At 36.6% G+C, this 72,089-nt stretch overlaps 6 protein-coding genes across 7 annotated transcripts in view; 3 read left to right on the top strand and 3 right to left on the bottom strand.

Moving 5' to 3' along the window:
* The window catches only part of LOC142172862 (large ribosomal subunit protein bL35c-like), a 4,429-nt gene extending 4,375 nt beyond the window's left edge, over positions 1-54 (top strand). The window contains exon 3 of the mRNA XM_075236548.1: positions 1-54. This exon is cut by the window's left edge and continues 282 nt beyond it. The gene's annotated coding sequence lies outside the window, so the exon portion shown is untranslated.
* A 5,846-nt stretch (positions 55-5,900) lies between these two features.
* Positions 5,901-12,103, top strand: LOC107792825 (uncharacterized). 2 transcript variants are annotated; one of them, XM_016615064.2, is made up of 6 exons: positions 5,901-6,265; positions 8,153-8,434; positions 8,520-8,693; positions 8,961-9,067; positions 9,966-10,300; positions 11,283-12,103. In XM_016615064.2, exons 1-6 carry the CDS (start codon positions 6,140-6,142, stop codon positions 11,855-11,857), a joined length of 1,599 nt encoding a protein of 532 aa, XP_016470550.1. In that variant the 5' UTR covers positions 5,901-6,139; the 3' UTR covers positions 11,858-12,103. The 2 variants fall into 2 exon arrangements, with proteins under 2 accessions (XP_016470550.1, XP_075092648.1); XM_075236547.1 differs by lacking the exon at positions 5,901-6,265 and adding an exon at positions 6,711-8,018.
* Positions 12,104-24,772: 12,669 nt separating this feature from the next.
* LOC107792821 (uncharacterized) lies at positions 24,773-25,888 on the bottom strand. The gene is made up of 3 exons (XM_075237612.1): positions 25,672-25,888; positions 25,313-25,617; positions 24,773-25,231 (listed from the first exon to the last, which is right to left on the bottom strand). Exons 1-3 carry the CDS (start codon positions 25,886-25,888, stop codon positions 24,773-24,775), a joined length of 981 nt encoding a protein of 326 aa, XP_075093713.1.
* A 19,278-nt stretch (positions 25,889-45,166) lies between these two features.
* LOC107792826 (uncharacterized) lies at positions 45,167-50,748 on the bottom strand. The gene is made up of 3 exons (XM_016615065.2): positions 48,675-50,748; positions 46,394-46,873; positions 45,167-45,807 (listed from the first exon to the last, which is right to left on the bottom strand). Exons 1-3 carry the CDS (start codon positions 48,982-48,984, stop codon positions 45,569-45,571), a joined length of 1,029 nt encoding a protein of 342 aa, XP_016470551.1. The 5' UTR covers positions 48,985-50,748; the 3' UTR covers positions 45,167-45,568.
* A 1,692-nt stretch (positions 50,749-52,440) lies between these two features.
* LOC107759257 (autophagy-related protein 11-like) lies at positions 52,441-63,009 on the bottom strand. Its single transcript, XM_016577141.2, has 5 exons — positions 61,130-63,009; positions 58,158-59,814; positions 56,251-56,468; positions 53,531-53,744; positions 52,441-53,096 (listed from the first exon to the last, which is right to left on the bottom strand). Exons 1-5 carry the CDS (start codon positions 62,074-62,076, stop codon positions 52,680-52,682), a joined length of 3,453 nt encoding a protein of 1,150 aa, XP_016432627.2. The 5' UTR covers positions 62,077-63,009; the 3' UTR covers positions 52,441-52,679.
* A 4,112-nt stretch (positions 63,010-67,121) lies between these two features.
* LOC142173026 (uncharacterized) lies at positions 67,122-67,862 on the top strand. The gene is made up of 2 exons (XM_075237611.1): positions 67,122-67,420; positions 67,580-67,862. The coding sequence occupies exons 1-2, from the start codon at positions 67,122-67,124 to the stop codon at positions 67,860-67,862; spliced, it is 582 nt and encodes a 193-aa protein (XP_075093712.1).
* Positions 67,863-72,089: the final 4,227 nt, after the last annotated feature.

The following is a 72,089-nucleotide window of genomic DNA, read 5'->3' as shown; positions in this document are numbered from 1 at the left end:
CTAGAAACTCTTCAGCATCAACTTATAATGATCATTTGTAAGTTTTTTGTGCAAGTGAGCTTCTATTCCCATCATTCATAGATTGTGATTATGCTTTTGCAAGATATTATTTTTATAACCCAGACTTTGGTCTAATGGTAAGAGCATAACATGTGATTTGTGGGTTAGGGTTGTTAGGCGCACGTCACGGGTTTGAATCCTCATAGTTTCAAACCGTGCACCATTGTCCCTCGGAAATTTTTTCCTTATAAGAAAAGAGATATTCACTAACAATGTAAATTATACTTCCATTATATTTTAACATGTAATAGTAGGGGAGTTATTGTTTTTACCATGTTATCAATTAATATTATTTTCATGATTTTATCTCTAATTATCTTAGAGTGACATGATTGTGTAAATATCTTTTTTATACAGTCAGTATATAAAACTTCAAGTCGATATATGAAATGTAACATTTGGTGTTATTACCTTTGCTTGACACGTAATTTTTATACATATCTCACTTAGCAATAAAGATAATTTTATTTTATTTTATAGATTTATGTTTGCATTCAGCCAGAAAACTAGTTAATTCAACGCATGTCTAGAGAATAGAGATATTGCGTGTAATAAATAGAGGTTCAGCATTCTTTGATTAGTGAATAACTATATGTATCCCTAATGATATAGGATTACTCAAAATTTAATTTATAATGAGGTATCACTAAAACATAAGTATAAAATTTAGGAGGAAATGGTTCTGTTGACCAATTTATTATGCACCATCTTTTACTTTTTTTAAAAAATAATTGTGAACTTAATAGTTTTTGCTTACACGTTTTATTATATTAAAAAACACACTAAATATTTATACCTGTGGTCTTTCTATGTATCGCATCCACTACGGTCTAAGCATCTGAGAAAAATATTACTCTTATTCAACTCTTCTGAAATCTGAATTGCTCAGTTATAGGCTCCGTTTTACCCATAATTTTTTTTTTTTTCAATTTTTTTTCAAAAATGTGTTTGTCCATGAAATTTTGTAAGTTTTTATAAATTTTTCTAAAATGAGTTTTTCAAAAAATACTTTTTCAAAATTTTCAGAATCTTTTTTTTCCCACTCACAAAACTGCAATATTTTTTTTAAGTGAAATGCATGTCCAAATATAATTTCAAATTCCAAATACTATTTTTTAACTTGACTCCGAATACTACTTTTTTTTCAAAAATTATAATTTTTATGTCCAAACGCCCTATTTAGTTTTTTTTTTAATTTTTTTTTATTTTATAAAATAGCAGTTGCTTCAACAATCATGACACGACCTACACTCTAAATGAAAATGACATAGACAATCATTTTGGGGGGTTAACATAATCTTTTTCTTAATTTTTAAACTTTTTGATATGCTACGTCATATTCCATATTATCCAAATGCTTACGTTAAATAATGCTTTTTTGAAAGTTATGACTCCTATGTATTATTTAATTTTATTGACCCCCATATAATATTTTTTTTGAGAAAGAAAGGAGAATCTATTCGTCCCATTAGGAAGGTGTAACTTTCAAACAGTGACGCAGCCATCTTACGTGTCAAATGACACTCATTCGCGAAAAAAATATACTGTGTACGTAGGTAAAATAAATAAATTTATATGTATATATGCTTTGTATTGACTCCTCTTAATTTTTTGATATATTTACTTTTATATATTTTAACACCCCTTAATAAAACTTCTGGCTCCGCTACTGCTTTCAAATTGAAAAAAAAAAACTTTAAAAAGAACAACAATAATAAAGAAAGACCAAATACATATACAACCCATTGAACTTGGCTCCATTTTTTATTTTGACACTCTATCTCAACCTTGTTCCATTTTGGCCCTCCAACTCTATTTCTTATGTTTCATTTTTAACACGGAAGCTGATTAGTCACATAGTGTGAATTGGCTCACATGGTAGGCGCGTGAGGCAGATTGTTTATGGCAAAATTACTTCTCCAACAGTAATAAAATAACTGTTGGCCCCCAACTTCCTTCCCAGATATTTCATCTTCATTATTTCCTTTCCCATTTACTGTTTATATAAAAACCGACTGATTTCAGTCGGTTTCTATTGCGGGACACTAAGGACCCGTTTCGCCATGAGTTTTGCCAAAATAAATTTGGGATTTATTTAGCAAACACATGTTTGGCCATAGATTTTGTCCATATTTTGGCAAAATTCCAAATCCCAAAATCGCCTCAATTGCTAATTTTGGGCCAAAACATGACCGTTATATTTTTAAATTTTTTTAAATATTACCCTAAAATTTTATAGTTTGTAAAAAAACCCACATTTATTACAACCAACTAAATATTTGATGAATATGCTCCCTTATCAACTCAATCCTTTGTGCATCTTACTTTTGCTTCTGATTTGTAGGCTAAATGGCTTTCTGAATACTCATATCAGTTAACTTTTTCTTTTTAATTAGGAGCCGTAATTCTCTAATGGGATTTCATTGTAATTAATGATTTATGTAGTTCATTATAAAAATGATAATTTTGTACCAATCTTATTTATGTTCAGGACTATGGTTTGTGATAATGGTACTATTGGGTATTTGTGATAGTTTTTAGAATTTGTGGGGTATAAGTCATGTTTCATGTTTTTTCAAATAAAAAGTGAAATATGTTTTGAAAAATCATGTCCAAACACATTTTCATCTTCAAACCAAACTTCACCCAAATTAGATTTTTCAAAACAAATTTGGGAATCTATGGCCAAACGCTAGCTAAAAGAGTTTCCTGCATTTTTGTGCCCAAAATAAACGACCGAAGTTGGTCGGTTTCGTAAAAAAAAAAAAAATTAAAAAATAAAATATTTTGAAATAAATTTTATATTTTGTGAAACGTGTGTGCATGCATATCCTGAAATACCTACAAATTTCATAAACTTCCGAACCGCTAAATTTTTGAAACCGTGAGCTTTCGAACCCGTAAACTTCCAAACACATAAAGCTCCGAACTCATAATTTTGAAACTTGTAAAATTTTGAAATTGTAAATCAAAAGATGAAAAAATTAAAACTGAAAATATATATAAAAAAATATTTTTTCCCCCGGGGGAGGGGGTGCAGAAAAATGAAAAAAAAACAAAAAATTAAAATTACAAAAAAAAAAAAGAAGTAAAAAAATATTTTTTTTGGGGTGGGGTGGGGGAGGGTGTTGGATTAAACCCAGCTGACAAGGATAAAAAAACAGGTGACCAAATCTAATTGGATGGTTGTTACACATTAGAAGTAAGTATTTATACGTGCTGTATTTTTACGTCGCATAAAAGTTTTTGTGTTAAAATGAAACATAAAAAATAGAGTTGGAGGGCCAAAATAAAACAAAGTTAAGATAAAGTACCAAAATAAAAAATGGAGTGAAGTTCAATGGAGCCAAGATCAATGAGTTGTCTATATATTTGGCCAAAAAGAAAAAGATCACTTACTATGAAGGCTAACTTATCCAGAAACTTAGATAAAAGAAAAAAAGAAGAAAAATTAGGAAAAAGTTACACATTTTTAATAAAAAATGCTTATATAATATCCAAATACTTACTTTTATCTACAACAATATTACTTTAAGTTCATTCATATCCAGGGGTGGAGCTAGAATATTACGAGTTCGACCGAACGCAATAGTTTTAATCTAAACTTTATATTTGTCTTAAAGAATCTATTAAATTTGTAAAAATTATTAATTTAGAACTAGTAACTTAAACGAACTAGAATATCGAACCCAAAATTCCAAATTCTGGTTCCGCCTCTATTCATAGCCATGTTGTATGCAAACAATCTTATATTTGACTTTATCCTTAACGAAACTCAAAAATAAAATAGATGAATTGCACGTGTCAATATATTTCGAGAAAAAAGTTCAATCCATTTATTTTTATTATTATTTAAAATTACTCTTCATTATATTTTATGTTGAAGCATCGTCAAGAGTCAATTTTTCCCTAAAAATAAGGGGAAGATTACTATAGAGTGCCAGTTAAGTCAATGTCAAATAATATAGTACAAAATTTGATCCTTTTTAAAGTGTTTTCCTTTAATGAAATACGTGTAAAGTAGAAGAAAAAACCAACTAAGAGAAGTAACTCCACCATCAGATGACACGTGTCACATCTCACAAACCATTACCCGTCTTATGTAAAGAATCTGGACCCCACTTCCTTTATCCAACTTCTAAGCCTACCTGTCACGTGCATATTTAATTCTCCAACAAATTACAAGATTGCCAATTAGTAATTTACAAAACGGGTTTTAATTTATATCCTTCACATTATTTTTAAATTTTCTAAAACAAATTCTTTCATTTAATACGGATAAAATTTTTATCTATAATTTTCTTATACACTCTTTAAAAAAATATTTAATAGGTTTATTCATAAGGTATTCATCTATTAGCTTACAGCTCCTAAAATATCTCATTTTATTAACACTTCACTAATAGAACATTGAGAAAAAAAAGACAGTCTGGTGCACAAAGTATTCCGCTTTCACGTAGGGTTTGAAAAAATGCCACACTCTTAAGGGGTCGTTTGGTTGCCGGTTAGAGTTATGCAGGTATTAGTTATGTATGTATTAGTTATGCAAGAAGAAGTAATGTAGGGATTAATTGTGCATGTATTAGTTATGCAAGGTTGAGTTATATTGAGATTAGTTATGCGTAGATTAGTTATGCAGTAGTTATATAAGGATTAGTAATATAAATGTAATGTGAGTGTTATTTATTATTAGCTTACTTTATTTTATTAAAATTGTTAGTATAGTTTAAATATATATTTTTAAACAAAAAAATACAAGTTTGAATAAAGGCTTGTCATTTTGTGTTTTAATACAAGTATTACTAATATATGCATAAGTTATTCCACCTTCTACCCTGCATAAATAATACATAGATTCCCTCATTACTTATACATATATTAGTTATGCGGAAAAGGAAACACATGAATCAAACATTATATTAGCAATGCTACATTTTTATATGGAAAAGAGGAAAAAACAATCAAACATTGTATAACTTATGCTAGCTTCTATGTGGAGATTATTTTTTCCCCCCTTCTTTTAACCAATCAATGTATAAAGTTATCCTAGTTTTAATATATGGATAACTCCTCTCCAACCGGCTACCAAACGACCCCTAAGGATGTAATGTAGACAGCCGCACGGCTCGAACTCCTGACATATATATCATACGGAGACAACTTTAACTGTTGTTCCTAGATTCCCTTCTAATAGAACATTGAGAATAAATATAAAAAATAGCAATATATGACTTTTTATTTAATAAAATATTAATATTTAATTACACATTTAGATTATATAGGAACAACCATGGTAATTTATGATTATTAGGCAATACTTTAATTTAATCATACATATATTTTAATCATATTTAAGTAACCAAATATAAAAATGTATTTTACATTACAATACTCAATTAAAAGACTAAAAGAAAACTACTATCAATCAAGGATAAAATAAGAGTAGAATTGCCTAAAATACTTTTACATGAAGTGCAACAATTACCTCAGGGGTTGCGGTAAGCACTCTCCACTTCCAGCACCATTCACTTCCAACCAAGAGATTGTGAGTTCGAGTCACCCCAAGAGCAAGGTGGGTAGTTCTTGGAGGAAAGTATGCCGATGGTCATTTGTACACACTACCATTCCCAACCCCGTAGGGATAAAGTATGCGTACACACTATCCTTTGTTGTTGTTGAAGTGCAACAATTACGAAAATTCATAGTATGAAAATCAGAAAATATGACCCGAGTATATGGCGGATCCAACTAGGGGGGCATAATAGTCAAATCAGATTTCTGCCAATTATTGGACTAAGCTTTCTTGCTTATTTTCGCTTTCTCCACCACTTTATATATACAAATTATTTTTTTTTAAAAACTATTCCCCATTTTCAATCTCCGCAATAAGAAAAGGAGAATCCCAATTTTTCTCTCTATTCCTAGGGTTTTTGGATTCTTCACTTCCAATTCAAATTCAAATCCAAAAAACCTAGGCGTTAAATTTCAATTTTTTGCCCAATTTTATTACTATCCTCTGAATCTCAATTTTGATTCAATCAATTCTACAATTTTGTTTTATTTTTGTTTTGGGATTTTAATGGTACAGTTGATGAAGTCGTTAGGAATGTCAAACTTAACGGTGAAAATGGAAGTTGAGGATTCTCTTGAAGATGAATATGCCCCCCTGACTAAACGGCCCAAGTTTTCTTTGCAAGTTAATCAGGTTTTTTTTTTTCTCTTTTAAAAAAAAAATGTTTCGTTGATTTATTTGGATCAGAAGTATTTGTAATTATCAACAGTATTTGTAGTTATCAAAAGTATTTGTAGTTACTCCTCGGTTCCATTTTATGTGATAGTGCTTGACTTAGAAAAATAGACTTTTGAAACTTAATGAAATATCTCATTTAAGGATAAAATGGCAAGCTTAAAGTTAAATTGTTTATTTTTTTCCTTTTAAAAAAGTATGTTTCCTGGTTTATCTGGAGGGAACCTATTTGTAGTTACAAAATAGGATTCCTCTGTACCATGTTTGATTGAGCACGGAGTTTAAGAAAGAAAGGAAATCTTTTCAAACTTGTGGTCCTAAAACAAGATATAGATTGTGTGGTTATAATGTCTCATTAGGAGAAATGAGAAGTTTAAAATAGACATGTGTCATATTCTTTTTTGGGACAGATTTGAAAGGAAAGTGTGCCACATTAGATGGGACAAAGGAAGTATTTTTCTGATGTTTATTTGTGTTTGATGTTGTGCATTATGGCTTTTTGAACTGAAAGTGCCTTTTCCTTTTCTGGTGGAAGAAAGCGATTTTAGAAGAGGAATTGCTTTTTGTAAAGTAAAGGAGCTGAGAAAATATATTGGATGTTTCGGGTTAATCTGTTTAGATTGCTGAGGAGTTAGTGGTAATTTGGTTGAACTTTAACTATTTTGATGAATGCAGAATCCGTTGGTTTTGAGTAGGATATAGTGCGTTAATGCTAGTATGACCTTTTTTACATCCTTATAGCAATGGATTCTTGTACGAAATAATGAACAGGGTAATTTTGCAATTTTTGGGTGGCTGTATATTGCTTAGGTATATGCATTGACTCCCACCAGACAGACAAATAAGAAAAAGAAAATGAACTGGGTAATTATTTAGTTATTATTACTGTCCTTTTCTTGGTGTGGAGGGATAAGAGATAATTTGGATCCTGCTAATTGAGAAAGTAAAATCTAGGAACTATTGATCCTTGGGACTTTTAACTATTTTTCTTTGTCGCTTGAGCTAGTCTAACTGGTGAGGTGAGTTTGACATGGTAAGTGATATTAAAAGATGAGTCAACTAGGGAGCTTTATGTTGATGAATTTATTATTTTCTTAAGCTTTCTTCAGAATGCTGTCAGCCAAAGTATCAACTAGCCTGAATCATAGGTTATTTGAAGTGAGTGCAAATGCGTTGCCATAAAAAATATGATCAAATGGAGATTAAGAGATTAGTTCAAGTGAAAAGAGAGCTAACTAGAGTTCAGGAATCCATCATCGAAGAAGGGAGTTGGGTTTTGATGACTGGAACAGGTAAAACTATGGAGTCTCTGATTAAGAATAATAATAACTGATCTTTATATTTCAGATGAGGAATTTAAAACTTTACTGTCAAATACGGCTGATCAGTCTTTTTGGCATGGGAAAAGTGGGTAGAGGTTTGACTGTTATCCATTGTGTCAAGCAATTGTTAATGAAAGAAGAAAAGACGCCAAAGGGGTACCAACATTTCTGGAATACTGGAACTGGTAACACCAGACAGATGATTAATATATTGTTAAGATACATAATTCCTTGATTTTAGGATGGTGAAAACTCATATTGGTAAGCATACTCCACTCTATCATGGTGACGAGCATTTGAATCAAGAATAAGGCCTTAGCTCATTTTATGGTACAGGCAGCAAATTTTAGCTGTACAGGGCTAAAGAAGAGTCTTTTTCTTCTTGCAAGGTCACTTCCCAAGTTTTCAGATATTTTAAATTTGTCCCTGATATTATTCTGAGCTTGTTTGTTATTTGCATTTGACCTTTGACTAAGGGACCCAACTTTTCAGCTACTTAACTTCCCTCCTGCTTTCTTTACAGTGGAATGCTGGAAATAATGAATTTCCAGTTCCTCCTCCAGAATATAATCCGCTTGATGAGCCAAGTCCTTTAGGTCTGAGGTTGAGAAAGAGTCCATCTCTCTTAGATTTAATCCAGATGAGGCTGTCACAAAACAATGCTTCGTCTGTCGCGCCTACACCAGCTGAAAACTCTACTGCTGTAAGCAAAAAGGAAACACGGGGTGTGGCCACTTCAGGAGCAACTGACAAGCTGAAGGCATCAAATTTTTCTGGTTCACTTCTAAGGATAGGGTCTTGGGAAGTAATTACCATGAACCTTTTGTCTGCCGTAATATGATTATCTGTGAATAATTTGCTTTTGGCTAACTTTTTCTATTTTGTTTTAGTATGCATCTAGATATGAAGGTGATTTGGTGGCAAAGTGTTACTTTGCTAAGCATAAACTTGTTTGGGAAATTCTTGAAGGTGGGCTGAAAAGTAAAATTGAGATTCAGTGGTCGGATATCATGGGATTGAAGGCGAACTGTCCAGAGAATGGTCCGGGCAGTTTGACTCTTGTGGTAAGCATTTAGTCTCCATACTAATTGCTTCAGAGCCTAATTATAAGCATTATTTTTTAGCAGCACCAAAGTAAAGGGTCACTCTACCATATTGCATACTTATTTTTCCTACAGAAGAACTTTCTAGGGAAAAAATACTTCATCCTGTGAACAGAACATTTCTAATGCTTGAAAGAATAATTATACTGGCACTCTAACCCTTCATTTAGTACGTCAGGAGTTGTAGTATTTTCTTCAGTTTTTAGCTTATGGTTTTCTGTGATTCAGCTGGCTCGACAGCCCCTCTTCTTCAGGGAGACAAATCCACAACCCAGAAAGCATACGCTATGGCAAGCAACTTCAGATTTTACTGATGGACAGGCTAGCTTGCATAGGTAAATAATTTTTACTTCCTGTTAGGAAATGACTGCTTGAGAATTGATATTTAGTTCGCTATGATGTTTTGTCTTATCACCCCCGTAACATATATTTTTTAGTCCCTAGAGGTTTTATTCACATGCTGGATCATGTTTATTATACCCGCCTTCTAGATTACTTTAATCATGTTAGACTATTTCCATGCGGCTGTAAATACACCTTACCCTCCTTTATGTGAGTTTTGTGATCGGACCTTCTGGATTATTTATCCAATAAAAATATGAACCTTCTAGGTTATCAGCTTCAGCAAGGGGACTGTCTGTTAGGTGAGATTGGAATGCCTAAATGGGTTAATATTGTGGAGATGGTATGTGGTGATGAGCAGATGAGGGGATTATGCATGGGATTTGATAAATTGGACTCTTTTATGTGTTTGTTTCCTGGAATTAGATCCAAGATTGCTCTTCTTCAAAAATTAGATCAAAGATTGTTATTCAGAACAATATTCTTTCTTTGACAATTATACCCTTGTTGTCGTATTGATAATAATGAAAACTAATAAAATTAGGTGGGAGGGTTGGGCTAGGAAGTAGGAGTGGTAGATGGGAGTGGAGTGATGGGGTGGTATCATGGTGTGTGTGCCTGCGAGAAGGGCTAATATGGTAGTTTCTGTATAATCTGCAGAATAATGTTATCACTAGGGTTATCGTGATACCTGCTAGTCCTTCCAGAATGGGATTGAAAATCCTCCTGTTAGGCCAATACGTTGAAAAGCCAGCTCAGCAATGGGGTTGAGATCCCCCCACCTTAAAGATGCACCAAGCATTGAAAAACTGAATCACCTTATTTATACCATAGTTGAGTAGTTTAACTTCTAATGCTATTGGTGATAACTTTTTTGTGTGATCTGTATAGGCAACATTTTCTACAGTGTCCACCTGGTGTCTTGAATAAGCATTATGAAAAATTGATCCAGTGTGACGTCCGGCTTAACTTTCTGAGCGAACAGCCTGAAAAGGCGTTGGAATCTCCATATTTTGATACAAAAGCTACTATGCTTGAAAATCCTGACGAGTTTAACGCCCATGTCTTCGATCCAGTTGGGTCTGATACGGGATCCCCACTATCAAGCTTCCAAGATGCAGCATCACCTGCTGCAGTACAGTCATCTTCCTTGACTTTTGAACAACCTGATCTCCTTGGTGCAACCCGTGAACGTTTGTCCAAGGATAGCCCTTCTCCAAGCTCAGGTAAATAGTTCTTCCTTCCTGTTCTTATATTCCGGGTGTAAACATCAACTGTTTGTTCGTAAGCTATGACCTCAAAATTATGAGACATCAACCATGGAAAATGTATCTAGTAGATTCAGATTCATTTTCATTAGTGAAAATGTGTTGCTTTTGGCAAAATCATTCTGGTATACATGTTTTATACTGACTAGTTTACATGCATACATGCAATAATTGGTTGTGCTATTGGACTTTGGTAACTCCTTTCCTCCACCCCTGTGGTGTTTGATGCCATCTTCTCTTTATTTATTTATTTATTTATTTTTTATTTCTTGGGACAAGGAGTTCTGATCTGATGCCATGTCTACATTTTCATCTTCAGCCTTTCTTTTTAACTTGTCTTACTATTTGGTTTTTCTTAATGGAGTACTTGTGTCATCTTCTTTTTCCCTGTTGATATCCTTGTCAATTTTCTGCTCCTGAGATGAGTGATGGGGAAGATGATCGTTTTGTCCTTATACAAGGATATTATCTTTCTGTTGGACCACTTGTTTTTGAGGTCTATGGCCGCTGTGATCTTCAAGTTCATGAATTGTACTATTATGTTTAGAATCTCTTTTTCATGCCTACAATTTGTAGCTTCTGGGTCAGGATTGATCAAATATTGTATTAGTTTGACTAAACAGAGGTACCTAGATAAAATAGCTAACAATTCATGTCCCTTTTCTAATGTGTTGTGAAGTTGGTGCTTCCCTACAGTCTTGGTCTGGATTATCCAAAGTTGCATATGCCTCGCTAGACTGGTTTAGATAATGAAATGAAGCAAGGTAGCTAGTGTCCCATTTTTATGCATTTTCGATTTTTTGAAGCTGTTGAAGTTCGGATACCAGATTTTTTGACACTGGGTTAGTATTTACATATAACATGCAATAGTAACCGACTTCTGTATGTTAAAAGCTGTTATGCCAAAGTTGTCACTGATGATTATTCTTCTTATGTACAGTGATGGATACACCTGCTATTGAAGGGAATGCAAACAGCATAGGCTATGATCCTCACGGGATGAGAAACTTTGAGCAGTTGAAGGTGCCAGGACTTCGTCCGTCAATGTCTATGACTGACCTTGTCAGCCACATTGAAAACTGCATATCGGAACAGATTAGTTTCGGAAACTTGCCTTCTGATCAGGCGTTAGAATGCAAGGGCATGCTGGAGGACATAGCACATGTGTGGCTGAGTGACACTCAATGTACAACATCAGACGAGAAATCTCTCCTGAAGAAGGTCAATTCTCTATGCTGCCTCTTGCAGGATCCTAGTGCATCTCACGAGTCCCATTTTAATGGAGAAAATCATCTGCAAAAACCTATTCAATCTAACGATGCTTGTAGCTCTTCTGCATGTGAGAGCAAGGGAAATGACGCAGAGGACGCCAAGGATTTTGCTGGTGGTAAGCTGACACCAAGTATTCCAAGGAGAGACTCCTTTGGTGACTTGCTCCTTCATCTTCCTCGTATTGCATCCCTTCCAAAATTCCTATTTGACATTGCTGAAGATGATGAAAACCAAACTCGATAGTGATTCATTTCTTGAAAGATGTATTTAAATGCGAGGGTATTGTAGTCCAAGGAAATCATCGGTTTGCCTGTTTGTTCTGGTCCTGATGGAAGCACCCCTCTGGGGTTCAGAGGACGTTATACATGGAGAAAGACTGGGATTTGGAAATTCTTGTGTGTTGTAGCTGTAAGATTTAATGTTTTCACCTTTGCTGAAGAGCATACATTGATTATATTATTGTACACGGGTTAGGTCAATTAGTATAAATTGTTGTCATATTTTTTTTTTTGAGAAGATAACAAGTTTTATGTAAATTAAGTAGAAAAACCTTTAGCATAAAGGTTATGCTAAAGGTTAAAGATAGTTACAAGACCCTTCAAAAAGAGCGAAAAACGCAAACCCAAACTTGTGGTAGTTACAAAGACCCAATAATATTCACTATAGACTCTACATCCTCTACCACATCTCTTTTTACCCCCAAAAGATATATTATGTTATTATGGATTAAAGAGTTTCTCCAATTAAAGTGACAAACTTGAATATGAATTATTTTATTTACAGAGTCGCCACTTGGAATTGATTTTTTGGGTGTTCCAAGTGACCTTTTATTTGAATACCCAGTCAAAGGAAGATTTGACTCTATTATTATTGGTCTGCAAAAATAAAGTGCGGGTAAGGAATTCTATTAACTGGGGAGAAGGTGTAAGGCATTCCCCGAGTCCAATGGTTCTAGCACGGTCGCTTTATTGACTACAACTTGACTTGGATTAATTTTGGACATATTGTGATTTATTGGTTTCATATTTTATCTATCCGTTTTTAATTATTAAAATATGAAATTATCTGAAACGGATCACATGTGTGTAAATCCGTTTTATTTAATGCGCTAAAATCATGTCACGCGCACGTGTAAATAATTAATCACGCTTTATTATTTACTAAGATTGTTTTTGGCCAAAGTCGCGCGAACGCGTACCTTGATTTATTTTGAAAAATCATAATTATGTCACGCAAACGTATACATAATCACGATAATAAGTTTAAAACGCGCCTAAAAGTGTACTAGCGGTATTTGTGAGTGTTCAAATCCTAAGTTTGAGATTATTGTAAAGTCATAAATTATGAAATTTGTTGGGGAGAAGTGTAGCATTTAGATATTATTGTAACTAAAGATATTACTATAATGTCCCTATTATTCCTATAATCAAGCATAGAGATAATTCTAAAATGGAAATGCTTTAAACAACAATACAATCACATCAAGTTAACAGAACAGTAACATATAGGACATTGTCCAGTAGAGCACAAATTTAAGCACTAAAATATTAATAATAAAGCTTACCAATTTATGATTATTAAAGGAAACAGAAGAATTACAATGAGAGTAAAAGTGGACCTTTACGTCAAAGACTATGACGTCAACACCCTTTGAAACTTTAAAGACCAAAGCCGGCTTCGAACCGAAATCAGTGATTGAAAATCTTGCAGTTGACTGAACCTCGACCGAAACTCTAATAACAACGATGATTTAAAGGTTGTTTCATGGTGTTGCTATAGCTGGGTTTTCTTTTTAGCTTGATTTCAGGTTTAAAAGTTGCAATTTATGGACTATTTTCTTTTTGCTGGGTTTGGAGTGTTGATTTAGGGACTGCTTTTGGGGTGGGAAAATGGGTTGATTTTTAGCTGAGCTCCCAATTGGCTTTTGTGAAGAAGTAGTAGTGTTTGGCAGCGGTATTAAGTTATTGGGTTATGGAGTTTTAGAGGTGATTTTAATGGTGGAAAAATGAGTGTTATGAATGGTATCTCCCTGTGAAAAAGATAAGATCGTTTTGTAGTATATATATATATATATATATATATATATATATATATTTTCTTTTTGATTTCTTCTCTCTCTGGTCTCTGTCCCTATATCTAACTTCCTCTCTTTTTTCTTCTCTCTCGGATCCCCTCTCTTTCCTCCTCGCCTCTTTGACTTTCCTCCCCCTTTTTTTGACTTTTTGTTATATGTATAATAGAATAAAAATTGGGGGAATGAGAAATTGGATTCCTACCCCATGTGAGCTTTTGAAAAGTGGGTATCCAATTGGAAAAAGTGAATGTGCAAAATTTGTGCAAAATTTTTAAGGCCACATCGTTGTGCCACCCATTCGTTTATTTTTCTTTTTACTTTATTTATTTATTTATTTATTTATTTAGAGATAATAGGTAAATAGTGTAAAATACTACATCTTACTAACTAAAGGATTAAAGTACTAAATATTCAATATTTATTTATAGAAAGTCTTTAGACTAACAAAAAATATACTAATAAAATATATTTTAATTTTTTTTTACAAAAAAAATTAAAATAATTATCTAAAAATATAACTTTATTTTTATTTTTAATTTTCTTAAAAACGTATAAAAAGATAAAACAAAAGCTTTAAAAATATTTACCAACTAAAAAGTGATGAATAAATTCAAATATGGTAAAAATTTAGGTGATCACATCATGCCCCTCTTTGCTTGGAAACATGAAGTGTTTTCAGGCAAAGAAAGATGAGCGATATGATTAATTTTTGTCCATACCATTATTCAAAAGGGAAGAGAGAAAAGAGTGCAACCGAGTCCTGGTTTTGGACGACCTACATATCCCGGGTTATAAGGGAATCAAGTCGCGTGTAGTTCAAGAAAAATGATGGAATTCTGAGTTAGAAAGTCGAGTGAGATTCAGTCGAGGCTCCGGTCTGTGGTCATGTTATTACATCAAAATCAAAAGAAACTAAACAAGCCTATCTGCTATGAGTTACAAGATTTCTATTTATAAGTCTTCTAAAATTTGATCTTGAATCTTGACTGGTTCTTCACGCAGACTCTGATCCGAACCTTGATGCTTGGTAGCTGCAGGTGCTAGTTCATTCTTCTATGGCCTCTTCTGATGAAGGCGGGAAATGCAATGCTCGTGACTTAAGTCATGTCTTGAGCAATTCACATCTTTTCATCCGCTTTTGCATTCTGGATTCACTTTTTTTTTCTTTTCTTTTCTTTATTCTGTATTGAGAATTCTTCTATTTTTCATCTCAAACCCGTGCCTCAAGGTAAAACCTGCTCAAACACCAAAACAAACACACGAACGGAGTTTTTCTGCCCCAGTTTTCACTAGGAACATTTCGTGAGTTATTTGTAACAAAACTCTATACTACTTCATTATTGAAAGCAATAAAAAGTCGGGATTGGTGTACCCTGGGAAAATATATTCTTTGGGAATGGTGTACCCTGATTGTCTAAATGGTGTCTCAACTAAGGATTGGTGTACCTTATGTTGGAAAAATGCGATGGAGAATAGTGTACCCTGATACTAGTAAGGAGACTAAGGAGTGAAGACCCTACGTCTAAAAAATAAAATAAACTAAGGAGTGGAGACCCTATGTCGGAAAACACAGTTAGGAATTGGTATACCCTGATACTGGTGAGGAAAAATAACCAAGGGTTGGTACCCTGTATTACAGAAAAAGAATGTAATCAGGGATTGGTATTCTGTATTACTAAAATGAAATGTAACCAGGGGTTGGCGCCCTATAATATTGAAGAGGAAATGTAACAAGGGGTTGGTACCCTGTATTACTCAAAAGGAAAAGGTAACTAGGGGTTGGTACTTTGTATTACTGAAAGGAAATGTAACGAGGGGTTGGTACCTTGTATCACTAATAAAATATCAGATCCCTTGGGCGAAAAGGTTCTACCTAAGGTAAACTACCAAAAGTAAGCCTGGGCGAAAAATACTTCTACCCGAAAATAAGAGCTGGATCCCCTAGGCGAAAAGGTTCTACCTGAGTTAAGCTACGTAAGCGAAAAGTACTTCTACCCGAAAATATGAGCTGGATCCCCTTAGGGAAAAAGGTTCTACCAGGGTTAAGCTACGTAAAACATCTCGAGCGAAGAGTACTTCTACCCGAAACTATGAGCTGATCCCTTTAGGCGAAAAGGTTCTACCTGGGTTAAGCTACGTAAAGCAAGCCTAGGCGAAAAGTACTTCTACCCGGAAATATGAGATGAATCCCCTTAGGCGAAAAGATTCTACCTGGGTTAAGCTACAAAAAGAAAGCCTGGGCAAAGAGTACTTCTACCCGAAATATGAGCTAGATCCTCCTAGGCAAAAAGGTTCTACCTGGGTTAAGCTACGTAAAACATCCTGAGCGAATAGTACTTCTACCGGAAACTATAAGCTGGATTTCCCTAGGCGAAAAGGTTCTACCTGGGTTAAGCTACGTAAAACAACCTGAGCGAAAAGTACTTCTACCCGGAACTATGAGCTGGATCCCCCTAGGCGAAAAGGTTCTACCTGGGTTAAGCTACATAAAACAACCTGAGCGAAGAGTACTTCTACCCGGAACTATGAGCTGGAGTCTCTCTAGGTAAAAAAAGGTTCTACCTGAGTAAAGCTACGTAAAATAGCCAGAGCAAAGAGTACTTCTACCCGGAACTATGAGCTAGATCCCCCTAGGCGAAAAGGTTCTACCTGGGTTAAGCTACGTAAAACAACCTGAGCGAAGAGTACTTCTACCCGTAACTATGAGCTGGATCCCCCTAGGCGAAAAGGTTCTACCAGGGTTAAGCTACATAAAACATCCTGAGCAAATAGTACTTCTACCCGGAACTATGAGCTAGATTTCCCTAGGCGAAAATGTTCTACCTGGGTTAAGCTACGTAAAATAACCTGAGCGAAGAGTACTTCTACCCGGAACTATGAGCTGGATCCCCCTAGGCGAAAAGATTCTATCCGGGTTAAGCTAAGTAAAACAGCCTGAGCGAAAAGTACTTCTACCCGGAAATATGAGCTGGATCCCCCTAGGCGAAAAGGTTCTACCTGGGTTAAGCTACATAAAACATCCCGAGCGAAGGGTAGTTCTACCCGAAACTATGAGCTGGATCCCCTAGGCGAAAAGATTCTATCCGGGTTAAGCTAAGTAAAACAGCCTGAGCGAAGAGTACTTCTACCCGGAAATATGAGCTGGATCCCCCTAGGAGAAAATATTCTACCTGAGTTAAGCTACATAAAACATCCTGAGCGAAGGGTAGTTCTACCCGAAACTATGAGCTGGATCCCCTAGGCAAAAAGGTTCTACCTGGGTTAAGCTAAGTAAAACAGCCTGAGCGAAGAGTACTTCTACCCAAAAATATGAGCTGGATCCCCCTAGGCGAAAAGGTTCTACCTGTGTTAAGCTACGTAAAATATCCTGGGTGAAGAGTACTTCTACCCGGAACTATGAACTGGATCCCCCTAGGCGAAATGGTTCTACCTGGGTTAAGCTACGTAAAACATCCTAAGCGAAGAGTACTTCTACTAGGAACTTTGAGCTGGATCCCCCTAGGCGACAAGGTTCTACCTGGGTTAAGCTACGTAAAACATCCTGAGCGAAGAGTACTTCTACCTGGAACTATGAGCTGAATACCCCTAGGTAAAATGGTTCTACCTCAGTTAAGCTATGTAAAATATCCTGAGCGAAGAGTACTTCTATCCGGAATAATGAGTTGGATCCCCCTAAGTGAAAAGGTTATACCTGGGTTAAGCTAGGTAAAATATCCTGAGCGAAGAGTACTTCTACCCGGAACTATTAGCTGGATCCCCCTAGGCAAAAAAGGTTCTACCTAGGTTAAGCTACGTAAAACATCCTGGGCAAAGAGTACTTCTACCCGAAACTATGAGCTGGATCCCCCTAGGTGAAAATGTTCACCTAGGTTAAGCTACGTAAAGCAAGCCTGGGCGAAAAGTATTTCTACCCGAAAATATGAGATGAATCCCCTTAGGCGAAAAGGTTCTACCTGGGTTAAGCTACAAAAAACAAGCCTGGGCGAAAAGTACTTCTACCCGAAATATGAGCTAGATCCCCCTAGGCGAAAATATTCTACCTGGGTTAAGCTACGTAAAACATCCTGAGCGAAAAGTACTTCTACCCGGAACTATAAGCTGGATTCCCCTAGGCGAAAAGGTTCTACCTGGGTTAAGCTACGTAAAACAACCTGAGCGAAAAGTAGTTCTACTCGGAACTATGAGCTGGATCCCCCTAGGCGAAAAGGTTCTACCTGGGTTAAGTTACATAAAATAACCTGAGCTAAGAGTACTTCTACTTGGAATTATAAGCTGGATCCCCCTAGGCGAAAAGATTCTACCTGGGTTAAGCTACGAAAATGATCTGTATGAACAATAGTGGTACATGCTGAAAATAAAAGAAAATAGAGATTTTGCAAAAACTAGTGGTACATGCTGAAAATAAAAGAAAATAGAGATTTTGCAAAAACTTACCTTTGGTGATATTCGTCCTTTAAGGATCGCCATCCTGCACTGCTTTGTTTCTGCTTCAAACAAAGAAAAGTTGTGAGTTTTAAAAGTGGTGGTCGGTTTGTGCCCTTGATGTCTTTGGCAGCTTTGCTTTGTGCCCATTCGCTTCAGGAAGACCGACTGTATTGGTAGTTGGCTACATTACTGGTAGACTCTGTTGTTGCTTTCAAGAGACTTTTGCTCTCTGTACCAACTCTGATTGTGTTTGTGGCTCAATCAGCTTTATCCCAACTGGAGATCTTTACTTAGGTGACCTTTTCTGATAACTTGAATGGCTTCTTGCTTTTTGAGCAATTTGTTTGTTAGAGAGAATCGCAACTGGGTATGCACCTTTTGTATGATGTGCACACTTCATATTCTCTGTCCAGTATTACAGGGAACCCGTAATCAATCTTGCGGTCTTTTCTTTGCTTGTTTTTGACAAGTAGGCAGACATAAATATCTTTCGGGGGAACCTTTGTGTTGCACGAATCCTCAAGACCTGTCGACTGTAACAATTGTGTATGCATGTTACTTCTCCGATAATGTTATCTTGAATGTTCTGGCCAGAATTTGCTTTGTGCAACTGAAAAGCTAGTAGCAGATTTTAAAATCCTTTATTACTTGTTTTGACAAGGACTGACTCGAAATATATATATATATATATATATATATATATATATATATATATATATATATATATATATATATATATATATATATATATATATATATATATATATATATATATATATATATATATATATATATATATATATATATATATATATATATATATATATATATATATATATATATATATATATATATATATATATATATATATATATATATATATATATATATATATATACATAATGATCATGACATGCATTTTGGACTCAACGGCCTGATCTATCAAATTGATCTAATCATTCCTTTCGTTTTTCCTTCGGGCCTTGAAGTCGTGCTTGTTTGTGTTAATTCTTTGCATCAGTTTCACGACTTACTTTTGACTAGTGGTTCCCCGAGAGATTTTCATCAACAAGTCTCTCTCATTTATTTATCTCTACCTACCGTCGTCTTACAGTGCATGTGAGGGTTTTCACTAGTAAGACTCTCTCATTTATTTATCTCTACCTACCGTCGTCTTACAGTGCATGTGAGGCTTTTTCACTAGTAAGACTCTCTCATTTATTTATCTCTACTTACCGTCGTCTTACAGTGCCTGTGAGAGTTTTCACTAGTAAGACTCTCTCATTTTTATTTATTATTTTTTATATTTTAATTTTTTTCTTTTCTTGATTCCTTGAGTGAGAACCATGACCAAGCCCTCCATATGACAACCATTGCTCATTGTAAATTTCTCTTGGCATTCTCAAAATTGATCAGGAGGTCTTGTTTGGAAGGCTTTTGGATATGGTTAAAAAGAAAGGACGACATGAAGGCTTAAAGTAGACTCAATATGATGAGTTTTACACTTACAACTCTTGGATTGACTCTTTCAAAAAACTAAAACAAACTCATGCCCGAGCTTTAGATACAAGATATTTTTTTTTTTGGAATTCTTATTTGGTTGGACCGAACCGTGTAAGGCTGCCTACGTATCCCTTTTTTATGAAATCGGGTCAAACGTAGTTCAAATATCTGACATAATTTTTTTTTTATCCGTCTTTTTCTTTTCTTTTTTCAAAACAAGTTGCCCCAACTTTTATTTCCTGGGGGCATGGATCTTTGACTGTTCTTTTCTTATTATTTTTTCACTTGAACTTTCTAAGAGTTGCCCCAATTTGTACTCTTGGGGCATGGACTTTTATTTTCATTTTTTTTTCATTTCATTTTTTTTTACTTTTGACTCTACACTTGATTCCAAAAAAGGGTGGTCAAACAAAATAACACAGGCTCAAAAGGGGTAACGAAGGGTATAAAGTGTTTGGATAGCCGAAAAAAGGCCTCCCAGCCTCAAGAACGCCAAACATAGTATCATTTTGTGATCACAATATTGATGAACATGTCTGTCTTCTTGGTGTGTAGTGGTCAAAAGACACTTTCCATCCATTAATGTCAAATTTTCCACCAAACTTCAATTAATTTTTCCTCAAACCCGATCTTCACAATAATTTGTAGGTAAAGATCATTAACCCTACAAGTATGATTATCCTAGTTCCACATGAATTTGAACCGAGCTTAATTCCAAAGTGTTTCAACTGTGTATTCATCCTCAAAAGTGTCTTGTTATCAGTTAACCAGTTCAAGACTAAATAAGTTTTCTAGGATCTGGCCAAAATTCTGCATGCATGTCATGTCACTAGAACTAGCGTGAAAAGAACTATGCAAAAAAAATGGACATAAAATGACTGACTATTTTTTTATTGAATAAAGGATAGCATGGTCCGATAACACAAAAAGAAGAAGAAAAGAGGACAAAATAAGCTACCATGTCTCCTTAATGGCTAAAAGAGGAGTGACTTTCCAGTTACTAAGCGACATCTTAGTCATGGACTTGCACATCAGCATTACTACGACATTCAACCATTTTAATTTCTATGGATTCAACACTCAAATTGTGACTTTTGATCAAACCGTTCCCTATATTGGCTATCGAATTTTAGGACTTACAGCATGAGAACTTTCACATTAACTAATTTGTCAAATAACTTGGACGAATTCTGATGTCTCCCTATCATCACAGATCATCCAAGCAGAGCATGTCCTGTTGCTCAAAACTGGTAGAAGTCAGCCAATATTTGCCTCCATTTTTATCACCAACTTGTCTACTTGCCTTTTCGTGACCTTAGTTGGATCAACAATAGTGGTTCTTGTTCCTTCGGTTGAGAAGATGATGATAGAGTGATCCAGGATTATTTTCGTGATTCACCATGGCAAACCAACAAACCAACCATCTTTAACTAGCTTTTATTTCAAAATAACAAGCATGTTAGAATGAACACACTCTTCCCCTCTTTTTTTTTTCTTTTTTCAAAATCATTCGATCGAACCTGACGTGGGTTGCCTACGTATCATGTGGGAACATGAATCAGATCTTGCATAGATCAGGGATACCAGAAATAAAGTAAATAAGCTAACTCTTTTTCTAATTTATTTATCAACCATCTTTTTTTAAAATCATACCACAAAAGCTCCTAACAAGGAAAATATTTTAGATTTTAATTTTTTTTTATTCGAAATTTTCGAAAGAAAGACTTCTAAACAATAAAGAAAATAATTTTGGATTTTTATTTTTTATTTTTTTTATTTTTTCATTATTTTCGAAAGAAAGAAAAAAAATTGAATTTTGATTTTTGTTTTTTTTGGAGAAAGACTTTTAAAAAAGGAAGAAAATATTTTTGTATTTTTGGATTTGACGTCTCAAAGAAAGACTTTTAAAGAAGAAATTAAAGGAAAATATTTTTAGATTTTTAAAAATTGGGGGCCGGAACTGATGAGATTTGCCTACGTATCTCACATCCGGTGAGAATCAGACCCGCGTAGTTCGATCAGTTTTTACACAACAAAAAAACATATGACTTTTAAAAATATTGGCTTATTTTGAAATGACTTTTCTTTCTCTTTTTGTTTTTCAAAATTTCGACAAAGTTTCGGGATTTTCAAATACCTGGATTTTTCAGAAATCGGATAAATTTTCTCTCCTACCTCACTCTTGATTTTTTTTGGTTTCCTTTCCCTATTCTAGAAGCCGGTCAATATGCAAGACGAAACAAACATATACACAAGTAGCACGTAAAAATGCATCAGGATGGTCTTTCAAATTGGGTACACGTGTCCTAGACGGACCCAACCCTTGTGTTGAGTCCCCAAAGTCAAATGCACGTGATGCAAATAAACGTTCCTACTAGGGATCCGGCATGAGGCTATGTTATTCTAGGTTTAGATCCTAGGTGTGTTGTTCTAGACCTGGCTTACCCGAGCAGACAACTCGAGCCGAGGGGGGCAGCGTACCGGGAATACAGAAGGTTCACCAGCTTTGCTGCTCCCCACCTAAAACATATGTGACTAAAATCCTTCACCGGGTAACAAGCACCTCGGCTATCTCAAAGAAAGCGGGCTATGTCAAGCCAATTCCCAATTTAAATTCAAGAAGACTCATAGGAGTGCGAGAGAAGACCGTTTATATGTACAATTCAATAATATCAAAGCGGTAAAAAACGGACAAATAGCACATTAGGCCCAAATAAATCACAGTATATACAAAAATTAATAAAGCCAAATAAAGTCAATGTACAAGCTCGAATTCTTGAGAGTCCTCAACATAGTCGCCATAGCTATCACACCCCTTTTCTACCCCCCAAAAGATATATTATGTTATTATAGATTGTGGGTTAAAGAGTTTCTCCAATTAAAGTGACAAACTTGAATATAGATTATTTTATTTATAGAGTCGTCACTTGAAATTAATTTTTTGGGTGTTTCAAGTCACCTTTTATTTGAATCTCTAGTCAAAGGAAGATTTGACTCTATTATTATTGGTTTGCGAAAATAAAGTGCGGGTAAGGAATTTTATTAACCGGGGAGAAGGTGTAAGACATTCCCCGAGTCCCATGGTTCTAGCACGGTCGCTTTATTGACTACAACTTGGCTTGGATTAATTTTGGACATACTGTGATTTATTGGTTTCATATTTTATCTATCCGTTTTTAATTATTAAAATATGAAATTATCTTTGAAACGGATCACATGTGTGTAAATTCGTTTTATTTAATGCGCTAAAATTCTGTCACGCGCACGTGTACACAATTAATCCCGCTTTATTATTTACTAAGATTATTTTTGGCCAAAGTCGCGCGAACGCGTACCTTGATTTATTTTAAAAATCATAATTATGTCACTCGGACGTATAGATAATCACGATAATAAGTTTAAAATGCGCCTAAAAGTGTACTAGCGGTATTTATGAGTGTTCAAATCCTAAGTTTGAGATTATTGTAAAGTCATAAATTATAAAATTTGTTGGGGAGAAGTGTAGCATTTAGATATAATTGTAACTAAAGATATTACTATTAAGTCCCTATTATTCCTATAATCAAGCATAGAGATAATCCTAAAATGGAAATGCTTTAAACAACAATACAATCACATCAAGTTAACAGAACAGTAACATAAAGTACATTGTTCAGTAGAGCACAAATTTAAGCACTAAAATATTAATAATAAAGCTTACCAATTTATGATTATTAAAGGAAACAGAAGAATTACAATGAGAGTAAAAGTGGACCTTTACGTCAAAGACTATGACGTCAACACCCTTTGAAACTTTAAAGACCAAAGCCGGCTTCGAACCAAAATCAGTGGTTGAAAATCTCGCAGTTGACTAAACCTCGACCGAAACTCTAATAACAACGATGATTTAAAGGTTGTTTCATGGTGTTGCTATAGCTGGGTTTTCTTTTTAGCTTGATTTTAGGTTTAAAAGTTATAATTTATGGACTATTTTCTTTTTGCTGGGTTTGGAGTGTTGATTTAGGGACTGCTTTTGGGTGGAAAATGGGTTGATTTTTAGCTGAGCTCCCAATTGGCTTTTATGAAGAAGTAGTAGTGTTTGGCAGCGGTGTTAAGTTATTGGTATATGGAGTTTTAGAGGTGATTTTAATGGTGAAAAAATGAGTGTTATGAATGGTATCTCCCTATAAAAAAGATAAGATCCATTTGTAGTATATATATATATTTTTGTGCTACGTTTTCTTCTCTCTCTGGTCTCTGTCCCCAGATCTAACTTCCTCTCTTTTTTCTTCTCTCTCGGATCCCCTCTCTTTCCTCCTCTCCTTTTTGACTTTCCTCCCCCCTCTTTGACTTTTTGTTATATGTATAGTAGAATGAAAATTGGGGAAGGAGAAATTGGATTCCTACCCCATGTGAGCTTTTGAAAAATGGGTAGCCAATTGGGAAAAGTGCATGTGCAAGTTTTGTGCAAAATTTTCAAGGCCACATCGTTGTGCCACCTTTTCGTTCATTTTTTTTTACTCTTATTTATTTATTTATTTAGAGATAATTGGTAAATAGTGTAAAATACTACTTCTTACTAACCAAAGGATTAAAGTACTAAATATTTAATATTTATTTATAGAAAGTCTTTAGACTAACAAAAAATATACTAATAAAATATATTTAAAAAATTAAAAGAAGACTAATTATCTAAAAATATTTTTTTTTATTTTTAATTTTCTTAAAAACATACAAAAAGATAAAACAAAAGCTTTAAAAATATTTACCAACTAAAAAGTGATGAAAAAATTCAAATATGATCAAAAATTAGGTGATCACACTTCTGCCTCAGTAGAATACCAGGGTCATTCCAACAAGCTAACATTTCTGCAGTTGTCCTAGGTATTGCCCATTTCACACCTTTTATACTCATGAAAAATACCACAACCTACTAGTTACTTTGCAATGTAAAAAGAGGTGGTTGTTTGTTTCAATCTCTTTTCTACACAAGAAACATTTGGAACACATAAGCATTCCTCTCCTCATTAAATAGTCATGAGTTAGAACAACCTCTTTGACTACAAGCCAACAAAAGTAAGGCACTTTAAAAGGGATTTTCACCTTCCAGATGTGCTTCCAGTGCCATGTCCCATTGTTCATGTGACCAGAGCTATTTAAGATTCCATATGCTGACTTTACAGTATATACTCCTCCGTTGTTTCTTTCCATATAAGCATGTCCTCTTCTTCTGTGATGCCCTTAAAGCCATCCAACAATTTGTAGAATTCAATCACTCTCGTAACCTCCCAGTCATTGAGGAACCTTCTGAATGTAACATTCCACCCCTGCATACTCCATACCTCAGCCACAGTAGTTTGCGGTTGTTGCACTATAGTGAACAAATATGGAAAAACCTCTTTAAGAGGTCCATTACCAATCCAATCATCATTCCAGAAAGAAGTTTTATTGTCATTCCCCACTTTGTTTCTAACATTGCTGATAAATCCTGGCCATAAATTTCTAATTGACTTCCATACACTTACACCATAGGGTCTAGAAGCTCCTGCTGTACACCACCTTCCATCTGCCCCATATTTTTCACAGATAACCTTTCTCCATAAAGCTTGATCCTCCAGAGAAAATCTCCATAGCCACTTCATATGTAAACTCTTGTTATGTTGTCTGATTCCCAAACCTCCACCCCTCTTGCTTTTAAGCAAAATGCTCTATTTTACCAAATTGTAGGCCTTCTTCTCCTTTTTCCCTTGCCATATGAATTTCCTCCTTAAAGCATCCACTCTTATCTCAACTTTTACAGGAATTGGGAAAAGAGACATCATGTAAGTAGGAAGAACATCTAGTACACTATTGACTAAAGTAATCCTCCATCCAAGAGAAAGATAATTTCCTTTCCATATAGCAAGTTTCTTTTCACACCTCTCCAACACCTCATTCCATAATTCCTGGGATCTATTTTTTGCTCTCAAGGGCATCCACAAATATGTTGTTGGGAGATTTCTCACTTGACAACCTAGCACCCCTGCCAATCTTTGAATGTTGGTGACCTCATTAATTGTGTACACCTGTTACTTACTCCAATTGACATGTAACTGTGAGACAGCTTCAAAGACAGATAAGATCAACCTCAGATGTCTAACTTGCTCTTCTTTAGCATCACAGAACACCAAAGAATCATCCGCATAAAGTAGATGAGTAATCTCTAGATTGCTACTGACATTATTCACTGCCTTGAAATCCCTTATCAACCTATCCCGATTTGCCTTCTTAATCATACTATTCAGACCTTCCATTACAATTATAAAAAGGAAAGGAAACAGAGGGTCTTCTTGCCTTAGCCCTCTCTGTAAAGAAAAAGAAACCATCTGGAGAACCATTAACTAGAATGGAAAACTTAACAGTGCTGATGCAGAAACCTATCCATTTGATCCACTTGCTTCCAAAGCCCATATTCTTCAGAGTTTTCATAAAATAGTTTCAGTTTATATGGTCATAGTCCTTCTCAATATCCAGTTTGCCAAGGATCCCAACGATCTTACTTTTAACCCTGTAATCAACACATTCGTTTGCTATTAGGGATGCATCCATGGTCTGCCTACCTTTGATAAAAGCCATTTGTTGAGTGTCAACCAGTTTGTGAATGACTGTCTTCAATCTCTTTGTCAACACCTTTGAAATGATCTTATACAGACTAGTTATGAGACTTATAGGTCTGTAATCTTTTAGTTCCATCGCCCCAGCCTTCTTTGGAATTAATGCTACATAAGTAGCATTAAAGCTCTTCTCAAACAATTCCTGTGAGTGGAAGTTTTGAAAAGTATTCATCAAATCTTCTTTCACCACCTTCCAGCATTGAATCCCTTATGATTTCTTGCTCTTCAAACTCCGGAGCTTTGTCTGCTGCACAATCCTTCAATCCCTCAATGATTTCTTGCTCTTCAAACTCCCTCTGTAGCCATTGCTTCTCTGCCTCACTAATTCTAGGACAATCTGAAAAATTTAACTCTGGCCTCCATGCTTCAGATTCAGTGTATAAGTGCTGATAAAAAGCTAAGATCTCACCCTTTATAACTTCCTTTTCATCCACTTGTATCCCATTAATGTTGAGCTTGTCAATGTTGTTGAACCTTCTGTGGGCATTTGCAATCCTCTGAAAATATTTAGTATTTCGATACTCTTGTTTTAACCATTGAACTCTTGATTTCTGCCTCTAAATTAACTCCTCATTTTTGGCAATCTCTTCCAATTCTATGACTAGGCTAGCCTTTTGCACCGACTCATCTTCAGAAAGATCCTTGGATTCTTGAACCACATCTAGTACAAGAATTTTGTTCAAACAGATAGTTTTCAGAACCTCCAAATTTTTCCCTTGACCTGTCCTCCATTCTTTCAGCTTAACTATCAACAACCTGAGTTTTTTGGCTAGAACATAATCAGGTCTGCCCTGTACATCAAAATAAATCCACCAGGAAGCTATTTTATCCTTGAACTCCTCTTTCCCAACCACCAATTTTCAAACTTAAAATAGGATTTTGTGTTCTCCCAAACCCCACATTGCATAGAAATAGGAGAATGATCTGAGAAAACTTTTGGAAGAATAACTTGTTTGACATTCCTAAACTTTTCATGCCAGTCAACCGAGAACATAAACCTATCCAATCTCGACGCTATACGAGAATTAACTCCCCTGCTCTATGTGTAAATTTTCTCTTCAAGTGGTGGATCAATAAACTCTAAATCCTCTACAAAATCAGTAAACTCTCTTATAGCTCTTGAAATTCTATTGTATCCCCTTCTTTCCTCCATAAATCTTGTAACGTTAAAATCACCACAAACAACTCAAGGCCCTTCAAAAACTCCCCTAAAATTAGCTAACTCCCACCAAACATTCTCCCTCTCTATTCTACAATAAGGCCCATATACCACAGATAAATGCCATGAAAGTTTTTGATTTATAGAAAAGAAACTACAGGTTATGGAATAACTCCCAATATTGACTACTTCCCCCCTCCATACTTTGCTATCCCATAATAGCAAAATGCCCTCTTGTACCGCTAGCCTCTAGACACCCAAATTTTACCCATCTATAACCCCATATCTGTTTCACATACCCCTGTACATCCCCTTCAAGCTTGGATTCTTGAAGACAATAAATGTCTGCCTTCCAATTCTTAATTAATAGTTTCACCACTCTTCTTTTGTTAACATGATTTAATCCCCTAACGTTCCAAGAGATAATATTGACCTTCGTTGATACACATTGCTAATAGATTTCCCTCTATTCCTAGAGCTTGACTCCGGAAAATTCATATTGAACACTAAATTCTGAACCTCCAAACTCCCTTTTTTTCTTTTTGGAGTCGTGCACATCTTCATTGTTGACGCCTTCCTCAACTCTTGTCTATGCCTATCAATTTTGAGAAACAGCTCTAGAGCTTTCCTTTCACAACCTTGAAAATTTACCTCGTAAGTCTTGCTCAATTTTAGAACGTATTTATGAACCCACAAAGAAGCCTCTATCTCTGCCTCGATAAATTGCACATCTAGAGGTTATGCATCATCCACGGACCATGTCTCGTGGTCTTCTTCATCCATCAATTGGTTTAATCCAGAAGAAAGAGAAGAAAATGGAATAATTTCTCTCTGAGAGCAAGATGCTCTACCCATCTGCTCCTCACCTTGCATGCTCATTACTTCTGTGGGTTCCTCATGTACTACTACATCTTACAGTTTCTTTGTAACAGAAATAGGAGAAGAAAATGGAGTAGTTTCTCTTTCACGACATGTTGATCTAGCCATTTCCTCAAACCCTTGCACGTTCATTAGTTCTGTTGATTCTGTGTTGCAGATATCTTCTTCTCTCTCCATCAGTGCAACCATAGCAAGTGATTCCCTTGTGCTAATGTTCGCTAATATCTCTGTTTTCATTGGGTCGGGCTTATTAATAGAACCCAATCTATTTTTAATTCCCATATCTGGACTCTTTAATGACCCACAATTAGACCCAGAAATTTAAAAACTCCCTTGGCCCATACCTTGTGGCCCAGTTGAATACTTCCCAACTTGCACCTCTTTATCCACTAGGCCATGATTCCATCACCCCTTTTAACCCCTATATCATAGTTACTGTTTGTGTCTCCCCTGTTCACCGCTGAAACCTCTGAAACAAATCTCCATATCACCGGCGCCTCACACCAAATGGAATTATGAAGATAATTCTATTTTTTTCTACCTCAATGCTACTAGGAACTGCTGCAACTAGGCCCTTCACTTTTAGACTAGCCCATTTAAGATGGTTACGCAGAGAAGTTTCTTCCTCTGTTTTGATCCAACCACCACATCTATCATCGATCTCCTTGAAAATTCATTGTGACCATAGATGGAGTGGTAATCCCAATACTCTTATCCACACCCACTCGAGATTGGCAGTGGCCGGTAAATACTCTGCAACCGGCGACAACCAATCAAGACTCAATAAATTATTTCTCCAACTCCATTCCCCAAGTTTAGTGTGTTCAGCTAATTTTCTGGAAGGAAACTCAAATAAGAATTTTGTCCCATGTAACTCATACATCTGGACCCCTGGAATTGCATTCCATTTGTTGCTAGCCCATCTCTGGATATCAGAAAGAGTAGGCACCTCCTTGTTGATTGCGAAGCTCCCGATCAGACACCTGCTCAACACGTCTTCATCACCTATAACATGACCATTCATCACTATGCATTGTACTTTCGACCGGTTCTCGGACGATGATGTTGAGGCTCCTTTTGCTTCCCACTTGTCGGACCTGAAAGCACCTCTGTACGAAAGATTCGCAACTGGAACTACTGTAGGTTGTCTCTGTGTAGCAGGAGGCTCCCTATTAATGAACCTTTCTATCTTTAAAGCAAGTACCTTCCACCCTACATTGGATGAAACTTCTGGAAGGATAATAACTGCTCTACGTACCCCTTGCACTGCAACCACACTTATGAACTTGCCATGGTCATTGATCTTCTTGGCACAGTAAAAACTGAAGACATGATCCCGGGTCCTCCATCTCCTGAACTCATTCCCTTTCCCATCTGAAGCAATATGCAGAAGCTTACATAACCACAACATAACCTTCCGACTCAAAGTTATCTTTCTCATGAAATTTGACTTCCTCTCCACCCATTCATACCAAACCTCTGCTCTATCTTTATTTTCTGTAATATCAAAAGACTTACCACCCGCGTTAAAATAGATTCTGTTTTCCATGATTAAAAGAGAATTAAGTTTTTAACATAATCACTAAGGAATAATTGAAGAAAAAACTAAGTTGGTCTAAACACAAACTAACATCACATAGTAGACACACTCGCCAGAAAGTGTTTGTGACTCCTTCCTAGGGACTCGTGCCTGGGAGCAAAGTTTGTTGTCATATTGCTTATTTTTATTGTTTCTTTTTCTTCTTTCTTGAGCCGAGTGTCTATCAAAAATAACATCTCTACCTTCCCCAGGTAGGAGCAAGGGATGCGTATACACTACCCTCATGAGATCCCACTTGTAAAATTTAACTTGGTTTAATGTTGTTGTTACTTTTAGTGCAGGGATAAGTTCCCATTGAATGATAATTTTGACCCAATGAACAATAGTCATTGATTCTTCTTGACTACTACTATCTTTTTGGCATTTTAGGGCCATAAAACAGAAATTCAAGACGATATTTTTTGTGTGCCCATCTTCATGTATTCAAGGGAGAATCGTCTAAAATTTTGTGGGCCAATAAGAAACGACCTAATGAACAATATTTATCGCTTTGTGATGACCGTTCCTCCTTTTTTGGCGTTTTAGGGTCATAAAACAAGAATTCAGGATGCTTTTTTATTTTTCGTATGCTATTAATCCACGCAATCTTCAGGAATTCGGGCGACGAGCTCTGAATATCCTAAAATTTTACGGGCCCATAAAAACGATCAAATGAACAATAGTCATTGCTTTGCCATGACCGTTCCTTCTTTTTTTTTTTTTGGCTTCAGGACGATTTCTAGATATTCGTTCACACCATCTACACGAATTCGGGCGACCGACTCCGAATATACTCAAATTTTACGGGCCCATAAAAAATGATCTAATGAACAATAGCCATTGCTTCGCCATGACTGTTCATCATTTTTTAGTATTTTAGGGCCATAAAACAAGAATTCAAGACAATTCCCAGATTTTCGTGTGCTATATAGTCCACGTCATTTACATGAATTCGGGCGACCGGCCCGGAATCTCCTAAAATTTTGTGGGTCTATAAAAAATGATCTAATGAACAATAGTCATCGTTTTACCATGACCGTTCCTCATTTTTTTGCATTTTAGGGCCATAAAAAGGAAATTCAGGACGATTCCCAAACTTTCGTGCGATATATAGTCCACGCCATTTGCTAACTTCGTGTGACTGCCTCCTAATCTCCTATAATATTGCGAGACCATAAAAATGACTTAATGAACAAAAGTTATCGCTCTGCCACATCCGTTCCTCATTTTTTGACGTTTTAGAGCATAAAACAAAATTTAGGACGATTCCAATATTTTCCTGTGCTATAGTCCACATATCTGCATGAATTCAGGCGACCGGCTACGAATCTCTTAAAATTTTGCGGGCTCATAAAAATGAAACGATGAACAATAGTCATCGTTGCGCCATGACCATTCCTTATTTTTTTGGCGTTTTAGGAATTAAGGACGATTCCCACATTTTTTGGGTGCTATAGTCTATGCCATCTTCGTGAATTCGGGCGACCGGCCCCAAATATCCTAAAATTTTGTAGGCCCATAAAAAATGACCTAATGAATAATAATCATCGCTTCGCCATGACCGTTCCCTATATTTTGGCCTTTTAGGGCCATAAAACGGGGATTCAAGATGATTCCCAGATTTTCGTACGCTAGTCCACGCTATCTGCATGAATTCGGGCGACCAACTCCGAATCTCCTAAAATTTTGCGGGCCAATAAAAAATAACCTAATGAACAATATTTTTCCTCATTTTTTTTGACATTTTAGGGCCATAAAAAAGGAATTTAGAACGATTCCCAGATTTTCGTGTGCTATAGTCTACGCTAAAAGCACTAATTTGGGTGACCGGCTCCGAATCTCCTAAAATTTTGTGAGCCCATAAAAAATAACCTAATAAAAAATAGTCATCGCTTTTCCATGATCGTTCCTTATTTTTTGGTGTTCTAGGGCCATAAACGAAAATTCAGGACGATTCTCATATTTTCGTGTGCTATAGTCCACGCCATCTGCATGAATTCGGCGATCGACTCCGAATCTCTTAAAATTTTGCAGTCCTATCAAAAATTAAAACATAAATTCAGGACGATTACCAGATCATCGTGTGTTCTAGTCCACGCCAACCGCATGAAATCGGGTGACCGACTCCGAATCTCCTAAAACTTTACAGTCCCACAAAAAATGACCCGATGAATAAAATTGTCACGACCCAATTTTTCCTCCGTTGGGTATCGTGATGGCACCTAGTCTTAGGGACTAGGTAAGTCTAACAATAATTAAAACAACAACATTATTTAATTAGAATCTCTTAAAAATTCCCAAAACCGGTAGTACAAGTCATAAGCTCTACAGAGTGTTTGCTAGAACATTTCTAAATACAACTATCCAGAAATAAGGATAAACAGGTCAAAACGAAAACTAGAAGGTGACTCCGAAGCCTGCGAACGCAGCAGCAGGTTTACCTTGAGTCTCCACAGTAACAGTCCACACAGCTAGCTAACGAACAAGTACCTGGATCTGCACAAAAATGTGCAGAAGAGTAGCATGAGCACACCACAACGGTGCCCAGTAAGTATCAAGACTAACCTCGGTGGAGTAGTGATGAGGAACAGTCAAGACACCCATTGGTCTAATAAACTGAACAAATATAAGCACATGAATAACAGAAGTATGATGTATACATAAAGACTATGCAATATGGCTTACAATACAGTAATGGCATTATAGCAAGAAAACAACAAGTATCAGCGGAATATCATGAAAATGATGCAGACAAAGTAAATGGAACGCAACCTAAATCCGAAATCACGAATACAGCAAGGACAAGTAATAACTCAGTAATTACAACCGCTTTTACATCAGGTTTTAGTCAACAACTCCACGAGGTACCGAACCTTGGACAATTCACAACTCACGGGTCTCAATACCCGAACCCTAACACTTGGCATCCTATGCCCTCATAACACCTCATAACCACACTGACGACTCACGTGCCAATAGAGCCATTCTCGCATAGAAGACAAGTAAACGAGGGAGAGCATCTATGCTCAACAATATCAAGAGCACCTCTTATCCGATAAGAGTGCTTAACTATATATATGCTTGTGCAAGTATCCTACCATAGTCCATATCAGCAAATAAGCATAAGGAAAAAGAACGGACAACACGTAGAATATTTTCTCAAAGCTTTCACAAGATAAAGCTCACACAAGTATGTATACCACTTCACAAATATCAACAACAAGAATGCCCCCAGGCCACAAATCACCACAAATCAATCCCTGACACAGCCCACCTTGTCTCGCCACGTGTGCAATAGTAATATAAATGTCCGCCTTGTCTCGCCACACGTGCATAATAATGTTCCCACCTTGTCTCGCCACATGCGCAACCCACACATATATATATATATCCCACCTTGTCACGCTGCATGTGCAAATATCAATAGTAACAATAGCACAACAGAAACCTCGTGCAACCCCATAACAACAACCGCACGGCAGAAACCTCGTGCATCACAATAATAACAACCGCACGGCAGAAACCTCGTGCATCACCACAACAAATACAACAACAACAATGGCAATAATACAAAGTACGACAAGTAAGTCAACTCAAGAACTTTTAAATCAAAGGAAAAATATGGGACCAAATCACAAGGAACAACCACAATAAAGAATGATAGGCGTAAAGAGAACAACTCAACAAAGTGGAAACTAATGTGTATCAACGATCCCACAATATACATTTCAACAACAGGGAAACTAATACGAGTCAAATAATTCCAAATAAAACAAGTCGACTAAGAAATATGATATCTAAAACTTCTTTTAAGGTTGAGAAATTACTAAGGATTTTCAACAATTAGATTAAGGATAATCAGCGGAAAGATAATCATAACCTCAATTAAGACTGAACAAATTATAATATGATACAATAATAATTTCAAATAAAGATAAGCAGTTATGAAAAGATAGCATGACAATAGAGGAGGTAAAATCTTCAGTTAAGTCAAATAAGAGTCAAATAGGCAATAAGAGTGAATCATGACAGCAATAATTTTAATTAAAGTATGTAGAGGCAAAACTAGTAAATATGAACTTAATCATATCAAGAACAACTTCATACTTAGTGAATATAAGAACCTAAGAATCCTAAAAGGCCAACTTTTCACAAATAAGTCCGAGCACGCACTCGTCACCTCGCGTGCATGGACTACAAATCAACATAGAAGACTCAAATCCTAAGGGAAAAATCCCCCACACAAGGTTAGGCCAGATACTTACCTCGAACCAAGCTCAAACAGTCCGTAAGAATGTCCTTTCCTCAATTATCCGACTCCGAATGGCCCAAATCTAGCCAAACACAATTGCATAACATGAATACAACAATAATAAACTTATCTATTCAATGAAATCAATATTTAATAAAAATTCCGAAATTCGCCCTAAAAAAAGTCGAGCCGGGCCCACGTCTCGGAATCGGATAAAAGTCACAAAATACGAACACTCATTCACTCGCGAGTTCACTCGTACCAAAATTATCCAAATCTGATGTATAAATCCCAATCAAAACTCAAAACTCTTAGTTGAAGAACTTCTTCCCATTTTTCCTAAGTTTTCAATCCAAACCCGAAACTAAATGGAGAAAACAACTATGGATTAATGGAAAACAACCAAAAACGAGTTAGAAATCATTACCCCCAAAGTTTCCTTTGAAAAACTCTCGAAAATTGCCAAATTCCGAGATCTCAAGTCCAAAAACAAAGAATAAAACCAAACCCTCGGATTTCTCTTTTCTGCCCAGGCGTGACCGCACTTGCGCATAACTAGCCGCATCTGCGCGACCGCAGGTGCGCATGTCCAACCGCACATGCGCTTCCTCTCGCTTCTGTGCGCCAAAAATCCACTTCTGCGGAGCCGCTGATGCGCACAATTTCTCCGCACCTTCGGAGACTGTCAAGTCCAGTTCTTCTCACACCTGCGCCTCAATCTTCGCATCTGCGGGAATCACAGATGCGGAATTTTCCTCGCACCTGCGACCCCTGGCACTCCTCCATTTTTCCGCTTCTGCGCTTGCCTCTCCGCACATGCGCTCTCGCACCTGCGATCTCTTCTTCACAGGTGCGAAAATACCAGAAGCCTGAAGACCTAGCAGTAACACAAATCAAACTTTTAATCCGTTAAGCACCCGAAACTCACCCGAGGCCACCGGGACCTCAACCAATCATACCAACCAATCCTAATACACCATACGAACTTAGTCGAGCCTTAAAGTCACATTAAACAGCGTCGAATCCACAAATCGCACCATGAATCGAACTCATAAATTTCAAATCTTTCAACTTCTAAAACTCGTGCCAAAACCTATCAAATCAATCCGGAATGACGTCAAATTTTGCACGCAAGTCCCAAATAACATAACGGAGCTGTTCCAACTCTCGGAATTGCATTCCGACCCCGATATCAAAAAGTCCAATTCCGGTCCAAATCTCCAAAAATTTGACTTTCGCCATTTCAAGCCTCAATCAGCTACAGACCTCAGATTTACAGTCCAGACATGCTCCTAAGTCCAAAATCACCCAACGAAGCTAATGGAACTGACGGAACTCCATTCCGGAGTCATCTTCACATAGTTCCGACTACGGTCAAAATTCCAAGACTTAAGCTTCCGTTTTAGGGACTAAGTGTCCCAAATCACTCTGAATCATCCGGTAACTAAATTCAACCACGCACGCAAGTCAATACACATAATATGAAGTTGCTCAGGGCCTTATGCCGTCGGGCGGGACTTAAATTCTCAAAATGACCGGCCAGGTCGTTACATCCTTCCCCTCTTAAACCAACGTTCGTCCTCGAACGTGCTAAGAATCGCCTCGAAGTCTTTAAATCACTGAAGGTACATATCCAACACACACCCGCGGGCGACTCCACGTCACCCCAATCCATATAAGCCTGATGACACCATCCCAACTGTAATTCATCATTTCAGCCAATACTGATAAGCCTTAGAGTCAAAATGCTTAACTTCCATTTGTCTTCAAAAGACCCGATTCTAAATCCATAACCGATAACAGTCTCAACCAGCTGTAACAACTCATGCCTACACCTACAAGGTACGACCACACAACAAAACGCCATACATAGGCCCATGATAACATTTCTGATCACAATAGCTGCCCGAAATCAAAACCAGCACCGGCAATTAGACCCATATCCGTTAGCAACCTGTTTCAAACCTCCACAATGCTGATAATGATGCAAGAAACACGAAGACCTCATAACTATACACCCAATTCAACAAATCAAAACTAACACCACCGGGAACACACCCCGCAAGCCAAAACTCAAGAAGCACATAACGAAATGGACTAAGTATGTAAAGGGAAACACATAAGATAAATATCAAACAAGCCCGACAGGCACAACTTTCTTACAATACCCTACTACGAATCAATTCAAAATGAAAAATCAAAGTACATGAACAAATCATAAGGATCTCATCCCGGCATCACCCTCCACCGCGGCACGCAGCCCGACTCAGACATATCAAATCACATGGAATAGCAAGGGTCTCACCCTCAAATCTGAATCAGAAGTCGAATACACATCATACAAATGGAAATCTTTCACTAACTCAATTTTGCCAATAAAATCTCAACACTTGCTAAACTCTCATCCCGATAGAGTATCAAATCACAATTTATAATCAATTTACTCAGGAATCACATCAACCTGCCATAATGGACAACATGAATTCACTTCTAGTCTCGTAATAATGAATAGAAACAAATGATAGACACGGGCTACCACTCATAGAGTCTCCCAATAGGGGTAAACACCTAAACATAATACTGAGTCATAAACGCACCCATATGTAGGACAACAAGTAGGGGAACTCGCCCCGATAAGTAGGACCGAATCAAAATACGAATGGTGCCCCTCTGTAACAAATCAAAAGAATACATGTATGACATCATCTGGCATAGTGACCTCGAGCCTACTATATGAAACACATCAACGGGTCGGGCCTTCCCATCTTGGGCGCCCTCTACTCGCCTGAATACTCTGATGTGACACACCTGTCCGAAGTCTAGGACAATCTCTCACCCTGTGGCCGGTATCTCCACACTCGAAGCAACCTCTCTGCTGACGTGGTTGTGGGAATTGTGCGGTACGGGTACTCTGAGACCCATGAGCACCCGAAATATTGTGCGAAGCCTGAAGTGCAAACTGAACTGGCTGACCCACAAAACCTCTACCATGTCGTACCCTGCCTCTAAAATAAGGACCAGTAGATCTCTCCGGTCTACGAGGCCTCCTCACCTCCCTTTCCTCTCTCTCCTGATCTCGCATGTACTCTCTCTCGTAGCCTCGACTATCTTCTCTCTCCTGGTCCCACATGCCCTCTACTCGGCTGGCGATCCCTACCACCTGCTAAAACGAAACATCTGACTCTAACTCACGAGCCATGCTGAACCGAATGTCACGTCTGAGTCCCTCAATGAATCTACGGACACGCTCTCTAACTGTGGCGACCAAAGCAGGTGCATGCCTGGCCAAATCACCGAATCTCACGGCATACTCTGACACTGACATAGTGCCCTGGCGCAGCTGCTCAAACTCCGCGCGCCATGCATCTCGAAGGGACTAAGGTACAAACTCTCTCAGGAATATCTCTGAAAACTGAACCCATGTAAGTGAAGCTAACTCGGCCGGGCTATCCAACTCATATGCCCGCCACCACTAATAAGCCGCTCCCCTGAGCTGGAATGTAATAAAAGCAACCCCGCTCGTCTCCACAATACCCATAGTACGGAGAATGCGATGACACTCCTCCAGAAAACCATGTGTACTCTCTGAAGCCAAACAGCTAAATGTTGGAGGGTCATATTTCTTGAACCTGGCAAGTCTAAGCTGCTCTTCCTCAGATGCTACTGCCCTGACCACGGGCTGAACTGGGACCACAGGTTGTGTCGCCATGATACCGGGAGCCTAACCAACATGAATGCGCTGCTCTGGGGTGTGGGCGGCAGGAGTCTGGGTTCCTCCCCCGGTCTGTGAAGTAGTTGGTGCAACCGGAATCAACCCAGCCTAAGCCAATGTACCAAACATGCTCAGGAACTGTACTAAGGTCTTCTGAAGTCCGGGGGTAACAACAGGCGCCTCCGATACCTCCTCCCTAATTGGAACAATTGGCGGCTCCTCAACTGCTGCTCTGGTAGGTGCTCTGGCTGCGACACTTACTCCTCATCGGCCTCTGCCTCTGCCTCTAGCGATTCTTGCTCCAGGAGCAGCATCGTCTATAACTGTAGCTCGTGTCCTCACCATCTGTGAGAGAATGGAATAATAGAAGTTCAAACTCCGAGATCAATAAGCTGGCACGATAGGAATGAAAGAAGTGAGATTGTCCTAAAAGTTTTGTAGCCTCTCGAAGATAAGTACAGACGTCTCCGTACCGATCCGCCAGACTCTACCCAAACTCGCTTATGACTCGTAGCACCTATGAACCTAGAGCTCTGATACCAACTTTTCACGACCCAATTTTCCCTCCGTTGTGTATCGTGATGGCACCTAGTCTTAGGGACTAGGTAAGCCTAACAATAATTAAAACAACAACATTATTTAATTAGAATCTCTTAAAAATTTCCAAAATCGGTAGTACAAGTCATAAGCTCTACAGAGTGTTTGCTAGAAAACTTCTAAATACAATTGTTTAGAAATAAGTATAAACAGTGCAAAATGAAAACTGGAAGGTGACTCCGAAGCCTGCGAACGCAGCACCAGGTTTACCTTGAGTCTCCACAGCAACAGTCCACACAGCTAGCTAATGAACAAGTACCTGGATCTGCACAAAAATGTGCAGAAGAGTAGCATGAACACACCACAGCGGTGCCCAGTAAGTATCAAGACTAACCTCGGTGGAGTAGTGACAAGGAACAGTCAAGACACCCATTGGTCTAATAAACTGAACAGATATAAGCACATGCATAACAGAAGTATGATGTATACATAAAGACTATGCAATATGGCTCACAATACAGTAATGGCATTATAGCAAGAAAACAATAAGTATCAGCGGAATATCATGAAAATGACGCAAACAAAGTAAATGGAATGCAACCTAAATCCGGAATCACGAATACAGCAAGGACAAGTAATAACTCAGTAATTACAACCGTTTTTACATCAGGTTTTAGTCAACAACTCCACGAGGTACCGAACCTTGGACAATTCACAACTCACGGGTCTCAATACCTGAACCCTAACACTTGGCATCCTATGCCCTCATAAAACCTCATAACCACACTGACGACTCACGTGCCAATAGAGCCATTCTCGCATAGAAGACAAGTAAACGAGGGTGAGCATCTATGCTCAACAATATCAAGAACACCACTTATCCGATAAGAGTGCTTAACTATGTGTATGCTTGTGCAAGTGTCCTACCATAGTCCATATCAGCAAATAAGCATAAGAAAAAAGAACGGACAACACGTAGAATATTTTCTCACAGCTTTCACAAGATAAAGCTCACACATGTATGTATACCACTTCACAAATATCAACAACAAGAATGCCCCCAGGCCACAAATCATCACAAATCAATCCCTGACACAACCCACCTTGTCTCGCCACGTGTGCAATAGTAACATAAATGCCCGCCTTGTCTCGCCACACGTGCATAATAATGTTCCCACCTTGTCTCGCCACATGCGCAACCCACACATATATATATCCCACCTTGTCACGCCGCATGTGCAAATATCAATAGTAACAATAGCACGACATAAACCTCGTGCAACCCCATAACAACAACCGCACGGCAGAAACCTCGTGCATCACAATAATAACAATCGCACGACAGAAACCTCGTGCATCACCACAATAATAACCGCACGGCAGAAACCTCGTGCATCACCACAACAAATACAACAACAACAATGGCAATAATACAAAGTACGACAAGTAAATCAACTCAAGAACTTTTAAATCAAAGGAAAAATATGGGACCAAATCACAAGGAACAACCACAATAAAGAATGATAGGCGTAAAGAGAACAACTCAACAAAGTGGAAACTAATGTGTATCAACGATCCCACAATATACATTTCAACAACAGGAAAACTAATACGAGTCAAATAATTCCAAATAAAACAAGTCGACTAAGAAATATGATATCTAAAACTTCTTTTAAGGTTGAGAAATTACTAAGAATTTTTAACAATTAAATTAAGGATAAGCAGCGGAAAGATAATCATAACCTCAATTAAGACTGAACAAATTATAATATAATACAATAATAATTTCAAATAAAGATAAGCAGTTATGAAAAGATAGCATGACAATAGAGGAGGTAAAATCTTCAGTTAAGTCAAATAAGAGTCAAATAGATAATAAGAGTGAATCCTGAAAGCAATTAATTTTAATTAAAGTATGTAGAGGCGAAACTAGTAAATATGAACTTAATCATATCAAGAGCAACTTCATACTCAGTGAATATAAGGACCTAAGAATCCCAAAAGGCCAACTTTTCATAAATAAGTCCGAGCACGCACTCGTCACCTCGCGTGCATGGACTACAAATCAACATAGAAGACTCAAATCCTAAGGGAAAAATCCCCCACACAAGGTTAGGCCAGATACTTACCTCGAACCAAGCTCAAACAGTCCGTAAGAATGTCCTTTCCTCAATTATCCGACTCCGAATGGCCCAAATCTAGCCAAACACAATTGCATAACATGAATACAACAATAATAAACTTATCTAATCATTGAAATCAATATTTAATAAAAATTTTGAAATTCGCCCTAAAAAGTCGACCCGGACCCACGTCTCGGAATCGGATAAAAGTCACAAAATACGAACACCCATTCACTCGCAAGTTCACTCGTACCAAAATTATTCAAATTCGATCTCTAAATCCCAATCAAAACTCAAAACTCTTAGTTGAAGAACTTCTTCCCATTTTTCCTAAGTTTTCAATCCAAACCCGAAACTAAATGGAGAAAACAACTATGGATTAATGAAAAACAACCAAAAACGAGTTAGGAATCATTACCCCAAAGTTTTCTCTGAAAAACCCTCGAAAAATCGCCAAATTCCGAGCTCTCAAGTTCAAAAACGAAGAATGAAACCAAACCCTCGGATTTCTCTTTTCTGCCCAGGCGTGACCGCACTTGCGCATAACTAGCCGCATCTGCGCGACCGCAGGTGCGCATGTCCAACCGCACATGCGCTTCCTCTCGCTTCTGCACGCCAAAAATCCGATTCTGCGTAGCCATTGATGCGCACAATTTCTCCGCACCTGCGGAGACTGTCAAGTCTAGCTCTTCTCACACCTGCGCCTCAATCTTCGCATCTGCGGGCATCGTAGATGCGAAATTTTCCTCGTACCTGCGACCCCTGGCACTCCTCCATTTTTTCGCTTCTACGCTTGCCTCTCCGCACATGCGCTCTCGCACCTGCGGTCTCTTCTTCGCAGGTGCGAAAATACCAGAAACCTAAAGACTTAGCAGTAACACAAATCAAACTTTTAATCCGTTAAGCACCCGAAACTCACTCGAGGCCCCCGGGACCTCAACCAAACATACCAACCAATCCTAATATACCATACGAACTTAGTCGAGCCTTAAAGTCACATCAAACAATGTCGAAACCACAAATCGCACCATGAATCGAACTTATAATTTCAAATCTTTCAACTTCTAAAACTCTTGCCGAAACCTATCAAATCAACCCGGAATGACGTTAAATTTTGCAGGCAAGTCTCAAATAACATAACGGAGCTGCTCCAACTCTCGGAATCGCATTCCGACCCCGATATCGAAAAGTCCACTTCCGGTCCAAATCTCCAAAAATTTGACTTTCGCCATTTCAAGCCTAAATCAACTACAAACCTCAGATTTATAGTCCGAACACGCTCCAAGTCCAAAATCACCCAACGGAGCTAATGGAACTGACAGAACTCCATTCCGGAGTCGTCTTCACATAGTTCCGACTACGGTCAAAATCCTAAGACTTAAGCTACCGTTTTAGGGACTAAGTGTCCCAAATCACTCTGAATCATCCGGTAACTGAATTCAACCACGCACGCAAGTCAATACACATAATATGAAGTTGCTCAGGGACTTATGCCGCCGGGCGGGACTTAAATTCTCAAAACAACCGGCCGGGTCGTTACAAAAATTCATCGCTTCACCATGACCGTTTCTTATTTTTGGCGTTTTAAGTTCATAAAACAGGAATTCAGAAAAAAATAGATTTTCGTGTGTTATAGTCCACGCCAACTGCATGAATTCTGGCGATTGACTCCGAATTTTCTAAAATTTTGTGGGCTCATCAAAAACAACCTAAGCATCGGTTTGTGTTTGTGTTTTTAAAATTTTAGGGCCATAAAACATGAATTCAAGACGATTCTCATATTTTTGTGTGCTATAGTATACTCCATATGCATCAATTTGCGCGATCAGTTCTGAATCTTTTAAAATTTTGCGGGACCATAAAAATGATCTAATGAAAATTAGTCATCGCTTCGCCATGACCCTTCCTTATTCTTTGGTATTTTAGGGCTATAAAATTGGAATTTACGACGATTCTCAAATTTTCGTGTGCATCCACACCATCTGCATGAATTCGGGCGATCGTCTCCGAATCTCCTAAAATTTTGAGGGCCCATAAAAACGACCTAATGAATAATAGTCATCGCTTCGCTATAATCGTTTCTTATTTTTTGGCATTTTAGGTTCATAAAACGGGAATTCAAGATGATTCCTAGATTTTCGTGTGCTATAGTTCACACCACCGGCATGAATTTGGCCGACCAGCCTAAATCACCTAAAACATTTCGGCCCAACAAAAACGACCTTATGAACAATGTCATCATTTCTCCATGACCGTTCCTCATTTTTTTTAGTGTTTTAGGGCCTTAAAACAAGAATTCATGACAATTCCTAGATTTTCGTATGCTATGTCCACGCCATCTTCATTAATTCGGGAGATCGACTCTCAATCTCCTAAAATTTTGCGGGCCCATAAAAAAGACATAATGAACAATAGTCATTGCTTTCCCATGACCGTAACTTATGTTTTTGGCATTTTAGGGCCATAATATAGGAATTTAAGACGATTCCCAGATTTTTATGTGTCATAATCCACTCCATCTGCATGAATTCGGGCGACCGACTCCGAATCTCCTAAAATTTTTGCAGGCCCATCAAAAATGATCTAATGAACAGTAGTCATTGCTTCGCCATGGTCGTTCCTCATTTTTGGCATTTTAGGGCCATAAATCAAAAATTCAGGACGACTCCCAGATTTTTGTGTACTATAGTCCACGCCATCTGCATGAATTCACGCGAACGACTCCAAATCTCCTAAAATTTTGCGAGCTTAACAAAAATGACCTAATGAACAGTAGTCATCACTTCTCATGACCGTTCCTCATCTTTTGGCATTTTAGGGCCATAAAATAAGAATTCAGAACGATTCCCAGTTTTTTATGTGTTATAGTCTATGCCATCTGGATAAATCCGGGTGGCCCACTCCGAATATCCTAAAATTATGCAGGCCCATAAAAAGAATTACCTAATGAACGATATCCATCACTTCGCCATGGTCGTTCCTCAATTTTTTGGCATTTTAGGGCCATAAAACAGGAATTCATGACGATTTCTAGATTTTCGTATGCTATGTCCACGTCATCTGCATGAATTCGGAGGACCGACTACGGATCTCCTAAAATTTTGTGAGCTCATCAAAAATGACCTAATGAACTATAATCATTTCATCACCATGATTGTTCCTCATTGTTTGGTACTTTAGGGCCATAAAACAAGAATTCAAAATGATTCCCACAATTTCATGTGCTATAGCCCAAACCATCTACATGGATTCGGCTGACCGACCCTGAATCTCATAAGATTTTGACGGCCCATAAAATGATTTAATGAATAATAGTCATCGCTTCGCCATGACCGTTCCTCATTTTTTGACATTTTAGGGGCATAAAATAGGAATTCAGGACGATTCCTAGATTCTCGTGTGCTATAGTCTATGCCATCATCATGAATTCGGACGACCGGCTCCGAATCTCCTAAAATTTTGCGGGTCCATAAAAAACTACCTGATGAACAATAGTCATCACTTCGCTAGGATTGTTCCTCATTTTTTCGCGTTTTAGGGCTATAAAATAGGAATTTAGGACGATTTTCATTTTTTTGTGTGCTAATGTCAACGCCATCTTCATGAATTCGGGCGATGAGTTACGAATCGCCTAAAATTTTGTGGGCCCATTAAAATGACCTAATAAACAATAGTCATGGATTTGTCATGACTGCTCCACATGTTTTGGTGTTTTAGGGCCAAAAAATATGAATTCAAGTCGATTTCCGATTTTTCTTGTGCTAATATTCACGCCATCTTCATGAATTTGAGTGGCAGGCTTCGAATCGCCTAAAGATTTGTTGGCCCATAAAAAATGACCTAATAAACAATAGTCATTGCTTCGCCGTGACCATTCCTCATTTTTTGGCGTTTTAGGGCCATAAAACAGGAATTGAGGATGATTCTCATTTTTTCGCGTGCTAATGTCTCCGCCATCTTCATGAATTCGAGCGACGGATTCCGAATCGCCTAAAATTCTGTGGGCCCATAAGAAACGACCTAAAGAACAATACTCATCGTTTATGCATGACCGTTCCTAGGTAACGCGGCCTAGCGACAAATACTCATTGCTTCGCTATGACTTTCGAGTTTATTTTCCAGCGTTTCGTGGTCATGCAACATAAATTTAGTACATGTTGATTTTGTAGAATATTTTTTACGGACTCTGATTGGCCTGAAATTTTGTAGTACCATAGGAAACGGCCTTGTGACCAATACTCATTGGTTCGCCATGACTTTAGAGTTCATTTTATAGCGTTTCGAGATCATGCAACAGTACTTTATGATTATATCCACTTTCTCGTGTGTATTAGTACATGCTGATTTCATAGAAGTTTATTGACGGATTCCGATTGATCTGAAATTTTTTAGGTCCATAAGAAATGACCTAGTGACGAATTGCGTCGCATGACTAACATTGCTTTTTGGCATTTCGGGTTCATTTTTTGGTGTTTTGGGGTCATGCAACACAATATTATATACTCTATGCTACTGTATTTTCAAGTCATATTATAGCAGATTTTGGCGTCATGAAACATCTAGAAATGCATGCAACAGAAAACCAACTATGGTCAAGTGCTATGACGTTAACTTACTCAAAGAGGCATGTTCCTAATTTGTATAAATAGGAAATGGAGGAAGTAAGAAACCATGCCAAAACTGAAGCTCTGAGATCTTTTAATAAGCATGTAAAATCCTGGAAATAATCTTGAGAAATTGGCCTCAATATATTGCTATTTCTAAATTGACAAAAAAAATTGAACTAAAATGAGCAGCTGAAATTGAAGAAAGACTTTATTCTGCAAGTCATATCGAGGCTTTCAAACGCATCCAAAGCTTCATGATATGAGAGTTTTTGGCAGAACCGGTGACCCACTGAGCTGGTTAGATACGTGGGACAAAGGGCTCATAGTATCTGCTAGAGCGGCTACACAGTCGAAAGGGAAAGAGACCATAAGGGATCTGTACACGTGGCAAAATTTACTTGAAGCCGCTTCAAGAATGCCCCCAACAAATTGATTTGAGAATCCGGAAGAAACGAGATGGGACTCATAATTCTCAAGACATGCAACTGAGACAAAAATAGCATGGAGGATCACCTGAGTTTTCTTCAGGGGCAATTCCATCTAAGCATACACTGTGAAAAGAATGACCACACGGAAAAATAGCAACATTTGGGAGAACCAAAGGCTCAACATCATCATAATATTCATCTACATATTCAGCAGGCATGTAAGACAGATCATTTTCACATAGTGGGCAAGTGATTCCAGAAGATTCAAATGTTTCATCCGGACCTGCAATTTACAGATTATTGATTAGCAATGCACTAAAGCAGAAAAAACTGAAATGCATATGCTGGTGAGCACTGTGTTTATCCCGATAAGGGCAGCACAAGCAAGGTTATGTCATTGAAATCATCGCTCGTTGTGCACATTCCAGAAAAAAGTAAGCAAATTAACTCGCCATAAAATTTACAGTACGACTGAATCTATATATCAACTAATCAGTAAAATCAGGATCGCTTATGTTCTGTAAGCCTATATATCCCAATTTACAGATTATTGATTAGCAATGCACTAAAGCAGAAAAAACTGAAATGCATATGCTGGTGAGCACTGTGTTTATCCCGATAAGGGCAGCACAAGCAAGGTTATGTCATTGAAATCATCGCTCGTTGTGCACATTCCAGAAAAAAGTAAGCAAATTAACTCGCCATAAAATTTACAGTACGACTGAATCTATATATCAACTAATCAGTAAAATCAGGATCGCTTATGTTCTGTAAGCCTATATATCCCATTTGCTTAAGATTAAAGCGCAGCTTTCTTACCCTAGATAGTGGTCTTGGAACACTATGAAGAGATAAAATTTTAGACATACCTTCCCATATAATATGGTGGATAGGCTCTTCATTAATTCTTAAAGGCTCCTTGGTACTTGTGGACGATTTAGATTGCCTGATGGAAGTAGGGATCCTTGTCTTTCCCATCGAATTCTGGTTGAGGGTCCTTTTTTGCGAAATATCTGAAGTTGGAGCCTTTTGATATTTGGATTGATGGACAGGAGTTTTGCCCTGCGTCTTTTGACGTGAAAGCTGGGTCTTAGATGAAGTCTTCTGAAGTTCAGAGCTCTTTGTATGTCTAGGTGTTGGTTGTGATTGATGGCTAGAAGTCTGGGTTGGCGTTATTTCCTGTAGGACTTGAGGCGCGGCGGCTGAAATCTTCTTGATTTTCTTAGTTACAGGAGGCAAGGGTGGTCTTCTAGGAGCAGGAGCATCTTTCACTTGGCTTGTCTTAATTGCTTCTAATTCCGAACCTTTTTTTAACCTTGTCTTCATTTGCAGGACTTGGACTGTATGATCTGTCAGAAGTAGTAATCAATGTTAGAAATCTCATGAAGCAATAATTGGAACAAAAAGTATATGGACCCTCTAAATTAAGGGAAAGGAGTACTTTTTATGCTGATACTAAAATTTTACTCCTCCCGTCCCAAGAAGGATGATACTTTTGCGATTTCGAGAGTCAAACTTCTTAACTTTGACCATGAATTCGAATCTAGAATCTTTATGTTTTTTAAAATAAAATTTATACATTTGGAAACTACATAAAAAGTACTCTATAAGTCACAATAATTAACAATTCAAAATATTTAAAAAGGTATATGAAAAAGCCGTAGTCAAAGAACAACTCGTTTGACTCTCGAAATCAGAAAAGTATCATCCTTTTTGGGACTGAGGGAGTATTACTTAAAGCCCTTGGTACTTTTAGGAATAACCAACATTCAATTGCAGAAAAAGTACATGTGCTAATGCATTATTATAGGTTTTAACAGTAACCTTCAAATCTCAGAAGCAGTATAAGTACTCTAGATAACTTATAAACCAAATGGAAAAAAATGTGTATACTGCTTAGCCACCTCAAGTACCATATCATTCATGTAGCCCCTCAATATGAACTCTAGCCATTAATTAAGAATATCTGACTAAGTTGCGGACGCCTGACACGAACAATTCAGTCAGAGACCCGAGTGATGAAAACGGAACATACATCAAGACAGAAGGAATTATAGGAATGCCTCTCTTTATCATGGAAGTAAGCTCCAGTTCCATATCAGTAAAGCAATCTGAAATAGCGCCGGTCTCACAACCAAAGATATTGAGCGCCAAAGAAGGCTTAACAGTCAAAGTATCTGACCCCCCTTATTTATAGGTAAGAGAGAGGAATTGAGTCCAATCTCTTTTCTATCTTATGCGAGGTAGGGGAGGGAGAGAAACGAGAGCAAGAGCATTAATCTTATTTAACTTGCAGGCACCAAAATAAAATGGGGGAAATTATTCATTAGGTGTCATTTTACATGAAGATGCTCACAAGTTACAATGTAATCTAACTGGCTTGTCTTATACCAAAAACGAGTATATGCCTTTGCACTAATCTAGTTGGCTGCTCACTACATGGACTTGAAATTTTAAAAAAAAAAAAGATAATGAAGATACAAGCCACAAAACCATGAGGAAAACGTGAAAGCATATCCAACCAGATTTAGATTATCCTCGACCATTTGAAAATCTTATTATAATTGGCAAAGATTGGATAAAGAAATTGGCCGTTGGAGTTTGGACTTAAAGAGTTCCTCAGAATCTTCTTTTGCTAAAATTGGAATTAATATTTTTGTTCACTTCCATAAGATCTTTTTACACACTAGTCCAGATGACAATAACTACCACATCTACATTAAAAATGGAATCTTGATATCCTTGAAAAATGATAAAGCTAAACTGTAGCAAGCGTATGATTGGCAGAAGGCATGATGTATTCATGTCTTGCCTTTTCTTGTTTTGAACCTAAGTGAGATGCAACATGAAATGGCAATAACACCTAATCTGATGGTATAAAATTTCAGCTGAATTCAACGGATAATGTATTCATGTAACATAGTGAACTGCACACAGAATTAATTAGAAAAAAAAGGAGAAAATGACATCTATCAAAGGTTAAGCAGTAATGCTTTCATGCGGTAACGAATAAACAAGCAACTTCAAAAAACAAAAAATCATGCTTGAATAGAGCTACTAAATTGTCTATAGTCAAATAGACATGCTTTATCAAAGTATATTGTTCTTCTTCAAAAGGAGGACATGAAAGGAAAGAAAGTTTACTGTTACCGTTTTGCTTTTCTGTATTAGTTTTTCCAGAAGAACTAATTGTAGGTGCGGAAAATGAACTTCTATTCCTTGTCTCAGCGCTCCTCAACTCCCGTGTACTTTCTGTTTCTTTTCCACACAAAACTTTTGTGCTAAAAGCAAGTGATAAATTCTTCTTTAGAATTTGGGTGGTGTCCTTGCTAGATAAAACAGGAGATCTCCGAACAGATGACACTGAAGTAGGAACTGGGGCATCTAACTGCTTTTCCTCAACTTTACTACAGATGGAGCCGTTCGTTTTACATTTCCGACCTAAAGGGCCACCAACCATATTTGATGATCAGGTGAACTTGAAATTAGCTTCGTTCAACGAAGAAGCTAATGTAAAGCTGCAAATCTCCTCAGCAACAAAGGCCCTCCATTTGTTGTGCTACTGCAATAACCACATCAAAAGGTCACATCTGCTGAAATGCAAAACCAAGATAGCATCTATAACATATGCACGTTATTCACACTGCAAAGCGTCCATACGTAGATTATAGATAAATCTAGTACTAAAAAGTTGTCTAACAGACAGTAAATTCTTTTCTCTATTAACTTTATCAACTGATAATACTTCTACCAAATTAATAAATTAAACTACCATAAATAACCAAAAGGCCCAAAAGGACCTGTCTCCATTAACTATATCCACCAATAAATCCTATTCCCAGCCTATTACACCTAAAACTGACAGAAATAACTAAAACAGTCACCATAAAAACATATGAGAATTAAATAGAACCTGTCCAGCAATATCTATTAACAATATCCACCAATTAATCCTAATCTCAGTTTATTACGCATACCAGTCGTTTGGTTGATGGATTAGTTATAGAGGGATTGTTTGTACGGAGATTAATAATACGAGGATTGTTATACAATAGGATTGTTTTTTAGGGATTGCCTCTTATACACATTGCCTATTCCACCTTCTATTCCATATAAAATAATACATAGGTCCCCGTATAACTTATATTCACATTAATGTTATCAAAGGCGAAAAGCGCAAAAAAGCTCTAAGGTTTGGTAGGGCTTTAAGCGCAAAACGCAAATAAAATGTGGGCTTTATTAAAGAAAGACACAAATGGAGAAAAACTACAAATATATACGTGTAGTCCAAGAATAATATCTATAAGCATGAATACCAAATATATGGACAGAGAAATTGAAGAAAATTTATGATAAAGTAAAATATCAATTGTTTAGTGTCGCCTCTTCCGGATTACGCTCATTGGCAAGGAAAAGTATGTCAGAGCCTTAATGACAACACTGAAGCGCCCGCTAAGCGACGCAAAGTGCTCAACATGTTTTGAGCCTCGCTTCAGGGCTTAAGCGTGTGTCTTTGATAGTTTGGTTTCCGGTATTAAAATCCACATAACTTAAGTTAATTCTAGTACCGGAAACCAAACATTGTAAATAAGGAGATTAACATGTAATGCAGGGTTTTGTACTTCATACCAAACACTGTAAAACAATAGGATTTTTTGCAGCAGGATTTTTTTTTGGTTATACTTAAAAGTTACTATTAACATGTAATGCAGGGTTTTGTACTTCATACCAAACACTGTGTAAAACAATAAGATTTTTTGCAGCAGGAATTTTTTTTTTGCTTATACTTAAAAGTTATTAACATGTAATGCAGGGTTTTGTACTTCATACCAAACACTGTGTAAAACAATTGGATTTTTTGCAGCAGGATTTTTTTTTGCTCATACTTAAAAGTTGTAACCAAACGGTCCTTTAATACTTCCCCAAATAACCAAAATGATCGCAAACAAAAAACTCTGTTTGTGTCTCAAATTAATGAAAACCTCATTACACCTGACATGTAACAGTAATAAAATCTACAGCGACACACAAGCTAACAAACCTTAAAAACACAATAAAGAAAATCAAATAAACCTTAAAAAACTTCAAGAAACCCATATAGGTATCTAAAAAAAGTCCACGAAAAATATAAAATTCAAATACCCAGAAGACAATATTTGAATTAAAAAAAATTCCGAAAATAGAAAATAACAATAGAATAAAACCAGTATTAGCAGCATAATCGATTCTTGATTCATCTACAAATATAGAACAAGTATGCACCTGTTGTTAAGGAACTGAAAGAGTAATTAAGAGACACTAATTAGGGTTAAAGGGGGTGTGAATATAAGAAAAAAAAAGACAAAATTTTGAAGAGGGGCGGTGGATTGAGAAGAAAGAAAGAGGGATTTGAAATTCAGAGGTTTGTTTTTGGGGCAAAGAGTGGTAAAATTGGCTTTTAAAGGTTTTGGTTGTGGGGTCCATTATTTATGTGGAATATTTTCTAAATAATTGAGTTAACCTAACCGACATAGAGAAATTAAAAATAAAATAATTTCAAACACTAGTTGGCTTAATATTCTAGTTGAAAAGTTTCTTTAATGTTAAGTATTAGCCAGCAAATAGCTATAATTTCCTAGTACTATTTTTCTTCCTTTTTTACAACTAGCTTGAAGTAATAAGATGCATTGGTCTACAAAATATATTTACAATATTATGTCACTTGAAAAGTAATTTCAAATTTTTTATTTAATAGCATAGATGGTAACCTAATATAAATGGTAAATGATATGCTATAACACAGTAAATTACACTGATGATGTAAAAAACTTATTACTACTTTTCAGTGTATATATAACGTAAACCCTAATTACAGGAGACAGTGAGATTATACAAAGAATAGTTTTTTTTATGCAGACAAATCTCATGCTTAAATTTTTAGCTTGAAAGCATTCTTTGAAGCAAAAATCCCGGTAGATCAAATCTGCGCAGGATACTTGACTTTTCCATGTGCAAGTCCGTAAAAAGTTTTCGCCTAAAGCTCGACTCTGCAAAGGCCTTTCAGAGATTGACCTTTCTTTCTCTATTTCCGATCTAATCGGTCAAACTCTCATCTCATATGTCTATTTTGTTCTGGCTAGCGAAGTCGGATATTCTATGTTTAGTGATGAATAGTAAAGTTATGAACTCAAAAATAATTGGAAAAGAAAAGGCAAATCTTACACTTAAATTGTACCTTTTAAAAGCTTTGCCACCTTTAACTACATATCTGAAATTGTACTGGGTATGAATAATTTTCTTCTTTTTTCAAATTTCAAAAATGGCAACCAATTCCAATCCAGTAAGAAAGAGTTTGCTTCTTCACCTTACTGAGAAGTGAAAACAAACACTTGACTCCTCTAGTAAGCAGCCAAACATAATAACTAATAACTCAACATAATCAAAAAATAAAAATGATAAATGAACAAGCACTAGGCACTAAACAAGCATTTCACAACAAAATCCAGCTAACATAAAAGATCAAAGGCACCAACCACCAATGAGTGTGGTGAAACTTGCTCTTAACTAGACATCTCGAGTTCAATCAGGGCGTTCAGACCCTCTGAATAAATTAACTCCTCATAGGGAGCAATATCCCATTTAGTGGGGATTACATCACACATATCCAGATTAGTCGGGTCAGTAAATCTCAGATAGAAGAAGACAATGATGCCATGAGCCATAATCAAACATTTGATAAAAGGCAATACTAAAATAAGGATACAACAACAACAAAAAACTCAGTATAATCTCACGAGTGAGGTCTAGGGAGCATAGTGTATACGTAGTGAGGGTAGAGAGGTTGTTAACGATGGTACTTTGCACAAAGAAAGAAAAAAAAAAGCAGTAACAAACAGCAATAACAACAACGACAACAGCATACCAAAAGAAGGATGAATATTCAAAATGTTTTGACAAAGGCACTAACAAAAGAAGGATGAATATTCACAGAAATTTTACATGTTTATAAAAAACAAAAGCTATATACACAGAAAGAGTTCTGATTGATTTTCATCATCAGCTGTACATTAGGAAATCAAGAAAAGAATCCCTCTAAAAAGAGTACTAGTTACTATATAAATCATTCTGTACAATTTTGTTTTTCTTCCCTCATTTCTTTCATTTCCATTCATGAGATCAGGAAGTAGGTGATGAATGAATGGCGGTATCAGGTAACATGGCTACTGTCACTACGAAGTATTCACAGCCGACAGGGAGACCATACGGGTTCGTAGTTGATCCTGAATTCAAGGACAAACGATTGGTCGTTCCTGTGTCAGAAGTCAGTATATCTAAACGGTCTCTATCATGGTCAACTCGAACTGATGTTGAGGGTGGCAGCCTCACAGTCTGTCGTTCAATATGCACAACCAGCCCTACGATATAGCTTGGACGATTTGGAAGATGGTCAGTAAACAAAGCCACAGATTCTGCAGAGAGGTAGTAACGAGGACTGTTTCGATTGATAGCCTCATAATTTCCAGTAGAGTTGAGGACAAATGCTGCAATCTCATGGACTTCTAAACGCCCAAACGATATCTTCTCTTTGTTTGCCTGATGAACAATTAGGAAAAAATAAGTCGCATAAATAAGAATTTCAACTGATCATACATTTTCTGTCACTTTAAGTCATGCCCAAACCATAGGCCTAACCAGCGATATTTCTATTTTTCCGCAATATAGATTAAGATTAATATAAGAGGGAACACTTCCCAGAAAAAAGATCAATGAAACATAGAACATATACGGTAAGTTTGATGAAGAAAGATCAATTTATAATTGTCAAAATAAAAGGAGAACAATTTACAGCCGCTACATACTATCCTTATTAACTGCATTACAAAACCTTTGCTTAACGTAACAATACTTTCATTGTTAATGAAACTGAAAGCTCAAACATAGACAAACTACAAATACCATGAGAATAGATCACAATGTAGTAATGGTACTATGCATATGACCAGAATACAAGTTACTATAAAGTGTACCTGCTTCTCGTGTTGATGCTTTTTATAGAGGGTGTTAACCAATTCTTTCTTTTCGTCCAACTCCTTCGCTAGCTGTTTATTTGCAGCATCAAATTTGGTACATTTGTCAGCCAGGTCCGCTCGGTGCCTTGATAATGCACCAACTTTATCAGCAAGTACCCGAATGCATTCACGAAATTCAGCTGAGCCATCTTCTTCTTTTTCATTGATTGAACTAAAAACAAATCAATTTAACTTGCATCAGCCTGTGTTAGTGAAAAGATTGCATATACGATAATTATTACCATTATATTTTTAGTCCACTCCACCAGTAAACCAATGGGCTAACAGTCAACAAATGGTAGTCATTGTCCTATCTCCTAATATTAAATCTTTAAGTAGTTAACCCAAAGCTAGAGAACAAAGAACTTGAAGAAACAAACATGTTATAATATCAGGAATTGCTCCCTAGTTACATTTAGTTCTCCCCTTGTAGAATTTAGGGACAAGAAAAATTTTATAGTTATTCAACACATTTCTTCACTCAACTTATTCTCATTTACTGCATAGAAGCAAGCAAGAAAAAAGCCCCTTGACACAACTCCAATTGCCAAAATCGCAAGACATTCCTTTTGATCACTAGGTTAGATTTGAGGACTGGAATTAATATAAACAAGATCATGGCTTAAGCATTTTATCCTTGAGAAGATCTTTGACAAGGTTCTTGAATAAGATATAATATGCATATTGAAGGTGTTGAGCCATGCAAATATCAAGCTGGTGATTCATCATTGAATTGAAAGCAAGTTAAAATAGAGGAAACCCATGTCTAAAACGTGGAAATATTGTACTCTGAAAATAAAGAAAACCAAAGCATAAGGCTAGGTGAAAAGGCATCGAGATAATGACTGGCACGCAAGAAGTTCTTTAATGGGGTTGGTAATGGAAAAATGAACATATTAGCCATTAAAGAGTTAGCTTGAATCATCAGGATGTTTGTTCAACTGCAGGTAGAATTACTAGTCTCTATGCAGAGTTTCACCGAGAAGAAGGAAGTTCTGTGACTGATTAAGATAGATAATAGTTCTCAGAGGGAGATTCATTTGGAAAAACTAACCAAAATAGAGTCCAATTGCCAGAGAGGCTATCAACGAGCGCTAATTAGTGTTTTAAAGAGACAATGAGGAAGCCCCTCAATTGGTGGTTTTTAAGTATTTACTGGTGTCACTCAAATTCTCTCTTTTTTTGTTATTCAAGAACATGAAAAACTCCATATCACGAGGTCTTGCATGTCAATACCTAACAACACAATCACCACCATTTTTTTTCCATCCTTTTTAATAACAGTAGTGTCTGGGCCAGTTTATGCACACCCAGAATATTCCACCAGATACCTGCTACCTCCCCACCACAACACAGGTACACCAGGTAACTCTGCCCGAAGCTTTTTTGTCTCTGCTGCAATTTAAACTCTGGTCTCTCATGGTTTTCACCCACTTTTATTGCTAGGTCACACCCTTGGTTGCCCTTCATACGCATGAAAGTGAATATCTCATATTTCTCAATCAGCATGGAATTGTCAAGGAGATATCTAGTACTATCAGAAATAGTCTTACCCCACATATAAAACAGATTGTTCTGGTCTTCTTAGCCCAAAATTTAGTAACTTCAATCTTGGCAAATACGAGCACATCATTTCTCTAACTCTCACCCTCGTAGAAGAGCATGGTTCTTGAAAGAGTGGCTCTCCTAAATGGGAAAATTTTTGATAGTCTTTCATCCGTTATATCTTTTGCAGAATATACCGAAGACATAATCTTCCTCCCAAAAATCCAGGGAAAAACATTATTTACCCAAGTTTCTCTCTCTGTCCTCTCAAGCCGACTCAATTCATTTATCTTATATAAAATGTATCAACAAATAGTTCTTACATACTTGGGAGTAGACTGCAGAATTACTACCCTTGCATCAGGAAGAAGAGGAAATCAAAAAAGGAAAGAGAACACTACAGGATACAGAGGGTTTTGGTATGTCACACCATTACAAAGACAATATACCGTCTCACAACAAGATAATTAGAAGCTCGCTAACTTCCAAAACATTCCATTGTAGTGCATTTTAAGCTATTCAGACATGCAGATTAAGATTACCATATCTTCATGCTATACAATCTTAACAAGCTCTTTAGAAGCAATCTTGCTTAACATGTTACGATGAAGGAGTCTATGGAAGTACCAATTACGGCAAGGTAAGTCGCAAGATATCTGCAACAGAGTATTTCAGTCTCTTTGCACCAATAAATTATACGATAACAAAGTTGATAGGATTAGTTAGTACAGTTTAACACATCTTCGTGTAAGGAAAGCAAAGAGAAGTTAAGAAAATTTGAGCCAGTAAAGTTTTCGATGATTAGTGCATTTGTCCCCGAACTCAAGTTTATGGAATTGGTTTTTTCAGCCTTTATTTATGTATTTGTTTGTCATTTTCCGGTTGGAGAAGGAGAGCTAATCCAATTATTCAAATAAGCGATTATGCAAGCACACTTGATTAATTAGTTAAATGGTGTTATTCTATAACTTTTCACTTGAGCTAATCATGTTCACACCTATCGTTATTTCCCGATGGATCTTGCGTCTTAAACATTTTATGACCACCAACTACAAAAGTATTTTACAGATTAGTAAGTTTTTGTCATGCATCACAAAACAAAGTATAAAGCAGAGTGAACGGCGAAAGCTTACTTGGCTAAAGATTGAGATAATGCACGCAAGGACTCAGGCAAACCAGCTACACCACCGGACAACACACACGCTCTTAATCTTTCAAAGAGGCTGCGCATTTTAACTGCAGAAGCACGCAAAGCACTATACTCAGAAGCCCTTCTATCAGCTGCACATAGATGGGTTTGAGCTTCCTCTCTCGCTTCATGAAGACAATTCTCTAGATGAGCACAATTCATCTGCAAGTTAATTATGGAAAAGGATTAAGGAAAAGTCGATCAATAAATTAGCATACCATGAGATAACAATTGCCGTCACACAGTTGATAGGCCTAACTCCTAACAAAGGACTCTACTTGTAACTTGTAAGAGTCTTCACCAGTGCAAGAGAAATCCATCTTTTTTTTTTTTGTTTGCAAACTACCAGCTTTGAACTTTTGACCTAGTATTGTAGAGAAAACTCTCTCAACCACTATGACAAAGAGTGACCGGTAGGATAGAGCTAATTTACTCATCCCCCGAGATATTAAATTTGTATGGCTTAACTCTTAGTTCATTTACAATTTTACGCATTACACTTTTGGTATAAAGCTTGCACTACATCCAAGGAACTATATCACACTACAGAGGGGTATTATTGGAAATGACAAACCACAGGTCAATGAATAAAGAAAGACAGAAGACTTTATTCATGCATTCTCAGTGAGCATTTCTGTACTTTCAGTGTTACATGTCCTCTTCCAGAAAACGCATTAAAATTTTAAGGATTTGGGTTGGTTGGTTGGTTTGGGAAGGGGCGGGGGAGGGGGGAATGGGTGCTGATGAATAACAAGGCTGTTTTTGAAACTTTAAGAGGTCATCTGAATTCAGCTAATCTGATTAGGAATGATCAAGATTTGATAGCTTTACAGCCCATTCTTTTTCACTGTAGATATTAATTTGATTTATCCATATGACTAGGCAATTTACCAATAAACCACTTAAAGCTTGCTCGGTTTTGCTGTACGAGAAAACATAATTCCAGCATAAAACTCTCCATTTTATAAAACTCTATAAGACTAATATAGTATAAAATTCCGTGTAACTAACCCATGCAGAATCTTTGTATTATTTATACAACATAAAATATCAACATGCATTAGCAATACTCCGATAAAGCTAATTCTTCGCTTGGACATCACAATCTTTGTATAACAGCCCATGTATTATTATTCATCACACAACAACCACTCATCACGGCATAATAATCTATGTATTACAACTCCTAAGTAACTAGTAAGTGAAGCAAACAGCCTCTTATGAGTCAAATAGCACATAAAATACTTTTTTATAATCGAAAAATCCTCAAGTGCCAGTGACGCACGGTTTTAAACTGGGTGGATAATGAGCCTGCCCTTCTGCCTTTTCCACATAAACACCGGGCTTTTGTTTGTGGCAGAATTCAACCCATCACGTGAGCCTAACCCACATATCACGCGACGTTCTTATGATTGACCTACCGCATATTTGGACAAATCAACAAATCCTAAGGACATCCATTTAGCATCCAAGCAGAAATTTTCCAGGACCAGCAATTTAGCAGGATAACCTAATTCCTTAACACTAATATTGGAAATACATACATAAATTTCTTTTACCAAGAAAATACACCCATAAAATTATCCATAACCACATTTAAATTACATCAATGATCCTTAAGCGATACTCCTATTCTTGCAGGTCAATGATCCTCAAACGATATATCTATTCTTGCACAGGAAGAGAACACTAGTTACTTCGACCCCCCTACCAGCTTCTCTAAAGAAAGTTAAGACTCCAAAAAACATATAAATAGCTAAGATTATACTTTCAAGAATCTGGAATTCTAAGAAGTTCATGATAATTCCAGCAGTTACCAGAAATTTAAAAGTTCAAGAAACTAAAGAATACCTGAGATTCATCAAGAAGCTTCCCTCTGATCTCCAGCTCTCTCACCAGCTTGGCTACCTCCTCTGTTAAGGATTTCACCTTGGCTTCGCTTTCATCCAGTAGCTTTGATTTTTCAGCCCCGACACCTTGCAACTCCAGGAGAAGATCCGCTCTTTCTTTAGCATCGAAACCTTGTTCACCAGTTACTTCAGAAGGCATTTCGGCCTGAGGCTGAGATATACTCACAGCCATGGAACTTGTCGCAAGTGCGATATCTCCACCAGCCACTAATCCGGTATCTTTCTTATCTTTCACGGGGAGGCTCTCATGCTCTTCTTCACGATGTGGATCTAGCATAGATGAATCCAACTGAGGGTTTACCATACCAGAGGAATCAGTCATATTGTCATCTAAGCCTTCTTGTTCCTTTATATTTTTAGAGCCAGGCTTGATATTCGATGAACTAGAAGCACAAGAAACCTCATCCATGACTTCAGCGGGCATATGAGGCATGTCAGATTTGCTGTCATCATTCTTCACAGCTGAAACAGTTAAGTAAGACACACCCTCATCAGCAGAATGTGCATGCCCTTGCGAGTAATGATCAGACAACCTCTGTTCCAACTCCTGAATCCGTTTTTCATAAGATTCACACTGAATTTGCTTCGTCTTAAGCATAGAATGAAGGTGCTTCTCGTACTCTTCTTTCAGATTTAGAGCCTCAGAGGTTTTCTCTCTTGCTTCTTTTAGTACGCTATCAATTTTACTGTCATCAAGTGATTCATAATATAATTCAGGACAGGTAGAACAAATAAAGGCTATCTTAGAAGCAAGTTCAGCCCTCAATTTTGCATTCTCCACTTCCATTTTGCTAGTTCCAGCAATATCCAGAACCTCTGAACCCTGAAGTAATTCCTCGGAATCAATTTTCTCAGCAAAGTCACTTACCTCAGTTTCAGCTAATTGAGAACCATCGTTAGACATGGAAAGCGGACTCTTTAATGTCCCGTGTTTTTCGCTCCTGGAAGAGAGTCCCAACAGATACTCAGGAGCATAGCGATCAATGTCTGAGATATCAACGTCAAGCAATTTCGCGTCAAAAGGAGTTATATTGACATCACAGTGGTTAGGGGTATCGTACAGTCCCATGGAAGCCAAAATATCCCGAGGAATGTATGTACTATTAACTCTCAGAAACTCCTCTCTTCTACGAACTTCTGCCTCCCTCCTGGTTGCAAGCCGTTCAGCTAATTGTCCAGCCATTCCCATGTATAGTTTCATTGCCGCTTTCCTTCGTACCACTTCAGCAAGGCATGCCCTGTAAGCAGGACCAATGCCTCGGACCACTTTTAAGTGCTCGAATAAATCGCCTTGACGCCTCAAAGCTTCCTGGAAAACAGCAAATTTGCATCGTATATCTTTGATGGTGTACTGGATATATGCTACCTTTTGCATGTAACTATGCACAAGAATGTTCATTTCATTCTTTTTATCCTTGCAGAAGTCAACCAAATTAGAGATTTCACCATCACAAGCCTGCATCTTGGGAAGATAACTTTTCTCATGGCATTCATACATTGGTCCCAAGGCTGAAACAGCATCATGCGGACGTAGTGAAGATGATAACTGGTTGGCCAAACAGTCATCCACGAGCTTTTTGACCATATTCACATCCTTGCTGCATATAAAATGAACAGAGATATAAAACATTAGAAGGCAAACTAACAGCATCTTAAAAGCTGAGTCAATAGTCATACTTATCCAAGGAAAAACAAATTGACTATATCCAGGTGAAGCAACGAATGTACCCAAAGCAATTAATTCAACAGTCATCCTATAATCCTTTGTCGATCCAGATCATTGTGACATGACAAAAAATGTAAATATCCTGAGCATTCTTTACATGTTCCAAATTGCTGGATATAGCTTAATAGCTAACCCGGAAAGAAATACATATGGTCTAAGGATCTATTTTGACAAATTGTATAAGGAGTTGTCATCTATCAACTACCTTCACCTCTGAAATGTGACCCCCCACTGGAAAACAAAAAATCATTAGGTAAAACTAATGATCAAACTAATGCTTCAGCTTATAAATGAGGATGGTTCTTGCTACTAAAAATCTGAGACCGCATTCACAGAAAGTTCAAAATTGGAACTAAAACAAGAACAATATCTACAAAGGAGAGTGCTCAAGAACTTCCAAATCAGATTCTACCCCTTTTCTCTTCACATGTGACTTCAGTTTTAACTCATTTGAGCCATCAGTGTAAGTAAGGTGTAAGGCCAAGGAAGTATCACTTACTTCAGATATCTAAAAAAAAGAGGCCAAAAGAGGTATCTATAACATTTTCAAAGAGAAGGTCCATACGTTGTGCAAAAAGACTCTATAATTCATCACCAAGAACTTCTTTTTCAACAAGTCTAAGTGATCACCATAACCTACATGAAGCAAACAGAAAACTGTCCCCAAGCTTAGCCTCCAAATCAGTAGATTTACACTGCAGACAGATAGTGTTGTCAAAGGCATTTGACTCATTTAAGGCACGTTTAAGCCCTGAAGCTCAGAAAAGCTTGGGAAGGGCGCTTCGCCTCGCTTATTCTGTGCTTCAATGTAGACAAGACACTAAGGCATGTGCACTCATTGTCCATGAGTTCTGTCTTGAATCGAGCGGGGTACTAAACGACAAATATAATTGGCAAATAAGTGTATTAGTTGTTACGATTATGTGAATTTTGTTACCTTTTTCTTAAATTATATTTTTATTTTTATTTTTTTCCTTCATTGCGCCTTTTTTTTTATTACTAAAACCCAAACTTAAATTGTGTTTTTTGAGCTTAAAGCCCCAATTGACCTAGAGCGTTTTTTTAGAGCTTTTTGCCTTTGACAATACTGCAGACAAGCACAACATAAATATATTGGCAGGTATGCACCACATGTAAATTAATAAGCTTCACAGAGAAAGTAAGAGAGGAAGAGGTGGAGAGAAAACCTCAAAGCCTGCATTATGCTTTTCTGCTCACTGACATATTTCTGATGGTCTCTGATAGCAAGTTCCACTTCCCTAATAATATGTGAACCTTTGGTAGAAAATAAATGCTTAGCATTGTGCTCTAGCTCTCCAAACTCGTGCTTAAATTCGGTGACTTTATTCTCAAACTGCCTATGTGAACCACTACAATCCTCTGCCAACTTCCGCAAGTTCTCTTCTTTCACGAAATCCAGCAAGCACTTGCGGTTAGCAGTCTGCAAAGCAGGATGAAGTTTGCAAGACCTCAACTTCTCTATATCCCTTCCAAAATTAGATAGCAAATTAGAATGGCTACGATATTGCTGGGAATAACACTTTAAAAAGTCATTGTAATTTTGCACTATCATCCCATAGAAGTGATCAAGATTTCCCCTAGCAATGCCTAACGCCCGTTCTTGCACTTTCTGCTCTCTTAAAAGCCTCTCACAAGTCTCGATCCTCATTTGGGAACGGCTATAAATGGCATGACCGTGCTGGAAGTGGAACCTAAATTGCCTCTCGTAAGAAGGCAAAGCTTTTAAGGCAGGGTCAGTCGCATCATCCAAAGGGTGAGGGTCGTGAGACGACGATGGCAATGACGGGTCAGGAATATCAATTATCTCAACTTCCTCGAGTAATGGAGGTGGCGCATTGCTCCTCATTCTAGATTTATTAAACAAGATAACTTCCCGGTCATCCGATGGGAGCTTATAAGTACTAAGGGGACAATGCAATTCAAGTTTCACATCCAAACATAAAAGAAGCTGATCACCAATCGGAATACCAGAAACAGATTCAAGAAATTGCTGAACAGCATCAACAAGTGTATATTCATCACAATTCAGTTCATATGATTGCCCATTCTCAGCAATATGAACCAAAAGCTTGCCTACTTGGACTACACCTGATGAAGCATTTGATGAACTCATTCTTTCCCTCAAAATCTCAATCAAACAACCAAAACAAAGTTCCAAATCACAACTTCAAGACCCAAAATCCTCAAAAATTCAACCCAGAAAATCTATCAAACAGAGGTCAAAGTGCCATAAACACTATGAAAATCACCAATTACTCAAATCCTAATAAACCCCAAAAGGGATCTCCCCAACAAGATCAGATTTTTAAGGTTAAATCTACTAAAACCTCTCAAATTGACCAAAAACAAAAGCAACCCACCAAATATTTTCCCCAAAAGACCCAAACTTCACAATTGTTTTCCCAATTTTCAGCAGACCCACAAGCAATATAACTCCAAGATTTCACTGACCCACCAAACAATTCTTCACAAAAGTGCAGATTTCAAACTTCAAATCAGAAAAAATCACATAAAAATCCAAACTTTACAACCCCCACCCCCACCAAACTCCCAGTTCTAAGAAACCCCAGATGAAATCTATGATTCTTGTAACCAAATAATAAAAAAGACAATTTTTTTTCTAGAAATTTAAAAATTAAAAGACACTGTACAGAACACCAAAAGCAAGATTTAAGAAAATTAAACTATAAAATAAAAATACCAAGAGAAAGGGGACAGAATATAATTATCTTAGAGAATGAGTAAGAACAAGTTTAACACGAAAACTCTTCTATGTTATTTTTTTCTTATATAATATATATGAAGAGGTTATCAGGGTTGCTTGGTTCTCTGTTTTTCTTGTTCTTCTAGACAAGTGCTGTTGAGGGATTGCTTATTTATTTAACTCAAAATAATAAAACTAAAAAAGAACAAAAAAAAATTTTAAAAATTGTACTTAAATTAAAAATTCAGCCGAAGTTGCTGTGTTCTTCCCAATTAAAGAAGATTTATAAAAGAAAGAGTCCTTAGGAAGAAAGAAGAGGTAAAAAGGTTTCAGCTGTATTACATGTATTTTTTTGATTATTTTTATTTTTATTTGTTTATACTTTTTGTAGATAATGATTTGTATACACGTAGGATATGTATGTAGGTGGTATGTAATACATTATACAAGTATTCTTTTGTTATTACTATAAATATAAACAATAAATAGATTTTAAGATCAATGATTGTGAAATGTGAATTTCCAATAGTACCCTTGTTATTGTGATCCCTATATATCCAACCCCCTCTATAAGGTTTTGTACCATGAAATATTCTACATTATTTTTATTTTTTATAGTTCTGAATATATTTGTTTATGTAAGTACATCTTTTTTTAGTAACTTTTCTTGAAATTAAATTTTTTTGGTTAATCATCTAGTATTCGTAGTCCATTCATCTAATTAATTTAAATTCACGTCAGGTAGGTTTGCTAAAGAACTAAAACACTTTTTATCAAAAAAAAAATTATTTTAAGAATCGAACTCGAGATATATATGGTTAAAGCACACCTAACCAATTTGTACTATTCAAACTCAATTTGTTGAGAAGATATGAAAAGGCATTAAGGAGACGACTAAAATTCCAATTTGCTTTTGAGATATCGAGAAGTTGAGAAGCTCCCTAGTCCTTTTACATATTTTCTTAATTTTTTTAAAGGAATTTAGTATTACATTGAGAAGGCGAAAGAAATCATGAGAATTGAATTAGCATCTATTCCGTTAAAAATTCCACTAATATTACATAATTGTATCGGTTATAATTACATTATCAACATGTTCCTACGAAATTGTAACATACTAAAATATAGTACATATTTTCGAGCTCAAACTAAATATCATCTCAAAATATTTATCAAATTGTGAAAACAACAAAAATAATAATAATGAATTGACTTGAGATAGCTTGAAAAGCAAGTTTCATTTAGATTTCATCACTTTTACTCCGAAAGTCCTCTATATTTTCGAAAAAAAGCATTCAAAATTCCAAGACATGTTTCACTTTTTTCTTTCTTTCTTTTTTTTTTTTTCTCTCAACCTATTTTTTGACTTTTAGTTTTCGAGTTTTCACTGTAAGTGTATTGGTGATGGCTTATCATGTTTATATGAAATTCTTTAACCATTTTGCATATAGAATCTACGTACAAAATGAGAATAATGTACGTATTGTTTTTGAGGTTCATAATTTTGTTTTTATAACGGTGGTGTTAACTGTTAACGCTAGTTTGTGCGCAATCCGATAATTTTTATTGGATAGCTCATATTTTCTATATTATATATATTGAGTAACTCTACCAACTAAAAGTAAGATTTGCTAAGATAACATTTTAGTTTGATTTATAATAACCGGCTTGATCTAATTCTCATACATCCATACTCCTTTGATAGTGATTTTTGACAAAGTCTCAAACTATCTGTGAATATTATCAAAGGCGGATCTATGTGTAATATTGAAGGATCATCAGACCCGAAAACTTCGATAGAAATCTTAGATATAAAAGGCAGTCGGGTGCACTAAGAAGTTCTCGCTATGCCCGGGGAAAGGGCGGACCACAAAAATTTATTGTAAGCAGACTTGAAAATGCGTATACCTTGAAAATAATTGCATATATAAATAACTTGACACCATGACACTTAGCTAGCGTTTGGCCATAGACTCCCAAATTTATTCTAAAAAATTTGATTTTGGTGAAGTTTGGTTTGAAGATGAAAATGTGTTTGGACATCTGTCTTGAGTGAAATTTGGTTTGGAAAAACATGAAACATGACTTATACCCACAAGTTCTAAAAACTATCACAAATACCCAACAGTACCATTATCAATAACATTCATTATATTATCGCAAACCATAGTCCTGAACATAAATAAATTTGATGCAAAATTATCATTTTTATAATGAACTACATGATACACTATCAGATGACCGAGAAGACAAAGCAACATCGTTACAAAATAATAAATGGTGGGCTCTTTTATAAAATACAAAAGTTTGGGATAATTTTTAAAAAATATAATAGTGATATTCTGGCCCAAAACCAGCTATTGAGCTGGTTTTGGGATTTAAAATTTGGCCAAAATATAAGCAAAATCTATGGCCAAACATGTGTTTGCCAAATAAAACCCAAATTTATTTTGACAAAATCTATGGCCAAACGGGTCCTTAAATTTTAGGGGCATTGGTTGAGTAAAATAGTAGTTATGTCGTCACGTTAAAATTTTGGGTCCGCGTCATCGAACTTGAATAGCTTGTATATGTAATTGGTAGCCTGTTTGGCCAAGCTTTTTTGGGTCAAAAGTGCGTTTTTGGCCAAAATTTGAGGTGTTTGGCCAAGTTTTTAGAAGGAAAAATGTGCTTTTGAGGAGAAACAGAAGTAGATTTTGAGAAGCAGTCGAAAGCACTTTTCTGAGAAACACTTTTGAGAAAAATACACTTCGAAACAGTTTTCAAAAGCTTGGCCAAACACTAATTACTGCTCAAAAGTATTTTTCAAATTAATTAGCCAAATACAAACTGATTCTCACTAAAAATACTTTTTTTAAAAGCACTTTTAAAAAAAGTACCTATCAAAATAAGCAGATTTTAGAAGTTTGGCCAAACATGCTAAGGATATGTACAAGCAACAACTTATTCTTTCTAAATAAATAAATTAATAAAAAATGAAGACAACTCATTAACTTGAATCAATATTTGATTTGGAAGAAATCTTTTTTTTACCCATTTGCACTTGAAGCCTTCGTCGTAACACGTAACTCTGCCTAATTATTCAACGTCTTGGAATCTTCGTGAAATTCATATAACGTGCATCCAAATATACATAAAACTAAATCAAAATTTTATTAATTATTACGTGATTAAACCCTATGACTCATGTCCTGTATTCCGTCGTATTTTTGTCTATAAAAAAAAATTAAATACATATTTAAAATCCCATTTTCCGTTGGATAAAACCAAGAATATACTTAAAGAAATATCTATCATCAAGTCAAATTCAGAACCTCTAAATCTATCTTTTATTTAAGTAAGACACATAAGGGCGAGGTGGAGAAACAACGAAAAGAAAGCATTAAATATTTATAAACAATTAATTGTGGACCCAATGACTATTATAGTATTAGCTCGAAATTGATATAGGAATCCATAAATTTTAAATTTTGGATCCGTAGTTAATTATATGATTATGAATATTGTCTAATAACGACAATAATAAACTCAGTTTAATCTCACATATGAGGTATAGGAAAAGTAGTGTGTGCGCAAATCTTACCCTACTTAGCGAAGGCAGAGATGATATAATATTGTAATTTGGTTAAAAAGTTACATTGTTTATAAATCATGATTAAGTTATGAATATGACATTGAATAAGCGGAAAGAATGTGTATTTGGTGAGTGATTTTCACATGTTGAAATTACATTATTTAATATATTGACAACGACTATAGTTGTTAATGAAGTTATGAAACCCATGTTCATTGTATGGATACAAACATGCTTTTCAGATGGAGGTAAACTAATACTACATATTATAGGCTTATAGCATTAAATTTAACAACGATGGATATGGAAGTGGATTCTTTCGGTCAGCATGGCCAATAATAGGGAATAAGGTAACTGCAACAGTGCTGGAATTTTTTCACAATGGACAATTCCTAAAGCAGTTAAATGCATCCTGCATAGTATTAATTCCTAAGATCAGTGCTCCTGAACAAGCAAGTCAGTTTAGACCTATTGCATGTTGTAATATTTTGTACAAATGCATCTCCACAATGTTGTGCTCTAGACTTAAAGAAACTGCGAGTCACCTTGTTGCTGATAACCAATCCGCATTTGTTCTTGGGAGATCAATGTTGCATAATGTGCTCATCTGTCATGACTGACAGACACTACAACAGGAATACATCTCCAAGATGTTTAATGAAAATCGACTTGAGGAAAGCGTATGATATGGTTAATTGGGAGTTCTTGGAAGAGATATTAGAGGGACTCAAATTCCCAGGAAGGTTCATTAAGTTGTTGTTGACGTGTGTGACTACTCCCAAATTTTCAATCAATATAAATGGTGAAAATCACAGGTATTTTGAAGGTAGGAGGGACTTAGGCAAGGGGATCCAATATCCCCCTTACTATTTGTCTAGTAATGGAATACCTTTCTAGAACATTTAAGTGTATGAGTGAATTGCCTGACTTCAATTTTTACCCTATGTGCAAGCAGTTGGAGTTAACTCATCTTATATTTGATGATGACCTTATGATGTTTTGCAAAGGAGAACGGAACTCTGTAAATAGAATCATGAAAACTCTGACTCACTTTAGTTCTACTTCAGGACTTGTGGCGAGTATGGAGAAGTCGAACTTATTTCTTGTTGGTGTAGAAGACTCCACAAAGGAGCAGCTCTTGATGGTTACAGGTTTCTCTCAAGGTACCTTCCCAATAAGGTATCTTGGATTGCCATTGTCTCCTACAAAATAGAGTAAGCTGGAGTGCCATCAACCGGTGGAAAGGATAACTAGCAGGATTAGATGTAGCTATGCAAAGCAACTCTCATATGCTGGTAGACTTCAAATAATAAACTCCATCATATTCTCCATTCATAGTTTCTGGGGTTTAATATTCATTCTGCCATATAACATATTGAAAGAGGTTGACCAAAAGTGCAGGGACTTCCTATGGGGTGGTTTTGAAGAACAGAGGAAAGTTTCCCTGATTGCGTGGGATAAAATTTGTAGACCAAAGAAATGTGGAGACCTAAATATCAAAGCATATAAAGAATGGAACAAGGCTTATGTTGGGAAACTTCGATGGCAGGTGATTGAGAAGAAAGATACTCTATGGGTTAAATGGGTGTATAGGGAGGGTTTATATGAAGAAGGAGACTAATATTTGGAATCACAAACCTCAACAGGATAGCAGCTGATATTGGAGGAAACTCAACTTTCTAAAAGAGGAAATGAAGGATTGGTCTCAACATAACGGGTTCACCCTAAGCATATGAAGTGAGTATTCTATTTTGCACTGCTATAATGCCATCATTGGGGTGCATGGAAGACTGGAGACAGCAGGACTTCTTTGGACTGTTGTAGCTCAACCTAAGCACAAGTTCATAACTTGGCTTGCTTTACAATGTAGACTGCTGCTGAAAGAGAGATTAATCAAGCTACATATTCCAGTGGTAGATATTAATTGTTGTTTATGTGATGATAATGCTGAGGAATCTCATCAATACTTATTTGAAGATTGTAATTGGGCAACAACAATTCGTAATTCCCTGTTCCAATTGACTGGTGTTCACATCTCGATTGGTAACTATCAGCAAGTATTGGCCAACATAAAAAGGAAACACTGGAAGCAAGGTAAAAAGGAAGTGGTAGCTGCAATATGGGAAGCGAGTATATATCATACATGGAGGGCTAGGAACTGGAGAATCTTTAGAGGGCAAACTGTACAAAAAGAGCTGGTAATTGCACAGATTAAAAATGAACTTTTAGGAAGAATAGAAAAACTTAACAAGTCCAGGAAGATGAATAAAAGTATAAGGTTCATACAAAGACTTTTTGTGTAATTAGTAGATTGGTTTCTGAGATCTAGATCACTTTTGTTGAGTGGCTAGGTTCTCTTTAGATTGTATACTTCATTGTTGTTATTAATGGTAATTCACAGTGTTACCAAAAAAAAAATTAACAACGATTGAGTTGTGTTTTCATATAAGTGGAGGTAGAGGCAGAGCTAAGATTTGAAGCTTATGGGTTCGGAATTCTAGTTCTTTTAAGTTACTGGGTTTTAAATTAATAATTTATACATATTCAATAGATTTCATAAGATAAATACAAAATTTGGACCAAACCTGTTGGGTTCAGCCGAACTCGCACGCAAAAGGCTAGCTCCGCCCCTGAGTGGAGATATATCAACCATTTTTTTATGACACAATATATGTATGATGAGTTGAGGAGAAGTTTTGAGAGGAAAATCTTATATATATCTCATATATGAGTAGATGCACATAGACACAAGTCAAAATTTGAAGGTTATATATTTGGATTTTAGTCATATTAAGTTATTGGATTCTAAATTAGTAATTTATACATATTAAATGGATTTTTTAAAACAAAAATAAAGTTTGAACCAAAATTATTAGATTCGGCTTAACTCATGCAGCAGCTCATGTTGGGAAAATATTGATTATGAAGAATAAGAATTAGCTTGAGAGGTGTCAAAGATATTGTCCTTAAGGATAATTCGCCCACACAATTATGAATAAAATTAGGTGTATCCCCCATGATTCAACAAGCTCTTCCAGTTATTAAACTGAGAACAGAACTAGCAAAAAATTCAAGAAAGAAACCCAGTATATAGGAGGAATAGATGATTCAGAAAGTTGTATTAGAGAAGTGTGTCTTTAGCTCTCCAAAGACCATGTTTATATAGGCGTTGCTCTAACGTCTAGATAACGGCTAGTTTGGCTATATTAAATGTAAAATAATTTACTAACTAATAAGTAGATGTAAATAATATTTCAAAAAGAAAAGATTTTCTAAACCAAGATGGACATTACCTTTTGAGATATCACTAATTTTCCAACAATCCCCCACATATCTCACAAGGGATATAAAAATAAGTAGTACACAAAAAAAGAAAGAGAGTATAATTTGCTGAGTTTAGGGTATAATGAAATTCATCTGTGTCTTGTAGACTATGAACCAGATATAGATAAAATAAGATTTAACTTAGAATAATTGGTGAAGTTGATAACTTCTATGAACCAAAATTCCTTGTTGTAAGCTAGGAGCCTTATTCATCATATTACACCCACACATTTTTTGTTGTTATCGCGGCTTTGCGCGAATAAGCCATGCGTGTGCCAGGTTTTCATGAGTTCTCTAGAAAATTTTCCACAAATTGCATAGGATAAGCCCCACTCCACTGTCACACCCCGACCTCGGGGAGTGCGACCGACGCTCAACCGAAATAACCCGGCCGAGCAAGCTTGCTAGATTACCTTCTACCCAACTCGCCCATAAATAAAGAGAAAATACATTTATATAATTAATTAAACATTGAGTGGATTCCATAAACAATAAAAATTTCATTACCATTAGTCACTTCATTTTACAGTCTCAAAATACATATACAATCATAGTTAAAGTACAACAAGTGATCCAAATACAACAAGGCTAGTTTGACTTTCGCAACACCCACATACAACCCACATTGTGTCTATGGAGCCTCTACTAATACAAAATACTATGATAACTCCAGCAACAAGGCCCCGAGTATACCTCAAAATATAATATACATGGGACAAAAGATACACGACCCCGAATGAAGTGTGACTCATCAAATCTGCTGAGAAGAGGTGTACCGCTATCACTGGTCAATGCCCTCTGTTGTGGAACCACTTGCATCCATTAAAGATGCAGCGCCCCCGGAAACAGGGACGTTAGTACATGTCGAATAGTACTAGTATGAAAACTAAACACCTATGCAAGGACTTGGAAATACAACATGAATATGATGAATCATGATAACAATAAAAGGCTTAATTAACCGTTAAAGCCATAACAAATTTATTAAGAGCTTTCAATACCATTTATAAATTCTTAAGTCGGGGATCCTCTATAACTACCTTTACACAAAGCAGTCTTGCCGCTTCACCCCAATGTATGCGAGTGGAGGTGCAATCACCATATCAGAAATGTCACGATCCATTTTCTGAACAAGCCGAGACCGGCACCCGATCACTAAACGTGACCGAGCGAACCATCTGCGCATATCAAATCTATTATAATTTCAAACTTTATATTCAACCAGGCAATACTTTAATCAAATACTTTTAATTAATTTAAATATCTAAAATAGACCAACGCCAAAACTTTATTCGTAGTAACCAATGAAATACTGCTAAATTATTGTCAAAAATATCTGAATCTTAACCCACCGACTGTGTCTATGAAGCCTCTACTGATAAACTGACGCACTGCTCAGGACATGAGATTTCCTGACTAGTTCTCTAAGTAAGCAAAGAAATAGCTAAATAATTACGACTCAAAGGAGTACTCTACGAACAAAAGCGGAGCTCACCAATAACACTGGAATTGAGGGAAGTCCTAACCTGTAGCCTGCTCGCCTGCAAAACCGGTTCCTACGTTGTACCGCAGACCAACATAGATTCCCAAAAGAGAACGTCAGTACCATCCATTGTACTCAGTGAGTCTCAACGACAAGGGACTAAACTTTAATAAAGTATACATTACGAGCAAAGATTCTAAATGCATGGAATACATAAAGCTTCTACGAAGATTTCTAAAATAATTGCATAATAGCAATTTATGAATATTCTAAAAGAATTTCTTTTCTTCTTCTTTCTTATAAAAAAAAAATACTTCACTTTATACTTCGGGAGTTCCAACTATCCTGACTTAATTCTGTCTCAGTCACCGTGTGATCGGCACGGGTTCGATCCCAACCTGATCGAATAGGCCCACTCCACGAGGTGCCACTCGCTTCATGGTTCTCAGCGCTCATGTGTCATACCTTAGACGGCTAGGTAAATTCTCAACAACGAGACCCTCGGCTCGTGTGCTCCCTACTTTGGCACAAGTAGTTTCAGGAAGTCAACGTCTTGATCAGGACCCTCGGCCTGGACGATGATCCCTTTTCAGAATAGAGGATACACCCAAAAATCTTTTCTTTCTAAAACTTCTTCTTGTGACTTTTCAAGTCTAAATATTTCCTGAAACATCCTATACATACTCATACTGGTATCCTTAATTGTAACACATGGCATAAGAATGAAATAAATATTCAAAAGTATATCTAAAGATTCTTGCTCCTTCATGAATTTTCAACATGAAAATGTCATATAAGAATAACACAAAAATCTGAAAATTTATGCACATATATCATAATAAATTATCTAAACTTTAGCTAGAACAATTCTAAGTTTATAGGTACTCACTCGCTCCAATTAAGTACATATAAACTCTTTTAAGCAATTCATCAAACACCTTGTATGCGTGCTTTTGTGAGTTAAACCACTTTAGTAAAGGATTATATCAACTCACCTCAAAACTCCTTGAGCCAATACTTAGGCCCCAGTCCAATTTATAC

The sequence above is a fragment of the Nicotiana tabacum genome, chromosome 18 (assembly GCF_000715075.1).
Source record: "Nicotiana tabacum cultivar K326 chromosome 18, ASM71507v2, whole genome shotgun sequence".
NCBI classification, from domain to species: Eukaryota; Viridiplantae; Streptophyta; class Magnoliopsida; order Solanales; family Solanaceae; genus Nicotiana; species Nicotiana tabacum.
This window is presented reverse-complemented; position numbering and strand designations above follow the sequence as displayed.

Coding starts and splice junctions, on each gene's coding strand:
- LOC107759257 (XM_016577141.2), bottom strand. CDS start 62,076: ATGAGTTCATCAAATGCTTCATCAGGTGTAGTCCAAGTAGGCAAGCTT. Junction 59,815..61,129: donor AGCATAATGCAGGCTTTGAG/GTTTTCTCTCCA, acceptor TTTTATATGCAG/CAAGGATGTGAATATGGTCA. Junction 56,469..58,157: donor AGCTTCTTGATGAATCTCAG/GTATTCTTTAGT, acceptor ATTAACTTGCAG/ATGAATTGTGCTCATCTAGA.
- LOC142173026 (XM_075237611.1), top strand. CDS start 67,122: ATGGAATACCTTTCTAGAACATTTAAGTGTATGAGTGAATTGCCTGAC. Junction 67,421..67,579: donor CAAGGTACCTTCCCAATAAG/GTATCTTGGATT, acceptor CTCCATTCATAG/TTTCTGGGGTTTAATATTCA.
- LOC107792826 (XM_016615065.2), bottom strand. CDS start 48,984: ATGGTTGGTGGCCCTTTAGGTCGGAAATGTAAAACGAACGGCTCCATC. Junction 46,874..48,674: donor TAATACAGAAAAGCAAAACG/GTAACAGTAAAC, acceptor TACTTCTGACAG/ATCATACAGTCCAAGTCCTG. Junction 45,808..46,393: donor CCACCATATTATATGGGAAG/GTATGTCTAAAA, acceptor TGTAAATTGCAG/GTCCGGATGAAACATTTGAA.
- LOC107792825 (XM_016615064.2), top strand. CDS start 6,140: ATGGTACAGTTGATGAAGTCGTTAGGAATGTCAAACTTAACGGTGAAA. Junction 6,266..8,152: donor TTTCTTTGCAAGTTAATCAG/GTTTTTTTTTTT, acceptor CTTTCTTTACAG/TGGAATGCTGGAAATAATGA. Junction 10,301..11,282: donor TAGCCCTTCTCCAAGCTCAG/GTAAATAGTTCT, acceptor TCTTATGTACAG/TGATGGATACACCTGCTATT.
- LOC107792821 (XM_075237612.1), bottom strand. CDS start 25,888: ATGGAAGGTCTGAATAGTATGATTAAGAAGGCAAATCGGGATAGGTTG. Junction 25,618..25,671: donor ACAGTTACATGTCAATTGGA/GTAAGTAACAGG, acceptor AAAGATTGGCAG/GGGTGCTAGGTTGTCAAGTG. Junction 25,232..25,312: donor AGAAGAAGGCCTACAATTTG/GTAAAATAGAGC, acceptor TTACATATGAAG/TGGCTATGGAGATTTTCTCT.